Source organism: Capsicum annuum, chromosome 11 (assembly GCF_002878395.1).
Source record: "Capsicum annuum cultivar UCD-10X-F1 chromosome 11, UCD10Xv1.1, whole genome shotgun sequence".
NCBI lineage: Eukaryota > Viridiplantae > Streptophyta > Magnoliopsida > Solanales > Solanaceae > Capsicum > Capsicum annuum.
In genome coordinates, this window is record NC_061121.1 from 216614196 (window position 1) to 216686284 (window position 72089).

Here is a 72089-nt window from a genome sequence, read left to right on the forward strand (position 1 = left end):
TTCCTAATTTTTTTTAATCTTTCTCTCTTTATTTTTTTTTTACATGTCTTCTGACTTTGTTTCTTTATGAATTCTTATAATACTCTTGTTATTTTGTGTCTGTGTATAATTGTACGCCCAATCTTTGTGGATTTTGGGGTGAAGAGTCCTTTAAGTATAAGGATTTTGGGGAGAAAAAATTGTGGGGTGGGGGGGGGGGGGGGGGGGGAGTAGTTACTATCTGATAAGATAGAATTTAAATTTTGGATTTTTTTAGAAGATAATTAATAATAACAAATAATAATAATAATAATAATAAATAATAATAATAAAAATAATATAATAATGACTAATTAATTTTTATAGTTGAGAAAATACAATAAAAGTTTAAAAATTGCCAAAAATAAATATAATTAAGATAGTATTAAAATTACTTATTTATTTAAAATTTAAAAGAAAAATATATTTTTTTAATATAGTATTATTTTTAAAATTAGAATGAAAACTTAAAAATAAAAATTTCAAAATTAACTTTATTTAGTTATTTATTTTTTAACTAAAGATTTATTAAAAATAAAATAAGAATCAAAATAATATTGGATTAAATATAAATATTTAATACTGAAAAATAGGTTAAAACTCGTGAAGGGTCAAAAATCATGTGTCTAATTTCGCCCCTCTTTGTGAGAAATCTCGAAGAGTTTTCTTACAAAGAAGTAGACAAAGAGATGATTTTTAATTCTCTGATTATTCAAAAAGTGAGGAAAAAATAAAATAAAAGAAAAGATATGACCGAGTCCTGGTATTGGACCGCCTACATATCCCGGGTTATAAGAGAATCAGGTTACATGTAGTTCAAATAGGGTAAAATGGTGTGACAGTAAGTTAGCGATCGAGTTAAAAGCCAAGTGAGGTTTCGTCGAGTTTTCGATATATGACTTTCTGCTTTTACATTGAAATGAATAACAAAAAATAAATTGAAGATACAAGAGAAAGATCCTACCTATGCTGCTTTTTTGGAATCTTGTCTTGAATCTTTATGACTTCTCAAGTGGTGAGATAGTCATTATTCTGAGTTGAACTTAAAACACAAAATGTTCCTTCTCGTTGGCTTTTGACATTAGAGAGGAACTTTATAATTCATTTATTCTTCAAACTTTTTTCTGATTTGAACTTGACAATCTTCACTCTATTCTTCAGGCAGGTTTCTGAACTTGCAACTGAAAATGTTCACCCTATTCTTCAGGCGGGCTCCTAGACTTCCTTTTTATTCACCCTGTTCTTCAGACGGTCTCTTGGACTTCCTTTTTCTTCTCCCTGTTCTTCAGGCGGGCTCCTAGACTTTTTTTTTCTTCAACTTGTTCTTCAGGAGAGATCCTGGATTTCCTTTTCTAATTTTTCAAAATATGTTCCTGAACTCAAAATAAAAGGTGAAACAGAAAAATAACATCCCATTCTTCAGGAGGGTCCTAGACATAAAATAAATTCTTATTCTTCAGGAGGGTCCTGTCCCATTTTTCAGAAGGGTCCTGAGCATAAAATAAATTTTCATTCTTCAGGAGGGTCCTGTCCCATTCTTCAGAAGGTTCCTGAGCATAAAATAAATTTTCATTCTTTAGGAGGGTTCTGTCCCATTCTTCAGGAGGGTCCTGAGCATAAAATAAATTCTCATTCTTTAGAAGAGTCCTGTCCCATTCTTCAGGAGGGTCCTGAACATAAAATAAATTCTCACTCTTCAGAAGGGTCCTGTCCTATTCTTTAGGAGGGTCCTGAGTATAAAATAAATTCTCATTCTTCAGGAGGGTCCTGTCCATTCTTCAAGAGGGTCCTGAGCATAAAATAAATTCCCATTCTTCAGGAGGGTCCTGCCCCATTCTTCAGGAGGATCCTAGGCATAAAATAAATTTCAATAAACACGAACAAATTTTACCCCAGTTTGCATTAGTAAATTTTGTGAGTGTCATCAGATTACAACTTTTGAAAAGTACAGTAAAGAGTGTGAATCAAAGTCCTGCTAAAGAAAATAAATTCCCATTCTTTAGGAGAGTCCTTCCCCATTCTTCAGGAGGGTCTTGTCCCATTCTTCAGGAGGGTCCTGAACATAAAACAAATTCTCATTCTTCACGAGGGTCCTGTCCCATTCTTCAGGAGGGTCCTGAACATAAAATAAATTCTCACTCTTTAGAAGGGTCCTGTCCTATTCTTTAGGAGGGTCCTGAGTATAAAATAAATTCTCATTCTTCAGGAGGGTCCTGTCCCATTCTTCAAGAGGGTCCTAAGCATAAAATAAATTCCCATTCTTCAGGAGGGTCCTGCCCCATTCTTCAGGAGGATCCTAGGCATAAAATAAATTTTAGTAAACACGAACAAATTTTACCCCAGTTTGCATTAGTAAATTTTGCGAGTGTCATCAGATTACAACTTTTGAAAAGTACAGTAAAGAATGTGAATCAAAGTCCTGCTAAAGAAATTTATCTCATCAGAGTAAAACTGATGACCAAAATTAGGAAGTGTGTTGTAACACCACTTATTCAAGTACGTGTATTGGCGTATTCAAGTACGTGTATTGGTCTATTTATATGGAATTAATTTTTTATTTTATTTATACCGAAATTTTCCCGTCGATGGTTCCATGCGAAGGTTATTGAATAAGCTTTCTAATGATATAAAGATTTCCAAAAACGTATAGGTTTTGGATATAATCGAGCACGTTCGAAACTATAAAACGGTGGCCGGGATATTTGGGAATAGTAAATGTGCGGGAAAATTTCCTACACACAAACTACCGAGGCTAGCCGAATTTTTGGGTCAACTTCAAACGATCATAACTCCCTTAATATAATGAAATGGGAGAGATGAGACCTATGAAAATAAATATCTTTGAGTCTTCTTTCCAATGCAATTGGTTTTATCCAAATCCAACGTCTGAGTAAGGAGTTATACTCGTTTTACTTCAGCCTATCAAAACAGATTTTTAGGGTCAACTCCAAACGACCATAACTCCTTGTATAGGATGAACTGGGTGGCCTACTTTATATGAAATGAAAGACCTTTGAATTATCCTTCCAACGATACCAATTTCACCCAAATATGATATTAGAGCAAAGAGTTATGGTTGATCTACTTTAGCTTATCAAAACAGTCCACCAAAGGACAAATTTGACATTATTTAAATTTTAAAGGCATTTTGGTCATTCCCTATTATATTATGGACGGGAATATGTGTATATATACATGCATATGATTTCAAAAACTCATTTTCATCATCAATCATTGACAAATAACAAACCCTAGCCAAATTTGACCTTTAAATTACTTTTGATTCAACCGTAGAAATTCCAAAGTAATCCGATAACTGTGTTTGTCATCTCGAGAGCTTCGAACGACACCTATTATTTGTGCAAATAGGATTGCATAATCAAGAGGTGAATTCTAAGGTATGAATATTATTTTCCTTTGTTCTTTTCCATATGTATATGTGTGATAGAGGATTATATGTATTGGATGTTATTGAAAAGTGATGGAAATAGGGTTATGGACTATTTTGCATGGTTTGGTTGTATCGAATTGTGGAAGGTTGATATGGTAATTGAGTTATGGAAGGTGGATATGGTGATATACTATTAAATTGATGATTATTTATGTCTATGGATCAATTTGGTTTAATGGATTGGTTGGAAGGATAAATGAATCCAAAATTGATATTGGAGGATGTTGTATGAATATGCATGGCATGTGAATGTAATTAGAGTATAAGAGGGTTAAGGTGACACCCTTTATGGTGTAATTAAGGCTTACTACTTAACCACTAGTTTGGTGAATTCAAATAATTAGATTGTGACGTTTGGTTGCTAATACTAGATTGCTATATATGTTCATTGTAGATAAGTAATTCGAAAAGACGGGAAGTCCATTTGGGACTAGTATTGAAGGTTGACAGTCAGGTATGTAAAGCATACTCTATACCATATTTTTGGCATGAAAGTGAACAATTATTCTATTAAGAAAGTTTCCAAAGTTATTAAATAACATGTGATCCATAATGGTTTTGTATGATGTCCTACGTTACCAATGAACCTGTTTCCACCCTACAAGATGTCAAGACATTCCAATACTTACTTGTTTTCCAAATCTTACATGTTTATTGCACTAATGAATGTCAGAAGGTATTCGGTTACTCAAAGAAGATTCATGTGCTATTAATGACTCCAAAACGTTTCATTGATATACCAATAAGTTCCTACTTCATTGTTATGGCATTGATGACTCCAAAACACTTCATTGATGTTCCAATGAGTTCTTACTTCATTGTTATTGCATTGATGGTCTATTTATATGTCTCTTATTGATGTATCATTGTTTCAAAGTATCAAAAATGCGGTGACAATCGAAATAACAATCTCAAAGATTAATTGAACTAAGTGATGGAAGTTCTCTCTTATCGGGTGGTATCCCAGGGGCATAAGCCTATCATGGGTAGATCCCTATTTATGTGTTTATGGGTGGTATCCCAGGGGCATAAGACTATCATGGGTCGATCCCAGTTGATATGTACTGGAGGCAGCCTAATAGTCACAGTACAGTACAGTAATGATTACAAAGATGATAAGAATGAAGGTAAAGTGATTGAATAAATACAATGTACAGGTTGTCACAGTTCTAGTAAGTGTGGTCCACTCTTATTATGATTTATTCACTTGTTTCTGATTTTTATTGAGCTCCTATATCATATGTGATTATCTACAACTTTACATACTCAGTACATATTTCGCACTGACGTCCCCCACGGGGGACCTACATTTCATGCTGCAAGCACAGGTACCTCAGCTCATACACCGCACAAGTAGGAGCCAGGATATCTAGCTACTTTTGGTGAGCTCCAGTTTGCTTCGAGACTTTTCGTGTCATATCCAGTCACTTTTGGTATTGTATAGAAGTTAGTTATATGGCGGGGTGTGTCCCGACCTTAGTTAAACTCTGTGTATTGTCTAGAGGATTTGTAGACCTAATATACAGTCAAGGTGGTATTTTGTTAATAGACATGATGGCTCCAACGCCCAAGTATTGTATATACATATATATATGTGCTCGAGCTTATACAAGTGATTATTTCATTTTATATGCGACATGATGCTATCCGAATTTCGAGTTGTCATAGAGGTATGCATGGAAAGTATAAGGTTATCAGCTGGTTCTCCCGGGCCTCCTCGGTTACGGGTGCCAGTCCACCCCAATAGTATTTGAGGCGTGACAAAAGTCTCCTAAGATTTAAATTGAAAGACTCGACTAGAAAGTGCGTCTTCTAAAAGTGAATGTTTAAGTTAGGAAGTGTTTCACCTAACAAATGAAAACTGACTTATTCAGACAAGGAAGTGTGTCTTCTAGGGATTAAATGAAATGACTCAACTAGAAAGTGCGTCTTCTAGGAGTGATGGTTCAAGTTACGAAGTGCTTCCCCTAACAAATGAAAACTGACTTATTCAGACAAGAAAGTCGGTCTCCTAAGGGTTAAATGAAATGACTTGACTAGAAAGTACATCTTCTAGGAGTGAAGGTTCAAGCTAGGAAGTGTTTCACCTAACAAATGAAAACTAACTTATTCAGACTAGGAAGTGTGTCTCCTAAGAGTTGAATAAAATGACTCGACTAGAAGGTGCGTCTTCTAGGAGTGATGGCTCAAGTTAGGAAGTGCTTCACCTAACAAATGAAAACTGACTTATTCAAACTAGGAAGTGCGTCTCTTAAGAGTTGAATGAAATGACTCGACTAGAAAGTGCGTCTTCTAGGAGTAATGGTTCAAGTTAGGATATGCTTCACCTAACAAATGAAAACTAACTTATTCAGACTAGGAAGTGCGTTTCCTAAGAGTTGAATGAAATGACTTGACTAGAAAGTGTGTCTTCTAGGAGCGATGGTTCAAGTTAGGAAGTATTTCACCTAATAAATGAAAACTGACTTATTTAGACTAGGAAGTGCATCTCCTAGGGGTTGAATGAAATGAATCAACTAGAAAGTGCATCTTCTAGGAGTGATGGTTCAAGTTAGGAAGTGTTTCACTTAACAAATGAAAACTGACTTATTCAGACTAGGAAGTGCATCTCCTAGGGGTTGAATGGAATGACTCAATTAGAATGTGCGTCTTCTAGGAGTGATGGTTCAAGTTAGGAAGTGCATCACATAACAAATGAATCTTGAATTATCCGGACTAGGAAGTGCATCTCCTAGGGGCTAAAATGATGAGTTTTTACCATTATTGATTACCAAATCTGTGTAACAGTACTGCCTCTTGCATTTACAGAAGTGAGAAATTGCAGATTTTAATAGTTAAGCTTTGAAACCTTTGATATGAATATAATAGATGTTTTTGTTTCATATAAAGAAAACTTTTTAATTTAAAAATACGGTGGTTGATTTGTGGCATTTGGCTATTGCGACGATCTCTTGCACTTGTCATGCCCAGTTCCGTTACAAATCATTGATAGATATTGTTGACTTGTTGTAGTATTGACCCCAAATTCTGACTGCTAAAATATTTTGACTCAAATCATATTTCTCTTGCATGATGCCTCGGGATTCAGCTTCAAATACACCTTTTATACTTTTATGAGTCCAAAAACTGTCGGATGACAAGCATTCTCGAGTACTTTACTTTACTTTTGAAACATGTTATCTCTGTGTGTTGGTCTATTGTCTTAGTTTGCACAACTAAAGGAGTTGGTAGCAAGTTTTAAAGTCCTTCCTCACTTATCTTGACAAAATTTTGACTCAAAAAATACATGAAAGATGACGATAGTGATTTTTTTTTACCACAAAGACACAAAAATCAAAAAATAAAAATAAAAATAGAAATAAAAATAAACATAACAAAAAGAATAGGAAAGGACAATAGACATCTCTTTTTAAAAAAAATGTTAAAAAGAAAATTTTTTCTGGGTGTGACAGCTGATTCTAGTGATTATGACATGCATTTTGAATTAAACAATCTGATCTATCCAAACTAATCACTATCACTTTTTTCCCACTCATTGAATTTGAAAGGGAGCCATTCTTCAACTTGTTCCCTCTGGATTATAATTTTCCTTAGGCTAGTGACACCTCGATGGGTTTTCGCCAACAAGCCGCTCCCATTTTCTTTTCTTTTTCAACTCATTGTCTTCTTATGGTGCCCATGAAGACTTTTACCAATAAGACTCTCATTTATATTGATCTCAAAACTCACGGTCGCCTTATGATGCCCAAAAGGATTTTCATCAATAAGACTCTCTTATTTTTATTTTTTTTTACGAAAATAACACTCAAAATATGAAATATCATGAACCCATAACATGTTTAGCCTTGACATTCTCAAAGATTGATCTGAAGGTCTTTCTTTAGTTGTAACTTGGTTTTAAGAATGGGATAGAAAGAAAGGTCGGCATGGGGTTCAAAATTTACACATTGGGTAAAATATACAACTTTTGGAATCGACTCTTTTAAGGAAATAAACTTTTGCCCCATTTTTATTTCATTCTGGGTAACTTGAATTTTCTTTTGGTTAGACCGAACCCCAGAGTAGGGCTGCCTACGTATCTTGTCATAGCAAGAATCAGGTCAAACGTAGTTCAGACAAGTCATTCTTTTTTTTTTTTTTTGAAATGAACCTGGGCTCTCATTTTTTCTTTTCTTTGATTCTTCTCTTTTTGGGATTTTTTTTTCAAGTCTATTTCTTTTCTTGACATTTTTTTTATTCCATTTTCTTCTTGGCTCATTTTTTTTTTTGACTTAATTTTTTCTTGACATTTTTCTGACTTCATTTTTCTTGACACCTTTTTTTTTTTTTTCAAACTCTTTTTTGATTCCAAAAGAGGAGTATGAAATAAAATAAAACTGAAGCTCAAAAGGGGTAACAAAGGATGACACAACATTTGGATAGCAGAATGAAATGCCTTCGTCATATCAATCCTGAAAAATGCAAGCACTTAACATGCAATCTATAAGTGAACATAAAGATCATGTAAATTTTTTCTCAATATTGACCATGACTGAATACATATGTCACTACTTATCATGCACTTGTCAAATAGAAAGGTCCAATAATATTCACATTCCTCCTATTAAAGGACTCATGCGCTTTTAAGCTAACTTCCTTTTGCTTCTCCTGGCAATGGAGACTATATATCTTCTGATCGCTCTCATTTAAAGTGTTTGAGATTGACCTTCTCATTGATGACCAAGTCATTTTTGATTCACAGAGTGATTGTTTCAATCCATTCAAGTGATGCTTTAACTCAAATCAACAAACATCTCAACATTTTACTTATTTCCTTACATGATTTTTTTTTCAACTCTATCTTCATGGTCAAGTGTTTCAGGATTATATTAGGTTTTAAAATCTGGTGAAAATTCATCATGCATATTGTATCATTAGAATCACCATAAAAGAATTGTATAAAGAAAAAGAAAGACAAATAAATAATATTTATTAAAAAAAATAGAAATAGAAATAAAGGGACACACATTTTGTTGACAGAAAGACAAAAGGGTTTGAACAAAGACAATAAGAAATAAGACTAGATAAATCCCGAACTACAATCCTAAAATAATTCGGATAGCAAAAATAAAAATAAAATATACTACCAAAAATCCCTCATTGTGAGGAGTGAATATTGGATTCTAAATTGCCGAACTTAATATTTTAGCCACTGATTTGCACGTTAGCCTTAATGGAGTCTCCACCCTTATTGCAACATCATCTATTTTTTTTTTCAACCATTCTGAAGTTATCACCATTAAAGTCTCTCCAAAATAAATCGTCAACAGTTTCTCTTTTTCTTTACTCCTCATAATTGATTTCAAAACCTTTTTAGATGAGTCAAAAGATGACCATGACCCTCGTACATGTCCAACTTTGGTGTTTTGGAGGTGAGAGGCAAGTGAACATTGAAACATGTAAAAATCCTTATGAGAATTCTCTCTCTCTCTCTCTCTCACACACACACACACAATATTTGTATGTTTCTCATATTTTACTCCAAATTTCTCACTTTTCAGGACATTTCTTCTTACTCCTCATTTCTAACAGTCTACACCACCTCATATCAGACCCTATACTATATTTGTGTGTCATCTTGCCTGTTCTTTGAACCTGGTGTTGTATTGGTGAGATGCCAATTTAGCCACAAGCCAACCACTAAATATTATTTTAATTTTGGAGAAAACTAATGTGTCAGAGTTTAAAATTTTTTTAAGACCACCGAATCCGTGAAGGACTTCCTACGTATCTCATTAAGATAAGAATCAGGTGTGCGTAGTTCTTAAAATATATGTCGTACAAAATTCAGCCTCAAGACCCCTAAAGGTTCAGGGCTGTTAAGATTTATATATATATATATATATATATATATATATATATATATATAAACTTAGCCTCATGTTCCCTAAAGATTCTGGGCTATTAAATATATATTTTATTTTTATTTTTGTAAAAACTTAGCTTCATGATTCCTAAAGATTCAGGTCTATTAAGATATATATATATATATATATAAAATTAAACCAAAGAATTAGAAAAATAATTATGAAAATATTCATATTTTTAAAATATTACCCAATAAATCTATGAATAATTTTTCAAAAGATAGGGCCGTATCCCGAGGAGGACTTCCTACGTATCCCACTAAGATGTGAGAATCAAACCCTCGTAGTTCATAAAGACCGTAAAACTATGTTACTAAAATTTTTCCTTTCTTTTAAAAATAAAATTTTTCTTTGAAAAAAATAATTCACTAAATATGAGGATAAATTAATCTTTTACATTTTAAAGTTGCCTAAAGCCGGTCAACAAACAAACAACTTTCCAACCAAATGTCAAAAAGCACGTAGGATGCACATGTTGGTCTTTATAAAGTAGGTCACCTGTCATAGACAGACCCGACCCCTGTGCTGAGTCCCGCTAAGTCAAATGCATATGATGCAAATAAAGTGGCACCTAATAGGGATAGCCAGATTCTAAGTTTTCAGTTCTTCTAAGTTTAAGCCTAATAGGGATAGGTGTCTAGACTAGCTTACCCGAACGGACACTCGAGCCGGGAAGGGACAACTTGGTCGGTAGCAGGGCAAAACTGCCTTCATTGTTGATTCGAACCCCGCCTAACATGTGTGACTATAATCCTTCACTAGGTGTCTTGACACTCCGACTATCTCAAAAAGAAAGTAGGATGCATGCATTGCATTCCTTCTATCCTATTTCAGAGACTTAGAGGGGGTGGGGAAGAGAAGACAGTATTTAATACAGTTCAATCAATATCAAAGTGGTAAATGAACGACAAGTAGCACATAAGGCCAACAAACACAATATCAACAATATTTAAAGCAAGTATAAGTCAATATAAAAAGTTCGAATTCTGATTAATCTCCAGTGGAGTCGCCAGAGATGTCACACCCCTTTTTTGCTAGAAAGATTCGAGTTCAAAGGGTTTTTCCAATTAAAGTGACGATTTTGAATAGGGATTAATTTAATTTAAAGAGTCGCCACTTGAAATTGAGTTATAGTGGTCCAATTCACCTTTTGAATCTTCAATCAAAAGGAAATGACTCTTTATTGATCTGCGAAAACAAAAGACCGAGTAAGGAATTCTGTTGATCGAGGGGAAGGTGTGATTCACCCCTCGAGTCCCATGGTTCTAGCACGGTCGCTTTTATTGACTTATCTTAACTTAAACTATTTTGATAAATTAAGTTGGGGTCTAGGTTCGCTCATTTTTAATTTCTAAAATTTGTCTATTACTCTTGTATTAAATCGGTGAAAGTTGATTTTATAAAAATATTTGTCAAAGTGCATTATTGCATCCTTGAATTTTAAAATATCTCGAAAAGATGCGCATGCCGCATTCTTAATTGAAACAATGACATAAAACACGTCAAAAATTTACCTAGCGTTAAAGAAGTTGATTTTGTCACTTATAAACTCGAGACAATTTTAACTTGTCTACTTATTTTCACTCCTTTCTTTTCTCGATTATAAGATGAATCTTGATTATTGAATAAGTTGATAAAATATTAAAATATTAAAAATCCATTCGAAAATGATCAAAACAATCAAATAATAATAATAATAATAATAATAATAATAATAATAATAATAATTTAATGATAATAATTACCTAACAAATATTTTTTTTAAAGAAACGAAAACTATTATCCATATTTCCTAATTTTTTTTACATGTCTTTTGACTTTGTTTCTTTATGAATCCTTATAATACTCTTGTTATTCTCATATTTGCATAACAAAAATTCAAAGCCTTACATGCAAACAAACCCCACAAATCAAAAGTTAATCAACAAATAAAACAAATATTAAAATAAATTACAAAATAAAAAAAAATAGAAATAGCCCAAAAGCATTCTCTTACTGTTCATACTAAAACTTTTATTATGTACTAGCAGTGTATTTTTTTTTCCAACCTACTATCATTTTAGTCCCTCTTATTCTTTCCTACCAGTTTTCACTAATAGAAAAACAAATAGCAATAATCACAGAAGCAATATACGCAATATTATGCAACATTAATAATAATTTTTACAAAACAACAAGGGTATAAACGAAACCCAAAACAGAACAAGTCCTTCATCTTTAATTTTTGAAATTTTTTGCATATTCGATAATGTATGAAGCCATTGAACTAATTTAATTTCATACTTCGATCCATAACAATAAAACTTATGAAATAACAGTACAAAATGGGATAAGAACCTGTGTAATGAATTAAATGAATATCAAAGCAAGAACGTTATCACCAGAAACTCGAACGGAAATTCAAAACTCGATTCAGAACTCTTTCTTTTCTTTGTTTTCTTTTCTGTTTGTCTCTCTTTCTGATGTTTTTGGTTTTCACTCTATTTTTTTTGGTCTGTGTCTGAGTCTGTGTAGAATAGTACGTTCAATCTCTGTTGTTTTTGGGGTGAAGAGTCCTTTAAGTATAAGGATTTTGGGGGGAGGGAGGGGGGGTGGGGTGGAATTGGGGGGAGTAGTTACTATCTGATAAGATAGGATTTAAATTTTGATTTTTTTCTTTTATTTTTTTTAGAAGACAATTAATAATAATAAAAATAAAAAATAATAATAAATAAATAATAATAAAAATAATATAATAATAACTAATTAATTTTTGTGGTTAAGAAAATACAATAAAAGTTTACAAAATTTTCAAAAATAAATATAATTAAGATAGTATTAAAATTACTTATTTATTTAAAATTTAAAATAAAAATATATATTTTTTATTTTAGTATTATTTTTAAAATTAGAATAAAAACTTAAAAATAAAATATTTCAAAATTAACTTTATTTAGTTATTTATTTTTTAACTAAAGATTTATTATAAATAAAATAAGAATCAAAATAATATTGGATTAAATATAAATATTTAATACTGAAAAATAGGTTAAAACTCGTGGAGGGTCAAAAATTATGTGTCTACATTGCCTTGCATGAGTCCATCAGCTCGAACAAATCTTTCAATTTTTTTCGATGCTGAGCTCATGAAGTTAGTAGATTTTCTTGGCAAAGGAGGTTTACCAGCAGATGAATGAGTGATGACCAAAGGGCTGCTTGTAATTGAGCTATTTGAATTCATTTTTTCAATTTCTTTTAGCCTCGTCTTCATTTTTAGCAGCTCGAATTTCAGCTCCTGATTTTCTCGTTTTGACTAGACACCTCGTCTGAAACGGGGCGGATATCAGTGGAGAACTAATGATTCATTTTGGAATGAACAAGAGCTGGAGATTTTTAATATCTTTTACGGTGGGAGGATGGTGGTGGATTTGGTAGTTGAAGGAGGAGTGGGGTGGGGGGTGGCAGGTTTGAGTAGTAGAATTAGGGTGGGGGTGAGGGTTTAGAAGAAGATGAAGGCAATTTTTTATTTTTTTTCTATTATATATATATATATATATATATATATATATATATATATATATGTATATATATAGTATACTTTTTTTTTTTAAAAAAAAGTTTCATGCATTTTTTTTCTTTTTCTTTTTAAAAAAATGTCACGTCAGCATTAGGGTTGAAATTAATTCACTTTAAAGATGTTAAGGGGATAAATAAATGAAGGTTAAATTTAAGTGCTCAAGTAAGTTGATTGGACAAGTTCAGGGGTAAAAAGAAGTCTTTTCTCTAACAAATTTCATCTATGCAAAGAATGATGTCATAATAAAGTCATCATCAAAATTAATCATCATATTGAAAGAAAAAAATTACAACTTATAATATTCTTCATGTAATTTTCAAATTTTAAATTTTAAAATTTTGAGCTAATCTAATTCAATTTAACTTTGAAAATTAGTCAAACTGATACTCGAGAAATGTAATATCAAAACTAAAAAGAAATGAAAGGAGTAGTAAATAATATTGTCATTTGATTTTTTTTCCTACTTTTTGACATGTGCACATATGCAATTCACAATTGAGGGATGAATTTTATAATTTGATAATAAGGAATTATAAATATTGTGGAGAACATAATATATCCCAATTTTAAATATTAAGAATAATTTTATACTTATACATACATACATACATATATATATATATATATATATATATATAGTATCTTCTAAAGTTGAAGTAGAAATTAAAATTATGAAAGTTGCAAACCTAAATTATTACATTTGATTTAGAAAAAATACTTATGAATTTTATTTTTTGAATCAAACAGAAAAATATTATATTTTGGTTAAAGTTAATTGATATTTTAAATAATTTATTCTTCTTTCATGCGTTTTATAGCGATTGATAATTTGACGTCTTAAATTAATTAGAAAAATTCATCAATTTCTTTTAGTTTTTTTAAGGAATCATCACCTATTTTATGTAAAAGAGTCCCACGAATTTCGCTAAATATTTAAAACTTCACCTATAACACTTTTTTATATAATGATTCTTTTTCTAAGTTGAATCTTCTTTAACAAATATTATCATGAATTTAGAAATTCAACTCCAAGTAGAAAATCTTGTTCATTTAATTTTTTTTATTATATTTATTATAGTGAATAGTTAATATTATAAATTGATGAGAAAGGATAAAAAAGTTGATTTGTCTAATGATATTTTTAAGTCCTTCACACTTTTAATATATTAAAAATTAAAGATAAAGATAACAATTAAAGATAAAAATAAATATAAAAATTAAATGTAGGGATAACATTAGAAATCGAGATAGAGATTAGAGATGAAAGACAAATACTCTTTCCATCCCAAATTACCCGTCCCAATTGAGATGACATATTGATTAAGAAAAATAATTAATAACATGGCTAGTTCACCATAATACCCCTATTAAATGATATTTATATTTTAATTTAAAAATAAAATAATTAATGCAAAGGGTAAAACATGGAATTTTTTTTTCTATTCTTGATTAATGAAAAAAGACAAGTAAAATGAGAAATAAAATTTCCTAATTTGGGATGGAGGGAGTAATTGATATTATTTTTGGATGGACACATAAATTTTTAAAAAAATCATATCTGTATCTATAATCTATATCTATATCTATATCTATATTCTATAATCTATAATCTATAATCTATATCTATATCTATATCTATATATATATATATATCTCTATCTATATCTATAATCTATAATATATTAAAAGTGTGAATGACCTTAGAAATATTGTTTGAACTTTTTGCCTTCATTAAAAGTCTCCGCTTTAAACAAAATCGTCTTTTTACTATTTTTTTTCTAATATTTAAGAGTTAAAAATTAATTAAATATATTTATGGTAAAACCTTACCTTATTAGAGTTCATCAGAATTTCACTATTTTTCCTAATTTAAAAGTTGAAATTAATTAAATATATTTATGGTAAAAACCTTTCCTTATTAGAAGTTATCAAATTATTGACAACTAACACTTTTTCATTTGATTAAGAATTCTAAATCAACTAAATTTGATTTTAAGAAGATTTGAAAAATATAAAAATAAATATAAAATCGTTAAAATAAGAAAAATTTAAGAAGTATTAGATTTTTTTAAAATTTTAAATACTTAATAAAAATGTAATAAAAATGTAATCAATGATTTTGTAAAAATTTGACTTAAATATATATATATATATATATATATATATATATATAATCGTAATACAAATATGGTTCAAATTGATACATCTTTCTTAGCCCGTGGCAACAAGAAAAAGCGGAACTATATGGCAAACATAAAAGTGATGATTTGTCAACTACTTGGAACTTCTGGTGGTAAAATATATATATATGCATATATTTATGTTTATATCTATAATTTATAATCTATATCTATAATATATTAAAAGTGTGAACATCTTTAGAAAAGTGATTTGAACTTTTTGCCCTTCATTAAAAGATTATCTTTTAGGCAAAACTGTCTTTTTACTATTTTCTTTAATTTATTATTTAATTTTTTTTATTATTAACTAGACTCCTAAAATATATGAAAAGAAAAATAATTAATATTTTTCTTTGATAAATTAGAAAAATACTCCTAAAATAGAATCTTATTAAAGAAATACTTCTATAAATATTGAGATGCACGTTAAACTGTTTATGGTAAAATCTTTTGTTTTCTTTTTGTTTTGATTTTGATTGATGATTAATTAGATTTTTCTTCTTGCATTCATTACGGTTTTCTAGCCTTCTATTGCATGAAAAAAAGTTTATTTACAACTTAATAAAACAAAGAGCGTATGTTTCAATGATTCGGTTAGTGTCTAGATTGGTGGATCCTTAACTTTTTAACCCTCAACTTCTTTATTGTTTTTGTCAATATAATAGAATTCAACATGTGTATATATATATCTTCTTTGTTTTCATTTAAGTTATTCTTTAAAGTCAAAATTTTGCTCAGACATGAATTATATTCATCAAAATCGAAGTTTTGCGATCACTATTGTATTGTTTAGTTGTTGTTTACATGTCGTAGATAAATGTCGGTTAGCTTTGAGGAATTTCTTGTGTAAAGGTTAGGTTTAATCATATTTTTTTAATATCTCCATTAGTTTATTATTCTGTGGTAGTTTACAGGTTGTAGATGAATGTCGATCGGCTAGGGAAAAATTTTTGTGTGTAAAATTTAAGTTTAATTGTATTATTTTGATATCTATTTTATTGTATTATTTTGTTGTAATTTACAGATGCTAGATAAATGTTGGTCAGCTTTGAAGAATTATTTTAGAAAAGGTTAGGTTTAACTGTATTGTTTTGATATCTTTGTTTTGATGTTTTTTTTGTGCAAATGTTAGGTTTAGTTGTCTTATTATTATATCTCTATTATCGTATTATTTTATTAGAGTTTATAGGTATTAAATGACTGTTGGACGGCCTTGAGAAATTTTTTGTGTAAAAGTTAGATTTAATCGTATTGTTTTATTGTCTCTATCATCGTATTTTTTTGTTGCAGTTTACAGGTGGTAGATTTTTTGATAAAGTTTAGGTTTAATTTAATAAATTTTTCATCTTTACATGTTCAAAAGATGTTGAATTTAATTATTGTATTCGTCTTTATAATTTAAACAAATATCCTTTTTAGTGTAATGTTTTAACTCATTAAAGTGAGGTACATGCGCGAGGCGTGTATAACTAAACTAGTTATTATATTAAAATGTGAAAGATTTTTGAAAACTGATCTGAACTTTTACATTTTATTAAAAATCTCTGCAATACACAAAATTATTTAATTTTAAATAATCAAACATTACACGTGCGAAATACATGCAGATTAAATCAATATTTATAAAAAAGTCAAAAAAATTCGAATAAACCTAAAATAATCGACTTAATTAATTTGATATGATTCAAATACTTAAAAAACCAACTTAATTGATTTAATTTTCTTTCTTGTGAAACTATTCAAATTGAACTGCGAACACTCTTTTGTCTTACTATCAGACCAAATGCCAACAAATCAATACGGTCCGTTAGTCAATAGAATGCTCCTAAAATATAACTTATATCCCTTATATTATAAAAATGTTATACTTACCCTTTACAAGCTACTAGTGAGAAGAAGTACGCCCAATATTTATTCTAAATTAATATTATAATAATAATTATATTAATAATCAGAATTTATTAAAACATATAATTATATTTCAAAATTTTAATTCACAATCAAAATTAAACTCTACAAATATATAAATTAATAAAGAGTATAAAAAATAAAATTTGATGGACCTATATTACTGTTTTTTAGATAATACGGGCTCAGTTTATGATTTTTTTGTCTCATTTTATGCGACACAAATAAAATTTAGATAATCAATCATACTTTTAATATACTTTTAAATATTTTAAGCTGTTAACTGTTGTAGTTTATAATTATTATTTTTAGTTTTTAAATAATATATGTTACTCTCTTTTTTCAAACTTTTGTGGCATTGATAGTCAATTATATTTTAAAAATAATTTAAGTTTGTAATTATTGTGATTTATAATATTTTTTCTTTTATTCCAATTTAAGTGACATTGATATAATTTCAAGAGTCAATCAAATATTTTATATCTTTTTAATTTTTTAATTTATTAATTATTGTGATTTATAATATTTTGTACGCATTTTTTTTGAAATATATAACAGATTAATTTTTTTTAGATATTTTAAGCTATTAACTATTGTAATTTATAATACTTTTTTGTTCCCTGTTCAAAATTTTGTGGCATTGATAGTCAATTACATTTTAAAAATAATCTAAGATTTTAATTATTGTGATTTATAAAACTTTTCATTATATTTCAATTTAAGTGACATAATACTTAGACCATAATAATTAATTAGATATGATATAGTACAATCACGATTAAAGTAGCAAATCAAATATGTCTTAAATGAATCACAATAACTAATTAGAAGTGATATAACGAAATTACTATAAAAAAATACTTCTGAAAAAAATTAATTGGACCTCACATAAGACGTGAAGTTAATTTAAAACATCAAGAGTTAACTTATCATTTTATATCTATTTTACCTTTTTTTATTAAATATATATATATTTTTTAATATTTTGATGACTTATAATAATTAATTAGGATAGTATTTAGTAAAATTTTGATTAAAGCAGCTGACGTAGACATGTCATAAATGTCTATTTTAATTTTTTAATTAAATATTATTATTTTTAATATGTAAATAACTTATAATAATTAATTAGGAGTAATATAGTAAAATTACGGAGCAAGCAGCTGAAGCAGACATGTCGACGGAGAGCTGCTTCAGCCACCCAACTCAATTAGAGGTGATATAGTAAAATCACGATTGAAACAACAAACCAAATATATCTTAAATGACTCACAATAACTAATTAGAAGTGATATAACAAAATTACTATAAAAAATACTTCTGAAAAAAATTAAGTGGTCCTCGTATAAGATGTGAAGTTAATTTAAAACATCAAGAATTAACTTATCATTTTATATCTATTTTACCCTTTTTTATTAAATATATATTTTTTAATATTTTGATGACTTATAATAATTAATTAGGATAGTATTTAATAAAATTATGATTAAAGCAGCTGACGTAGACATATGATAAATGTCTATTTTAATTTTTTTATTAAATATTATTATTTTTTAATATGTAAATAATTTATAATAATTAATTAAGAGTAATATAGTAAAATTACGGAGCAAGCAGCTGAAGCAGACATGTCGAAAGAGTGCTTCTTCAGCCACCCAACTCTCTCTTCTATAATAAGAGAAAATATTCATAACTAAGTTGTTAAAATGTATTTATTGAAAAATAAATTTAAATTATAATCTTATTTATTTAGCATGATATCTCTAAGGCAAATTTGCTAGTAAAGCATAAATATTGGGCGGCGCCAGGCCACTAGTATAAGCATAGAAGAACAGGAATACTCGTCCGTGCCTATCAAAATTCCTAATTCTCATTGATCAAACCTCCCATGGAAGGAGTTGGTGAACTGGAATCGAACAAATAAGAATTTTATTATTTTTTTCTTCTTTTCTTTAAGTTTTAGCCGAGGATTTTGAGATAGTAGTTTTTACTCAGCATGTTGTTATTGTAATTATGTTCCTCCCTTACCCTTCAGGGTTATACTTTCTGTAGAACTACCTATATATTTTTCTTTTTTTTTTTTTTTGCAGGAAAAGGAAGCAAGTCGAGAGCTCCTCCAGTGAGCCTCCTGAAAAAAAAAGTAAGCTTTTTCCTTTAGTATATTGTTGCTTTTCTCAATTTGTTGCTTTTCTCAATTTGGGTCTTGTTTATCCGTGTGTATATTCTGCATGCATACCTATTTTGCTATTTGATTGGTATAAAGATTGGCTGGTCTGCGACCAATTGACTATCCCTTTACGAAAGGGATACATGATAAGCTAATGCCGGAATGAATTTTAGGTTGATTGTATAATATGAGAAATAACTTGTTTAGTTCTGTAAATATCACTTTCGTATCAATATGCAATTTTTCTTACCAAAAATAAAATAAAATTGGTATAATCTGAATGCTAGAGCTATGTGTTATTACTTCTTTAGTGTATTGTAGTGGTTGTAGCTTCATCCCTTGGTTTTGTATGTTCTCAAACTAAAGCTGCCCCTATTCTCACAAACAATGATCCCAGTGGTGGTATCTCTCTGTTGAAGTTTGCTTTCGAAGAATTTCATTTATTGCTTTCTGAGAGTATGACTAAGCCTGCTCCAACTTCTTTTATGCGGATTTTATTTTGATTTGTATATTCACTCATCTACGAAAAATATATATTGATAATAAACTTCCTCCAATTCTTTTATTTCAATTTTCATATTCACTTTCTACAAAAAATTTATATTCACAGAATGGATCCGTTTTGTAGAAGGCATATCTTATGCTCTTGTTGGTCGAATCCAGGTAGAAAGTCGTTTCTTGGTACCTTTTTATGCCTTCTTTATATGATTGGAGCTTCACACTTTCTTTATCTTAATGGTTTGTGTTCACAGGATGAAGCTGCTTGCGTTCTCAAAGACAAAGGTTTTGAGGCATCACCATTACTTGAAGAATTTCTCGATGGTGATATGGTGTTTGGTTGAAACCTTATGTTGTAGATCAGAAGCTCTGTTATTAGCTAGCTTATTTTATTTTGTTTCTAAACTATAGGCGAAATGTGATTTTTAATGGTAATTGATTTGTTGGTTTACAGTTGGATCCTCAGTCAATGGTTGTTCGTGATTTTGCTAGCAGTCGGCCGCTGCCATTGACCAAAGAACGCAAAGAAATGCTCTCAGACAGTATGACTAAGACTGCACCAGCTTTTTTTCTACTGATTTTACTCAACTTGCATAGCATTAACATGAAAATTTTTGTTTGTAGTATTGAGTCGTATTGTAGAAGATGTATACTCTGTTTTGGATGATTTTCTGAAGAGTAAATATCTGCTGCAGCTCCAGGTAGAGAGTGATGTGTTGATTACTAGCCTGTTTCTTTTTTTTTTTTTAGTGTATTATGGTTGTTGCATCACCCTTGTTTTACCTTGTGGTTTTGAGTTCACTGATGAAAGATGCTCATGATTCTAGTAGCCACAATGATTTAGGTGTTTTTCCTGGTGGTGTCTCTCTGCGGCAGTTTGCAATCAAAGAACTGCAAAAATTGCTCTCTAACAGTATGAATTAAGCCTACGCTAGCTTCTATTCTGTTGATTTAATTTTAATTTGCATATTACGTATTTGCAAATAATTATTGACAGAATGAAATCCTTGTTTAGAAGATATATCTTATGCTTTAGTTCGTGGACTAGTCATACCGAGAAAGTGTTGTCTACAACTCCAGGTAGAGAATCGTGTCTTGATTACTTTATTGTACCTTCTTTATGTATTTGTAGCTTCAAAGTTGCTTTATCTTAACAGTTTTGTGTTCTCAATTTGAATTCATGTTCATGTTATTATTGGGCTTTAGTCTATGATTAAATTACAAGCTTTTATGAAATTAATCATTATATGTGTTAAATTACATGATCTTCATGATAAACCCTTCAATTTGTAAGTTGATTATTGTAACCATGTTAACCCTAAATGTTTATGATTTAATGAGTCAAGTATGCTCCCCATGTGTTTGATAAAATACCTATGTGAGTGAAATAGTGTCATTATAACATGATAGCATGTATTCCCCATTCATGTATAAGTAGATGCCTTACAAGTGTTTGATAAAATATCTCTATGGATGAATTATGAAAAAATGAACAATGTTATGTTATTCAAGATTATGCTATGCTTTACTTTTCATGCTATCGAGTCCAGAGGGTATTTAATACTCGACAATTTAGCCGTTTACCTAGAGCCAGTGTCAGTTACAGAATAGTCTCAGTCATGTCATGATCAGTAGTAGTACTCTCAGTCAGTTATAGAACTCAGTAGAACTTAGTCAGTTACAAAACTCAGGAAAACTTAGTAAATTCAGTATCAGTCCAGTTCAGTTCAGTGTCTATTCGGTTGAGAGTAGGATTCAGCACCGAGTGTACCCAAGGATAGGGACTGACCTATCAGTAGAGGGTGTGATCCTTAGAAGCAGTCGTTGCGTTCCAGAACTACGTAACCAGCGTAGGTTGAGACATCAAACCTTCTAGTTGAGGGTTGATGAGGTATTTTAACATGTTAGTTGAGGGTTCCACCATTCTCATTAGAGTACCTTCCAGATGAGGGTAACTCTCAGCTTGTCTTTACCCGTGGCACGGTATTGAAACCCTTCCAATTGGGGTTATAGATTGGACCCTAACTCAGTTATCTTATCTTATTTGGGGCATGTCGGTTAGATAATTACCTCCCACAGTTTCAGTTTCAGTTTCAGTCTTCAGAATAGAATTCAGCTTAGTTTTACAGAATCAGGACTGCCAGATACAGTCAATCAGTATCAGTAACTCAGTCATCAGTAATCTCAAATTATCAATTACTCAGTATCAAAACTCAGTACTTAGCTTCAGAAAAGCTCAGTTACAGTATATATATATATATATATATATATATATATATATATATATGCATAGTAGTGTTTACTCAGCATTTACAGCAGTTTAGATTATCTATGTACTCTCATGTTTAGTTACCTTATAACATTCATCCAGTTAATGTTCATGCATATGAACCCTTGCATTCAGCCTTACCTCATCTAGAATACCAATACATTCCACGTACTGACGCATACTCTTTCTTTGCACTATGATGTCTTATATCATAGGTTCGGACGCTCAGGTTCCCGACCACGCATAGACATATTCAGATTCAGCCAACATATCAAATTTAGTAGTAAGTCTTCATCTATCGAGGATATTCTTTTATTTTATTATTTTAATAGACTCAGTATTTCAGTAGATGGAGTTAGTTGGGGGGTTGTCCCATCAACTCTACTTTTAGATAGTTTTCAGTTATAGGCTTTTCAGATTAGTTTTCAGTTTTACAGATGTTATATATTTCAGTATTTCAGATGTTTTGAACCTTATGGCATTTTATCCTATTTTTTCACATTTATTATAATATATTATTCAGTGCTCACAGAAGATATCAGTTATGGGTTAGCTTGTAGTCCTTCAGGGTCGTAAGTACCGTGTAGCGTTCGGGGTATAGACTTGGGGCCTTACATGACATCAGCCCAATTCAATTTTTTCAAATTCTAAAATTTCTGATTATGTGACCAACATAAGTTGAAAAATGTAATCCCACTAATAATCTAATCCCGTATCCATATCGAAATATTTCCTAATAATGATGGATTAGGTCATTACAACATTTATCAATTCATCCATTGTTTGTCTTCGAATGATCATGAAGAATGGCCGTCCTGGGTGTAGGTTTAAGCCTAACTACCTTTCAGCGATATGATATGTAACTAGTTTATGCTCAAACCCTAAACCTAAACTGAATTACCTAACAAGCTTACAGAAACGACCACCAACCCTCGATCACTAGATTTTAGTATCGAAGTCCCGTTACTAGTCCAACTAGGAAGGATCTTTACGTACTCATAAAGGCACAATGCGAAATAAGGCAGTCATTTTCTCTGAGTTCCCGGGTACCTAGTGACTCATCAACTATGGACATTTAGATTGAGTGCTCAAAATTTGAAGCCTAAAATTTTTTCCCAGGCTTGGGGTGGAACCCCACTATTGTGGTGTTTATCCTGCTATAGCGGCCTGAAGCAGTTTAAAGAGAGGGGAAATGGGTTTATTTCCTATTTATATCCTTTTACTGGAAGATCACTCTCCTCATTCCTCGATCACTTTGCTCTCATCATTGAAACAAGGTAACACTTGATGCCTTACCCTCTATTGTTTCATTCCTTGCGAAAATGCTTGTATTAGGCTAGAATTATGTTGAATAAAGAGGATTTTGAGTGGGGTTTTCAAGTTTTGATTTTTGGAGCTTGGTTGATTCAAAACTCGAAGCATGTTGCTTCTGTTACGTTTATAATGCTTCTATTGCATTCTGAACATAAGGAACTTAAAGTTTGTAGGTTAAACAAGCTTGAAAAACAAGAAAATTCAAAGGGTCCTTTTTGTGTTTCAACTAATATTTTATGCATGATTTAAGAGTTATCATGCCTAAAATTTTTGGTGTAAAGTAGTTCTAGAACACTTTTAGGACATTGATCTAAGTTCGAAAATTGGAAATAGTGATTTTGAGTATAGGAGCACTATCTTTGCACCCCTTGCCTGTTAGGGACCTCAAATCAGATTGTGAGGGCACTTATTCTAACCTACCTAGATAAGAGAACCTCTTACCAACCCTTAAGAAGATATGCAGAATACTTTATTAAATTTCAATAACCAAACTTTATTACAACTATTTTTACAAAACAAATGCGGAAAATATAAATTACCCTAGGATCTGGTCTAAACAGGTACCAGTTCTACCAAGGGAAAAGTAAAGCTGGACACAATTTCCACATGAGTGAGAGGAGTGGGAGCTACTAAAGAATCACTTACCGCAACAATCATGAAACCAACACTAATTCTTGCAAGAGATTATTCCTCGAAAAGGGTAAGCAATAGTAGTACCAGTACAAACCACACTTACTGGTAAGCCTTATTGGGCAGCCTAAATCGGATTATACATATTCTCCGATTCACTCATGGAATTGTTAAACTCACTTGAACCTTATAAATACACCCTATGGGTATCGTAACCACCCTCTAGCTATGACCTGCGAGGAAAAGTTCCATTCATGTACCTAAATCCTAGACACAAGAGTCTGCCAACCTTATCCGACCAACAAGTATGAGAATATCCCAATTACCAAGATATTCCATTATAAGCTATAAGACGGGTTAAGAAATACAGCATAGTCCACGTCATTTGAATAAACCACACTAAACAATCATGCACCGATAAGATACAATACAAAATAGTTAACATGCACATATAGTACAAATCGTATTAAACTGTTACACCATCACCTACACTACCATTTAGGTCCTAAGTCACTCTACACACCTCAATGTTTAGTCCAAAACTACAATAAGGATTACAACCCTAGATTATTCGAAATCTCACCTACACCCAACATGAAATTGTTATTTTTGGTAGAGATTTAACTAAAAAGGGGTCATCTTACCCTTCACCACTACTCTAAACTACGAGCCCAAAATAATCAACACCAATATCCATATAACTTATATAGCTTGGGCTATCCTATTTTAATAGTTGGCTTTTGAGGTGTGATTTTTCTTAGGTTTCATCATTGGTATAAGAGCCACCAACTACCCTCCATGCTTTTCATGAAATAGATGGTGTATTGATGTGTTTTGAAAAACTTTAAGAGTTGCCCACAAGACTAGGGACTAGGTCCCCAAACAACTTTACAATAAGTAGCTATAAACAAGAAGAAAAAAAGCTAAAAATAAATTTCACAAGATATTTATGTGGAAACCTCCTTACTCAAGAGAGTAAGTCTACGACCTACCTCGTAGGATTTATTAACCACTTTACTATCTTCAAGCAACGTTGAATACAAACTCCACAATTTTAAGGATTAAAATCGTTGTCTTAAACCATCTTGAAACTACTCTATTATAAGACTCAAAAAACAATAAATATATTGCTACCAGCTCCAGTGACTAACTCTAGTCAACTCAATACCTAGACTAACCCTAGCCTTCAAATGTTAATTAACTCTAGCTAACATTGTTAAGATTTGTGAAAACAACATTAAAATGAACCTATAACAATTTTACTAAAGAGATTAAGTCTACAAATTTAAAGATCACCAAATAAAGACTTAAATGCAACAAGATCTTATAACAAAATAAGTTTGGTCGAGTAGATCCCTATTGCGGTTGAGGCTTTGCTAACCTTGCGCTTCAAGAGAGATTTACTTTTTCTTGTGCGTAAAAATTAGATTTTTCTTGTTCCATCATCATGAATATATAGGGAATATAAAAAACCTAGGACTCTTCTCATTGGTTGAGGCAAAAAGGTGTTGCACTTCTGCAACCATGTCCACCAACTTTCTGCCAAAATTACACACTACAACTCTAATGCTGACTTGCCAAGGGGTACGAAAGATCATTGAACCTGGTACCTGGAGATCTTTAGTTATTAACGAAAGTGTCTTTCTAGCATCATAGGGACCCTACAATAGGTTGTCTATTATCAAAATTGAGAAATTAACAATTTCTCTCTTTTTGATGATGAAAAACCCATATTCCAGGTTCCTTTAGCATAACCTACTAGCTGTGGGGCTGTTGCATGTTCCTTTTGAGACAGATGCCTACATTTTCCCTTTGAGACAAGTACTATTCCTCTTATGACCTATTTCTTTATATTACTACTACTATTATTCCCCTTTGAGAATTTGACAACCTTTTACCTTTACCCTTCACATGTGGAACAACTCTGATTTTCCCCTTTTAACACATTAAAGAGGAAAAACAGTAAACCATGCAGAACTAAATAACAAGTTAACTCATTATCATTAAGGCTACACTAACATTTATAATAAGAGAGTCAGAAAAAGAAAAAATGATAACATCAAAGCACCAATATTCATTATCCATGACAATAAGAGCATCATACATTTTAATTAATAAAAAGTAACAAAAACCAAGGCACAAAGAAAATTCCACTATACAAGAGACGAAATAGGGTTAGACACACCAGTAATACAAGAGGGGGACAAGTAAGATATAAAGGGACCAGGTCAACATGACTGGGGGAAGGATTAAAAATTTGATAAAGAAGAAGAGTGATGCACTCATTTTCTATGGTATGGTTCTTCAGGAGCTGTTGGGTTAAGTCCTCAACCTTGGTTTCCAATGCCGTAACTTTCACCTTTAAGATATCATTCTCAGTACGAAGAGCCTCACTAGCACTAGGTCCCTTTGCATTGGCTTTCTGAATGCAACCTTCAAACTAGCAATATCAATATCCTTTTACGATGCAAGAGCAGTCATATCCTCCAGTTCACCAATCAACCTAGTTTGCACAACAATCAACTCAGACACAATAGATTTGAAATCCACCCTGCCCTTTTGTGTAATACTTTTATTATCCCCAAAGTGGATAGAGTGAACATCTATTTGGAGGATTTCTACTTTCCAGGGCATCGAAGTACGCAAATACTGTATTTAATAAGAACTCTAAGCTAACCCATGTTTGCCATCCTTTGTTGGAATTTCCTTAGGTATGTTCTCCATTATTATATCATGGTGGTTGACCTTTTTGAACTTGGTGAGATACTCCACCAGATCAACATTTGAGAGAGTAGTGCATTTTTTAGTTCGAGGAAGAAGAGCCTTGTTTACTAATTTAAACAACAATTGAATCTTACCCTTAACAGACTTCTAGTTCACCTTTTTGAAGTTCAATTCATATAACTTACCAATATGCTTGAGGAATTCTTTAGACCGAGGCTCATCTTTCAAAGACCTGACCCCCTCAATAGGTACTCAGAGAGCCTTCCAACATGTCTTCAACCAGTGCAATATTAACATTATGAAATAGGTATGTTAATTATAAGTCATCCCCCCAAAAGGTTAAATCATGATAAATTCAAACCTCCTACTTATGCAAGACTGAAACTAGAAGCCCAAATAAATGACTCAATTGTTGGAAGTTGACAATCTCTATTAGTTCCACCATTTTGGGTAGATAAAAAATACTGGGATAAAAAATACATCCACAAAAAAACTTCTTGCATATTAAGAACTTCTTGTCGTTCCCCTCGAGTGAGTACATTCATAATCCATCTGTACTTATATACTTTCTCACTAGGACCTGGACTCTGTTTGTGCAACACAGAGCTTTTAAAAGCTCTGGATGAACTGAGGACTAAGTCCCCCTAGATCCTGTGTAACCTCATGCTTACGATTGCCCCTAGCAATAGAGCCTGTCTTCTTCACCAAAACTCATTTTCTTACTTTTTTCTTAGAGAGTGTTAAAACACTGGTCATAGCTTTGGTGCGACGTTTAGATACACTTTTGGCAACATCGGTATCAATGTTCTCTTTGATATCATGATTTATTTCCTCTACATCTACCACTACTTCTAGTGGTATATATATCTTAGTTACAGATTACTTTTTCAGAATCTTTTTCTTCTTGGTGTTTTATTTGTTTTTTTGTTAAAAAGCCTCAAGAAGCCTTTGAGAATTTCCTCAAGTCCCATGGACTTTAGGAGGCTTGGCTAGTGGTCTCGAGGTTAAAGACATTCTTTGCTTTATGAATTCTCAGCACAGTGGTCTATCATTATCATTAATTTTCTCTGAATCATCTTCTTTCTTTGCTATTGAAGGGCCATAATTTTGATACCTAGTCATAAAAGACCTTGGAATATTATCCCATTGAGGGTAAGGTGAGAGTGATAGTGACCCAGTACCAAAGAATGGAGACACTTGTTCGGTTCCAACACTTTTAGGAAATTTATCACTTAGGTTAGTCAATCCCTGCACCACCATAGTTTTATAGACTACTAGAATGATAGAAGATGTACCACTCTCATCGGGAAAGTTACCATAAAACTTGTGTTCATTGATGGAGTGACTCTCATGAATGACCATAGTACCAAGTCCTTTAGACAAAACTCTTTTGGGCTAAGAGTCAATTAAAGGTTCCATGGAACCAAGTTGAGAACTAGGTGCAACATCAAATAGGGATAGAGCAATATCAATACTCAAAGTTATAAGAGCTTTAGGGATGGAATCATCACTGACCACCAATGAGGAAGCAGCCAAAGAAGTGTCTCCTATCCTCGAAGGTGTTGAGAGAGCAACATTACTTGGCAGGGAAGAAGGAGTGAGTTGAATATTTGCAAATGGGTTGTGAAGATTAAAATTAGAGGGAGATGAAGAAGAGTAAACCGATGGTATCTTGGGTTCATTTAAGGATGGAGAGAAATGGGGTGATTTAGATATGGTGGAGTCATTACATAAGAGAATTTGAGAAGAGAGAAAAGATTGTGAGTACGGTAGGGAACAAATAGAGTTATAGGGTCTTTGCGTGTTTGAGAGAGATAAATATTTATGTTTAAATATAAGGGAAAGGTAATATTTCATATTTGAATAGATGGAAGTGAAGTAATATGTTTGGTCGGATGGACATAATGGTTGGACTGAAATGAGGTTTAGTAACTTTTTTGCACAGGCAGGAAAAGACGTGGCTCAATCGGATTTTTAAAATTTTTTCATTAAATAACAATGTATGATACAAACCTTAAGTGGGATATGGTCCCTCCATGAATCTTGAGCATCAGTGCTTGAGTTTATCCTGTAACATTTTTGATCATCTCCTCATTACCATGGTATATATCTGCAAAGATATGAGAATGAGTTAGACGAGGATAGAATTACTTCACATGGATACCTGCTTACTCAATCATAACAAAAAATGGAAAGAAGGGAGAGTCCTAAAATAATGAGTGTTAGTTTATCTTTATAAGTCCCAACTTCAAATGATCTCTTTCAAATTGGTCCCTGCTGAACACTTTGGTGAAAATATTTGTAATTTGATCTTCAGTGTTACAGAAAACCATTTTGACTAAACCTTTCTCTGCATATCTTTGAGAAAATGATGCTTGATATCCATATTTTTGGTCTCTTACATTGAACTGAATTCTTGGCATGTTCACTATACTAGCATTGTCATAGAACAAGGGAACATATTCTGATTGAATTCCAAAATCTTCAAGTTATTATTTAATCCAGAGAAGTTGAGAACAATATGATGTAGGTGATAGATATTTTGCCTCCGCTATAGAGAGAGCCACTGATTTCTATTTCTTAGTACCCTAGGAGATCAAGGATGATCCTAGAAAGTAAGCCATTCCTGAGGTGTTTTTTCTATCAACCAGATACCCTGCATAATCTGCATCAGCATATCCAACTAAATCAAAATTATCACCATTAGGATATAGGAGGACCAGGTCTTGGGTTCCCTTGATATATCTAAGAATACTTTTAGCATCCTTCAAATGTGATTCCTTTGGACATGCTTGAAATCTTACGCATATGCCAACACTGAACACTCTGTAAGGCCTTCTAGACATTAATTAGAGTGAGCCAATGATTTATTTGTACATAGTCACATTCATAGAGAGACCAAATTTATCCAAATCCAGTTTTGATGAAGTTCCACTAGAAGTATCAATGTATTTAGCATCCTTCATATAAAACATTTTTAACAGCTCCTTAAGATACTTTTGTTGACATATTGTAGTACCATTTGCACTTTGCTTGATTTTCAACCCGAGGAAAAAGTTTGGTTCTCCCATCATACTCATTTCAAACTTAATTACCATCAATTTTGCAAACTCATCACATAGGGAATTGGTAGTGGCTCCAAAATAATGTTATCCACATACACCTACACAATTAGTAGATTTCTGCCACTGACTTTTAAGAAGAGAGTGTTTTCAATCTTCCCCCTTTTAAATCTATTATCCAGTAGAAACTTGGAAATTCTCTCATACTAGGCCTCGGGATCTTACTTTAAACCATAGAGTGCTTTGACCAACTTGAATACATGATGAGGATAATCAACATTTTCAAAACCAGGAGGTTGCTTTACATACATTTCGTTCTTTAGTATCCCATTTTGAAAAGCACTCTTAACACACATCTTGTACGACTTGAACTCTATATATAAAGCAAAGGCAATGGGTATCTTGATTGCTTCTATACTAGCTACTGGTGTGAAAGTATCATCATAGTCCATCCCTTCTTCTTGATTGTAACCTTGTACTATAACTCTTGCCTTATTTCTGATACTTTTTCCATGTTCATCAGCCTTGTTTCTATACACCCACATGGTCCTTATAACAGTTCTATTAATAGGTCTGGGGACCAGGTGACATACCTTGCTTCTCTCAAACAGATGAATCTTTTCTTGCATGATATTTATCTAATTGACGCCCTTTAGTCCTTTTTTCATAATGAGATAAAAATTCTAAAAAAGCAAATATGTTTCTGGCTTAATTTTTGGTCTACATGCCTGAGTCTAAGGGAGAGGAAAAATTGTCAAGAGTATGAAAAAACTGGTGTTTCCAATTTGATCTTTGTTGTGGGGATTGAGATTGACAGGCACTAAGTTCCTCAAAAGTATTTCTCTTACGAAACTATTGCTCTTCAGAGATTAAGCTTAGGTCAAGATTAATTTGTGAGAATTAAGGTGAACCAAGTTCTTGAGGGTTTACAACATCATTTTTATCTTCTTGACGGAAACCAGGTTCTTGAGCATTTACAACATCACTTCTTTCTACTTTTAATCCTTTATTGCTGACTGAATTCTTTGAATTTAAATAAGATCTTCAAAGTTTGCATTATCTTGAACTTGTCCTTCACTTGAGTTTCCAGATGCATCAACGACTACATGTACGCTTTCTTCCACACACTGAGTTCTCTTGTTGAAAATTCTATAGGCTTTTCTATTTGAGGAATATCCTATAAAAATTCCTTTGTCTCTCCTTCGACCAAACTTTCCAAGGTTATAAAAACTCCTTTGTCTCTCCTTCAACCAAACCTTCCAAGGTTATCTTTCCCATTGTTCAACTCAAATCACTTATATCCAAACACCTTGAGATTATTTATCTTAGGTTTCTTTTTGTTCAACAACTCGTATGGAGTCTTCTCAAGTATGGATCTAATGAGACACTGGCTGACTAGATAGCAGGTAGTGTTGACAGCTTTAACCCAAAAGTTCTTAGCAATTCCATCATCAATCAATATGGTTCGAGCAATATCCACTAGATTTCTATTTTTTCTTTCAACAACACCAATTTGTTGAGGTGTTCTAGAAGCAGAAAAATTATGATTGATTCTAAGCTTAGTTTAAAATTCATTGCATTTGGAATTTTTGAATTCTATTCCATGGTCGAAACTTATCCCAACAATCTTTTCTTCTAACATCGTCTGAATCTGTTTAGCAAACATTGTAAAGACATAAAATGTTTCCTCTTTGGACCTTAAGAACATGGTCTTAGTAAACCTGGAATAATCATAACCAACTACTATGACATACTTTTTTTCTCCTTTAGTTTCAATCTTGATTGATTTACATAGGTCCATATGAAAAAGCTTTAGGGTCTGTTCTGCTCACTTGCTTCTTTTTTGAAGGAGGACCTGGTCTTCTTCCCTTTCATATAAGCATCACACACTTTGTAAACAACGAATTTCAACTTTGGCATACTCCGAACTAGGTCCTTGGCAGCCAATATGTTTAGAAGAATGAGCTAATATTTCCATATTTCTATGCCATAAGTCTATAGCATCATCCTGAGCACTAAGGTAGGTGGGATCCTTCGCATAACACAATCCAAAGTCAGCTACATTTATTTCTACTTCTCCATGTTGTGAGAATTATTTCACCATTCTTAAGACTTGTAACTGTCCATTTGTCTGACATGAACTTCACTTCATTGCTCTTGTCACAAACCTGAGAAACACTAAGCAAGCTATATTTGAGACCATCAACATAGTGCACATATTCAATTGCATGATTGAGATTTTTTGCCAATCTTCCAACACTAAGAATAAATCCTTTCTTACCATCACCAAAGGAGACACTTCCTCCTTCATAGGCTTTGAACAAGAGAAAGTCTGCAATTCTTCCAATCCTATGCTTATAGTAGCCACCATCCATAAAACAGTCGTGATTGCTTATCCTTATTCTAGTCTGCAAGAACAATGATTTGTTAACCTTGGGAACCCATTTTAATCTGAGTTCCCATTAAGGAGACGAAGGAAAAATAAGATTCTTTCTAGTCCATGTAAATAAAGAGAAAATGGTCTAAGACCCCTCCCATCTATACTTGAAATTTCAACTACACACTCCAACTTTATGGGAGTCCTATGACCGTGCTAAACTGTTTAAAATTGAAATTATTATAACTTTAAAGGTTGACATGACAAAGAGAGTGTGTTTCACTCTCTTTAAGAGAGTGAGCACCAAAATATTAAAACCTTATTTTAAATATTTTTTATATATATATATATATTATATATATATATATACATATATTTATATACATATATATTATTTTAATTACTATTATATTTTTCATTATTGATTTCTTTCTTCTTCCCTTCACCATACCCAAAATCTCTCCACCACCATCCCACCAATACAACCTCCATCAATGGCGCCATCTCCACTAAATCCACCATTTGGCACTTCTTCACCTTCCTCTAGTTTCTTCCCTATATAAATATTCAACTTTTTCTCTTTTTTTATTGTCCAATTTTTCCAAAATCTCTCCAAAATTTCAAGATTAAGAATCTAGCATAAAAAAGATTAAGAATCTTTAAGACAACATTGTATTACCAATACTATGTTATTTTCCAGTACACTTCAATCCAAGCTAATCTCTAATTCAAATTGTGGATTTCATCTCACCCACTATCACCACCCCATTACCCACCGCCAACGCAGACCCACTCTTCTTTCTCTTCTCTATCACAAGTTAGATAATTTAGTATAATGTAGTTATTCACTCCACTTGATTCCATCTGATGATATAGATTAGGTAATGATTCAAGAATATTGATGCTTTGTTTGATGAGAATGATGAGATTTTAATTTGGGTTTGTAAAATTTAAAATGGTGAAAGATAAGGGGAAAGAATAATTAAAAATTTAAAAAATTAAAATTAATAGGTCAAAATACGTGAGTTTCACCCTCCAATAATGATGTGGTTGTGGATTTTTAGGGGTGTAATAATTTCAATATTAAACAGTTAGGGGGGGTCATAGGACTCCCACAAAGTTGGAGTTTGTAGTTGGGATTTTGAGTATAGGTTGGGGGATCTTAGACCATTTTCTCTGCAGGTAAATAAACATTTTTAATCTTTGAACCTATCATGTTGCTATAATATTCAGATTCAGAAAACTCATTCATCTTTCTAGCAACAATAATTCTTATAGGACAAAAGTCTTTCACATGTCCATTTCTGCCACAGTTAGTACATAAAAGGTTGTTTTCTATGGATACTTATTTGTTATGAGGATTATAAGGTGAATTAGGTTTATGAAAGACAAGACCCTTTCTATCATTGGATCTTTGATAGGTGAGATTAGCTAAGACTTGAAAGGAAGTAGTCCATTTAAGTGATTTCTTAAGCTCAGGCTTGACTCAGAGCAGGTCCTTCTCAAGCTCTAAGCTCATCTCCAAGGATGCAGTCAAATCCAATTGAGACTTGGTCAATTTTTCCTCAAGCTCAATGTGGATCCTACTATCTCCACCTTTTCCCTTTTCACCAGAGGTAGCTATTTCTTTAATCCTCTTATTCAACAAGTCATTTTCGAATCTTTAAGCCTCTTATTCAACAAGTTATTTTTTAAGGACACTAACTGATATTTTTCTTGTATCTCAGAGATTTGCTTAGATAAATCAATTTTCTCTACCTCAAGATCATCAAGATTTTTATTTAACAAATCCTTTATTTAGTGAGATCACACAAAGAGACAATTAAACTAGTTTCAACAAATATCAATTCCTTAAGGTTGTCTTTGATGTCCATCATTGTTACCTTGTCATCATATTCATCTTTAGATTTGTCTATAAGAGCAAAAAGAGAGTCATAGTTTTGATCTTCATCTTCTATCGCTATCAGTAAGGTATCCTTAGTTTTTTCTGATGCCTTAGATTTACTAGAGGAGTCTCCCTAAGCTCCAAGTCCATTCTTGACAACTTTATCAGTTACAGCTTTTCTGTTGAATCTTTCAGGGATAGGTCCTTCTTCTTCTCATTGTCTCCACCAGCCTTGAGATAATTCTGGTATTCAACTTTATACAGAGGAAACTCCTTGATAAAATGACTAGGTTTTCCGCATTTATGACACAAGTCATTTCTATTAGAGTATCTATTGGAATTTTCTCTTCTTGGAAAACCTCCACTTCTTCTTACTATCTTAAAAAATCTTTTGGTGACATAAGCAATGTTTTTATCTTCCTCACTTGACTCCTCATTTGTAGATTTTAGAGCTAAATTTTTGTCCTTCTTTGTTTCACTACTTCACTGACATGAGTCTGTAAGTTCCCAATCAGCTCAACCATGGTAAGTGTTTTCAGATATTTAGTTTCAGTAATAACATTCACTTTAATTTCCCATATTTTAGGCAAGATATTGAGAATCTTTTGAACTTGTTTTCTTGGGCTAATCACTTCACCAAGGCAATTTAGCTCATTAATAATAGCAATGAACATGGTATGCATTTCTTGTATTGATCCACCTTTATTATGCTAAAGGCTTCATACTGAGTGGTCAATATATCAACTTTTGATTCTTTAACCTGACTTGTACCTTCATGAGTAGTTTGTAAGAATTTCTAAATCGCCTTAGCAGATTCGCAAGCAGAGATCCTATGGTATTCATCAGGTTCAATACCACATATATGAAGTTTCTTAGCTTTAAAGTTCTTCTCGATTTTCTTTCTATCCTGTTCATCAAATTCCTTTCTAGGTTTAGGAATAGTTGTAGTGACTTCTCCAACCTTGACAGGTTTCATGGGAACATAAGGTCTATTGAGAATCACATCCTATAATTTGTTATTTTTAGTCATGATAAAATTATGTATATGCGTTTTCCACCACCCATAATATTGACCATTGAAACAGAATGATCTTGTAGTAGATTGACCTTCTTCTAGGTTAGGTAGTGCAACTATTAGAGATGATCCTTCCTAAGTTTTAACCGTTTAGGAAAAATCCACTCTGATACCAATTGAAAAAATGTAAGAGTTTCCCACTAGACTAGGGACCAGGTCCCTAAACAACTTTGTAGTAAGTAACTATAAACAAGAAGAAGCCAAATCTAAAAATAAATTGCACGTGATGTTTACATGGAAACCTTCTTGCTCAAGGGAGCAAACCACAACTACCTCATGGGATTTCTCAACTACTTTCTATCTTCAAGCAACGTTGAATATAGACTCCGTAGTTACAAGGATTAAACTCTTAATCCTAAATTATCTTGCAACACATCTACTACAAGACTCAAACTGCAATAACTCTATTGCTACCAACTCCATAAATAACTCTACTCAACTCAGTTCATAGAATAATCTTAGTCATCAAATGTAAACTAACTCTACCTAACATTTTTGAGATTTGTGAAAACTGTATAACAAATAAACCTATTATAACAACCTTAATGATGTAACGACCTAAAAAAATTTGATAAAATATGTGAAATTTTTCATTTTGTGTGATTTAACTATTTTATCTCTTCCGTAGTTGTATTATGATATTTATGGGGTGTGGGAGTGATTGACATAATTTTTGATGCATTTTGGTATCATTTATGCAATATTGTGGTTTTTGATAGCTTCGAGAGCCATATTTTGGACTTATGCGGATATCTTTTGATCTGTGTGGTGGATGGTCAAACAGACTGTGCCTGCAGCTACGGAATATCAATTTTAGGCTAGGTAGACCTTTGGATTGGGTCCCGATGTACCCGAGCTCATTTCGACCTATTGGTCAGAAAGTTGGAAAATTAAAAATATAGATGTGGGACCCACATTTGATTGAAATGACCTCGGATGGAAAATCTGACTACACCAGAAGATTTGGAATGTTGAATTTTGGGTGTTAGCAAATTTGGTATGATTTTACGGCTTTTAAATCTTATTTCGACCCTCAATTTGGAAAATTATAATTTTGGATTTTGGGGGTCAACTTTGTGAAAATGATATTTTTTTTGAAAATCTAATATCGTCAATGCATCCATAACATCGAATTTAGTATGGTAGCATAGTTCGTTTGCATGTATCGGACTCCAAACGAATACTGAGCACCCCGTCGAAGTCCGATCAACCTACCAAAAAACTGCTATTGCAGAAATCTGCAATAAATAGCAGATTTTCACCCTTTTTGGCCCATTTTGCTCATTTTCATCTTGACTCTTGGGAGTTAAATCCTAAAATAGTATGGGAGCTTAAAATTAAAGTTTGTGAGAGCTTGGAAAGCTAGATTAACACCTTTTTCTTTGTTTTGTAATGGATTAAAGGTAAGAATTCACCATTTTCTTAGTAATTTCTTGATTAATTTCTCAAAACCCCCAAAATCTTAGGGCTAGATTTTAAATCCTATTTTCACTCCTTTTCACTTGAATGATATTTTTATCTTATAATTACAAGTTTTTCATTAATTTAACCTTCAAAAAGACTCTGATTCTTGATTTTATCCCGGATTTCAAAGATTTTACCCGATAAAGCTCAAAAATGGTTTTTCTTTAATTTGAACCCTATTTTTGACCCAATTTAACTTGGGTTTTCAGATTTAGGTTCCTAAAAATATCGAGAACATGTTTTTGAAGTAAAGTTCTGGTATTGTCCTTTTTTCTCGAAAACCCATTTTGGGGATCCGTTTTGACCCCAAAACAAAAGTAGTCAATATGGGTGTCGTTGGTTTTTTTTTGAAACGTATATTTCATATTTGATATTTTTAGTAAATTTTGGGATTGATAGTGAAAAGTAAGGTCACGGGTTCAAATATAGCAAATCAATTTTGGTTTTCGAGGTAGGTTATGACTTAATTTTTTTACACTGGGTTAGGTAGTAAATGATGGAACAAAATGCATGCTAAGGGTGGGAAATAATTATGAAAAATGACTATCTATGTGTTGTGTCCGTATGGGGGCTTATATGTAATGTAATTGTGGAAATTGAGATATTATGTGATATGTGTGACCGTGTGGGGTCCTATGTGATATTGATAGCCTTGAATACATATGAATAATTGTATTGTATTGTTAAAATACTTAATGTGGTACCTTTGATTCATACTGTATTGGCAAATGAGATATGTGAAAATTCATCGATGATATGAAACTAATGGGTGGATATTGGCTCATGTGGTTGTGAAAAAGTGTCATTGTGATTGGTTGTAGAAATATAACATGTGGTTATTTGTGGAAATACTCATTGTGATTGGTTGTGAGCGTTACATCTTCATATCATACTATTCATAAAACATTGGTACCATCGTGGCAACATCTGAGAAACACTGACAACACCTTTTTAAAAGACATTGTAACATCTTATAAAACCATTTCCAAGGGATGTACCAAAAGAGAGATATGAGATATATGGATTGTATACGATTGACGAACCATCCATGGGTCCTGTGTTGAGAGGCTTGGCTCCGTAGGTATATACGGGAATTGTGCGACAATCTCGGAGGTTGTGTAACGACCTCATACATCATCATCATCATCATCATCATATACATTGCACTTACTCTATTGTGTTTATGTTATGTTGCATTGACTTATTGACTTGTCATCTATGTATTTGTCTTACCTTCCTTTACTTGTATTTGATGATCTTGTATCTATATGTTCTCTCTTTTTCTATTTATATGTGACATAATATATACTTGTGTTTTATACCTTGGTGTGTTATTGTAATATATGTGAGATATATTAGAACTGTTAGTGCAAGCGGTGTGGGTTACCATTGTGGGATATTTTCTGATTGCAGGTGATGTGCCCTTAGTGTATATTTTGTATACTTTATTTACTACTTTGCTTGGTTGGCCTATGATACCTACTGAGTATAAGTGGACCGTACTCATGCCTACTGTGCCCTTTCGGTGCAGGTCCTAGATAGAGTATGTCTCAACTTGATTGACTCGGGCGATTGTTGGAGCTTCCAATGTAGTAGTTGGATATTTATGCGTCTGAAGGTTACCTCTATCTTTCTATAGTAGTTATATTCTTATTAGTATTCGGAGACAATTATTATTCTTTTATGGTTATTTTTTTGATGTATTTTAATCTTGGATTGTATTAGTACTTCTTACACTATTGACACCTGGTTTTGGGCATGTTGGTATTTTGGATAAGTTCTTTCCGTATTGTTATGATTACTAATATGGTTCGGCTTTGTTGTAGAAGCCTTACCTTGGGATATTTTTGTCTGTTCTTTTTTTTTGTATCAATTTGGGTGATAGAAATACTTGTTAAGGTACGCTGCGCAAGTGCCATCATGACCCTCATTTTAGGATTGTGACAAATTAGTATCAGAGGAGCCAGGTTTCATTGGTCTCAATGGTGTAAGAGTATGATGTCTAATAGAGTCCCGCGATTCGATACATAGATATTCGTATCTATCTTCGAGAGGCTATAGGATGTCTTTTGGAAACCTTTCTTATTTTATATTCCTTATCTTGCGAATTATTTCATGTCTTATGTTCTGAGTTGTGTTTCACTCTTTTTGTGAGGATGGTATGTCTTACACTACTATCAGTTGAGAGATGTTGTGAGAAATTAGTGGATATCATTTGTCAATTGTAGGCTTATTAATACTCTTGAGTTGTCATGAGATCAATTTGTTGATGTCTTTTTGGAGAGATTTATGTCTTTCAGTTTGAGGGATCATACGCAAAATGAGTTTGATCATTTAGAGCAGGGCTTTATGATAGTTTTTGAGTATAAGGCATGCTTCTATTCCCTATCCAGATATTCCTATGATATTATTTCCACCTATTTTGAGAAGATTTGAAATTTTGTGAAGGGTTTGGTTGTCTTTCTTCATTTGGCTACGCCTTAGATAATTGTGTTTGGGGCTTCTTTTCAGAGTATTGTGGATCATGCTAAGATGACAAAGGATATTCTCAGTGCATCTCAGAGAGGCGCTAAGAAGGCATGACATTTTGGTGAATCAAGAGTTAGACCTATTGAGGTAGAGATTTTAGAGGTTCTCGTGTATACCATGGTAGGACAGTGTAGGTGACTTTATAGATTTTAGGTGGTGGATCTTCTAGTTTAGCAGTTCAAGGTGGTTGTTCGAGCTTAGTTGTATTTTCTCTTGTTGAGACTGGTTGTAGAGGTTGCTATGTGTGTGTTGGGATTGGCCATGTGGCCAAGAACTGTTCTTGTTGTGTGTTTAGAGCTACTCCTATTTCAGTTATGAGAGGTAGCATTCTACCAAAGATGTAAGAGGTAGTGATGGTACAGTTTGTATTGGTGGTCGTGGAGCTACTCATCCAGTTGGTAGTCTGGATAGTGTTATGCTATACCAGCCAGATAGAGACTTTTGATATTATAATTACAGGTACCTTCCTAGTTTGTTTCAGACCTGCCTCTATATTATTTGATACTAGATGGACTCTCTCCCATGTGTCTGTATATTTTGCTTTGGGTTTTGATTTTGTTAGTGAGCCTCTTACAATGCCTATTTGTTTATCTACTCCGATAGGTGCTTCTTTAGTGGTGAATCGAGTGTACTAATATTGTGTTGTGACTTTTGTTTGGCATGAGACTGTGGTAGACAAACTTGTGTTGGATATGGTTGATTTTGATGATTATTTTAGGTATGGATTGGTTGACTCCTTATCATGTTGTATTAGATTATTTTTCTAAAACTGTGACTTTAGCTTCACCAGGTGTACCATGGATAGCTTGGAAGGGTGCACTTTATTCGGGTCCTAAGAGGATTATATCTTATGTTCAGGCTTATAAATTGGTTGAGAGAGGATGTTTATCTTACTTGGTCCATATTCGTGACATCAGTTTTGTTTCGTTTCCTTCCTTAGATTATGTCCATGTTGTCCATGAGTTTATGGATATGTTCCCTACGGACTTGTCTGGTATGCCTGCAGATTGAGATATTGATTTCAGTATTGATGTTGAGCTAGTCACCAAGACCATTTTCATTCCTCCTTATAGGATGGCCCCAGCAGAGTTGAAAGAACTAAAAGATCAGTTGCAGGAGTTGTTGGATAATGGATTTGTTTGACCTAGTGTTTCACCTTGGGGTGCGCTGTCTTATTTGTGAAGAGAAAGAATGGGTCTTTGTGGATGTGAATTGATTATCGACAGTTGAATAGGGTCATGGTTAAGAATAAGCATTATCTTCCTTATATCGATGATTTATTTGATTAGTTTCAGGGTGTTGTTGTGTTTTTGAAGATTGATTTGAGGTCCGGTTATCACCAGTTGAGGATTAGAACTTCAGATATTCTGAAGATAACTTTTTAGACTCAATATGGTTATAATAAGTTCTTGGTCATGTTTTTTGGGTTGGCCAATTCCCCTACCGCGTGTATAGAGTTGATGAATCAAGTGTTTTAATTGTATCTCGACTTCTTTGTAATTGTGTTTACAGATAATTTCATGGAGTATTCTAAGTGTAAGGTTGAGCATGGGGAGCATTTACGAATTGTTCTTCAGAGATTGAGGGATGAAGAGTTGTATGCTAAGTTTTCTATGTGCGAGTTTTGGTTGGAGTCTATTTTTTTCTTAGGTCATGTGGTGACTAAGGAAGGTATTATAGTTGATCCAGCCAAGGTTGCAGTGGTTCGTGATTGGGCTAAAACTACGTCCTCCATCGATATTTAAGGTTTTGTTGGCTTGGCCGGGTATTAACGATGTTTTGTTGAGGGTTTCTCTTCCATTCCAGCTCCTTTGACTAAGTTGACTCAGAAAAAGATTTCTATCTAGTAGTCTGATTCTTGTAAGGTGAACTTCCAAAAGCTCCAGAACTTGTTGACTTCAGCTCATATATTAGCTTCACCCTAGGAGGGCGTGGGTTTTACCATCTTTTGTGATGCTTCACGTGTTGGGTTATGTGTTGTGTTGATGTAGGAGAGAAAAGTAATTACGTATACATCTCATCAGTTGAAGCCTCATGAGAGAAATTATCCTACCTATGATTTAGAGTTATGTGAGTTGTGTTTGCCTTGAAATTATGGAGGCATTACTTGTATGGAGTCCGTTGTGAGATCTTCTCAGATCATCGTAGCCTTCAGTACTTCTTTTCCAGCGATATCTTCATATGAGGCAGCGCCTTTGGCTTGAGTTTATTAAGGATTGTGACTTATATATTCTCTATCATTTCGGCAAGGCTAATGTGGTTGCGGATGCCTTGAGCCAAAAGTCGAATAGCATGGGTAGTTTGGCACATCTTTTGACCAGAAGAAGCTTTTGGCCTTAGAGATTCAGTATTTAGCTAACCAGATGGTTAGACTTGTAATTTCGACACCTGAGCATGTTTTGTCATTTGTGAAGGCTAGATCTTCTTTGATGGAGCAAATTTGAGCTCATTAATTTGATGATGTTGGATTAAAGAAGATCCGAGATAAGATATTGAGTGGGGAGACTAGGGAAGCCTCACTTGATTCAGATGGAGTTTTGAGGATTAGAGGCTGAATTTGTGTGTCAAGAGTGGTGATCGGATTTGGTTGATCTTGGAGGAGGCCCGTTGTTCCATATATTTTAATCATCCAGGTGTGACTAAGAGGTATTGTGATTTGAGGCAGCACTATTGGTAGAGTGGTATGAGGCGAGATATAGCAGATTTTGTGGCTTGTTTCCTATATTGTCAATAGGTGAAGGCAGAGCATATGAGGCCCAGTGGGTTGCTTCAGAGGTTACCCATTCCCAAGTGGAAGTGGGAATGGATCACGATAGACTTTGTGACTGATTTTCCTCATATATGTCATAGTTTTGACAGTGTTTGGGTCATCGTGAATCAATTGACCAAGTCAGCTTATTTTATTCCAGTCAGGTCTCATTTAGTGTTGAGAGGTTAGCCCATATCTTCATTCGTGAGATTGTACGTCTGCAGGTGTACCGGTGTCCATTATTTCAGATCAAGGTCCCGTGTTCACATATCACTTTTGGAAGACTTTTTAGGATGAGTTGGGTACTCAGGTTAATCTTAGCATAGTATTTCACCCCAGACTGATGGCCAGTTAGAGCGGAATATCTAGGTTTTGGAGGATATACTTCACGCATACGCGATGGATTTTGGTGGCTAGTGGGAGCAATATTTGGCTTTAGCAGAGTTTGCATCTTGTAATATCTACCATTCTAGGATTAATATGACTCCTTTAGAGGCGTTGTATGGTAGGCATTGTCACTCCCCAGTAGGTTGGTTTGATGTTTCAGAGGTAGACATCAAGGTGCGTACTTCCTTTGTGAGTCGTTGGATAGAGTCCAGCTCATTCAAGATAGACTTAGATCGGCTTAGAGTAGACAGAAGTGTTATGCTGATCATAGACTTTGTGCCCTGACATTTGGTGTTGGTGATCGTATTTTCCTTTAATTTTCACCCATGAAGGGTGTGATAAGGTTTGGGAAGAGAGATAAGCTTAGCCCCAGGTATATTGGTCCATTTGAGATTCTTTGGCCTGTTGGTGATGTGGCTTATGAGTTGACTTTTCCCCCTGATCTATCAGTTGTTCATCCAGTTTTTCATGTTTCTATGTTTTGTCGCGATATTAAATATGAGTCTCATGTCATTTATTAGGAGTCGTTTCAATTAGAAAAGTGGTTGTCCTTTGTTGAGGAGCTGGTTTCCAGTTTGGCTAGGGATGTTAGGCGGTTGCGCTCTTGAGTGATCCCTGTGGTTAAGGTCCAGTGGCAACATCAACCTGTAGATGAAGCTACTAGGGAGGTCGAGTCTGATATGCATAGTCCTTATCCCCAGCTCTTTGTTGATTCAGGTATTTCTTTTGCATTAGTTCGAGGGCGAACTAGATTTTTAGTGGTGGATGATGTAATTGACCTAAAAAATTGATGAAATATGTGAAATTTGAGATTTTTTATGATTTTACTATTTTACCCCTCCCCGTAGTTGCATTATGATATTTATGGAGTGTGGGAGCGATTGACATGATATTCGATGCATTTTGGTATCATTTATGCAATATTGTAGTTTTTGATGGCTTTGAGAGCCTTATTTTGGACTTATATGAATATTTTTTGATCCGTGCGATGGATGGTCAAACGAATTGCGCCATAAGCTCCGGAATATCAATTTTAGGCTCGGTAGACCTTTGGTCCGGGTTTCGGTGTACCCGAGCTCATTTCAACCTATTGGTCAGAAAGTTGAAAAATTGAAAATATGGGTGTGGAACCCACATTTGATCAGAACGACCTCGGATAGAAAATCCTACTTTCCCAGAAGATTCAAAATGTCGATTTTAGGGTGTTAGCATATTTGGTATGATTTTACGGCTTTTAAATCTTATTTCGACCCTCGATTTAGAAAATTGTAATTTCGGATTTCGGGGTCAACTTTGTGAAAATGATGTTTATTTGAAAATCTAATTCCTCTAACGCGTCCGGAACGTCGAATTTAGTTTGGTTTCATAGTTCGTTTGCATTTATCAAACTCCAAACGAATACCGAGCGCCCTGTCAAAGTCAGTTCAACCAACAAAAAATCTGCTAAAGCAGAAAATTGCAATAAATAGAAGATTTTCACTCTTTTTGGCCCATTTTGCTCATTTTTTCATCTTGACTCTTGGGAGTTGAATCCTAAAATAGTATGGGAGCTTAAAAATAAAGTTTGTGAGAGCTTGGGAAGCTAGATTAACACCTTTTTCTTGGTTTTTTGTGGATTAAAGGTAAGAATTCACCATTTTCTTAGTAATTTCTTGATTAATTTCTCAAATCCCAAAAAATCTTAGGGCTTGATTTTAAACCCCATTTTCACTCCTTTTCACTTGGATGATATTTTTATCTTATAATTACTAGTTTTTCATCAATTTAACCTTCAAAACAACCCTGATTCTTGATTTTAACCCGGATTTCAAAGATTTTACCCGATAAAGCTCAAAAATAGTTTTTCTTCGATTTGAACCCCTTTTTTGACTCGATTTAACTTGGATTTTCATCTGCAGGTTCCTAAAAATATTGAGAACATGTTTTTGAAGTAAAGTTTCGATATTGCCCTTCTTTTTCCAAAACCCATTTTGTGGATCCGGTTTGACCCTGAATCAAAAGTAGTCAATATGGGTGTCGTTGATTTTGTTTTGACAAGTATATTTCATATTTAATATTTTTAGTGAATTTTGGAATTGATCGTGAAAATTAAGGTCACGGGTTCAAATGTAGCGGATCGATTTTGGCTTTTGAAGTAGGTTATGGTTTAACTCTTTCAGACTGGGCTGGATAGTAAGTGATGGTACAAAATGCATATTAAGGGTGGAAACTAATCATAAAAAATGGCTTTCTATATGTGTTGCCCGTGTAGGGGCTTATATGTGACGTAATTGTCGAAATTGAGATATTATGTGGTATGTGTGACCGTATGGGGTCTTATATGATATTGATAGCCTTGAATACATATGAATAATTGTATTGTATTGTTAAAATTCTTAATGTGGTACCATTGGTGTATTGTGATTATATTCATACTTTATTGGTAAATGAGACATGTGAAAATTCATCGATGATATGAAAATAATGAGTTGATATTGGATCATGTGGTTATGGAGAAGTATCATTTTGGTTGGTTGTGGAAATATAACATGTGGTTGTTTGTGGAAATACTCATTGTGATTGGTTGTGAGCATTACTTCTTCATATCATATTCATTCATGAAACATTGGTACCATCGTGGCAATATCTGAGAAACACTAGCAACACTTTTTTTGTTGTACGATGACCTTGTGCATCATTATCATCATATACATTGGACTTACTCTATTGTGTTTATGTTGTGTTGTATAGCCTTATTGACTTGTCATCTATATATTTGTCTTACCTTCCTTTATTTATGTTTGATAATCTTGTATCTATAAATTCTCTCTTGTTCTATTTATATGTGACATAATATATACTTGTGTTTCATATCTTGGTGTGTTGTTGTAATATATGTGGATATATTAGAACTGTTAGTCCAAGCGGTGTGGGCTTCCATTATGGGACATTTTCTGACTGCAAGTGTTGTGCTCTTAGTGTATATTTTGTATGCTTTATTTACTACTTTTCTTGGTCGGCCTATGATACCTACTGAGTACTAGTGGACCGTACTCATGCCTACTGCGCCCTTTTGATGCAGGTCCTAGCTCGAGTGCGCCTCAACTTGATTGACTTGGGCGATTGTTGGAGCTTCCAAGGTAGCAGTTGGACATTTAGGTGTCCAAAGTTCACCTTGGACATTTATGTGTCCAAATTTCACCTCTATCTTTCCATAATAGTTATGTCTTTATTATTGTTCGGAGACAATTATTATTCCTTTGTGGTTATATTTCTGATATATTTGACTCTTGAAGTGTATTAGTAGTTCTTACACTATTGACACCTGGTTTTGGGCATGTTGACATTTTGGATAGGTTCTTTTCGCATTGTTATGATTACTTATATGGTTCAGCTTCGTTATAGAAGCCTTACCTTGAGATATTTCTGTCTTTTCTTCTTTTTGTATCAGTTTGGGTGATCGGCTTATTTGTCAAGGTATTGCGCAACATATGTCATCATGACCCTCGTTTTTAGGTTGTGACAAATAAAGAGAGTAGGTTTACAACTTTCAAGATCACAAAAAAAAAATCAAATACAATAAGAACTTATAACAAAACAAGCTTGGTCGAGCAGGTCCCTGTTGCGGTTGAGGCTTTGCTATATATATACATATATATTGTAACGCCTCGAGTCTGTACCCCAGACGCTACACGGTGCTTACAACCCTGAAGGACCAGAAGTTAACCTATGACTGATATCTGTTGTGAGCACTGAATAATAATACTGAAATAAATGTGGAAAATAGGTTGAAATGCCGTAAGGTTCAAAATCTATAAAATCTAATGAAGAGTAACAACTGCAATAATAATTTATAAACCTAAATACTATCTTAAAGTCTAGTCTGCAAAGCCTCTAACTGAACTGTCTGAAAGTGGAGTTGATGGGGCAAACCCTCAACTAACTCTAACTACTGAAATACTGAAGCTACTGAGTTACTGAAATAAAACCATAACCTCGAATGAGGAGGACTCACTGCTAAATATACTGCTGGCTGAATCTGAATTTGTATATATTTGGTCAGGAACCTAAGCATCTGAACCGATGATATGAGACATCATAGCACAAAGAAAAAGTATGTGTCAGTACATGGAATGTACTGGTATGCTAGATGAGGTAAGGCTGAATGAAAGGGTTTATATGTATGAACACTAATTGACTGAATGATATAGAGTAACTGGACATAAGAATACATGAATAATTGCAACTGCTATAAATACTGAGTATGCAATACTGTGCATATACATGCATACTTTAACTTATCTTTTCTGAAGCTAAGTACTGAGTTATGATAACTGAGTAACTGATATTTGAGATTACTGATAACTAAGTTATTGATACTGATTGACAATGTCTGACAATCCTGTTTCTCTAGAACTGAACTAAGTTCTATATTGAAGACTAAAACTGAAACTGTGGGAGGTAATAATCTAACCGACATACCCCAAATAAGATAACTGAGTTGGGTTCCAATCAGTAACCCCAATTAGAAGGGTGTCAGTACCGTGCCACGGGTAAAGACAACTGAAGAGATACCCTCATCTCGCAGGTACTCTAATAAAAAAAGTGGAACCCTCAACTGGCAGGTTAAAACACCTCATCATCCTTCAACTGGCAGGTTGATGTCTCAACCTATGCTGACTACGTAGTTTTGGAATATAAGGACTGCTTCTAAGGATCACACCCTCTAATGGCCGGTGAGCCCCCATCCTTGGGTTCACTAGGTGCTGAATCCTACTCCTAATTGAATAGACATTGAATTGACTATACTGAACTGGACTGGACTGATACTGAGTTTTTACTGAATTTCGTAGCTGACTGAGTAATACTGAGTCCTATAACTGGCTGAGTTCTACTGATCATGACATAACTTATACTATTTTGTAACTGACACTGGCTCTTGGTAAACAGCTAAATGTCGGGTATTAAATATCTCCAGGACTCGATAGCATGAAAAGTAAAGCATAACACAATCTTGAAAGACATAACAATGTATACTTGTCCATAATTCATCCATAGAGATATTTTATCAAAAACTTGTAGGGCATAAGCTTGTACATGATTGGTACCACATAATGGTATGTCATGATTCAACTATTACTTCACATAGGCATTTTAACAAACACTTGGGGAGCATAGATTATTACACATGATAATGGTCAACACATGTAATCATGAATATAATATTCAACATCAAATTCAAAGGTTAACAATGAAATTCATGTAATTCCCCATAAGTATTATTCTAATTTCATGAGTCATATCATAATCATTGATTGAAAACCCAATTAACATCATAGATATGCATACAATCAATTTCAAACATGGCAATTCACAATTTCATAAACTTGTAGTTTTAAAAAGGATTTCTTGGACTCTATGGGTGAAAGGTACCCATATATGAACACCTAACATACCTTGATTATTTATTTTGTGAAGATTGTGGTGAGTTATTGAGATTTGATTCTTGAGCTTGATAAAATTGAGGCTTGTTGTTGAGAGGATTTTGTGAAAAGGATGAGCAATTATGCTATTTAGGGTTTTAATCCCGTGTTATGCACCTATTAGGTGAAGGAAAATGACCCATTTTCCCTTAAAAACGCGAAACAAAACTGCAAAAAATACACGGGCTGGACAAGCCAGGGTACCGCGGGCTCTGGAGCACCGCTCTAGGCATCCTCCAGCACCAGTCTGAGTAGGGCACTGCGGGCAAATAGCCCTGAGCTACTATTTTTGAGTTCCAAATGTGCCCTTATGCTAATCCAAATATTCTGAAACTCACTTGAGATGTACTATTGACTTCCCCGATCAAGAATCAACTTAAAAAATAACTTTCTGAGGTCGGGAAGGTCGTAAATATATTCCTCAAAGTTTGAGGCTTTAGAAATGACTAAGTCCTAACACTTAGCTGAATTTTTTTAAGTCTGGGGCCTCTTTTGGCATGCTTTAAAGAAGTCAAACGACTAGGATTTAGTAGGGTATTACAATATCTCCCCCTTGGGAATATTCGTCCTCAAATGGGACTTACTAAACTGAGAGGAACTGCTGTACTATACTTACACTGACATGCATAACTGAAGCTTGATTGAAATCTAGAGACATGACCTATGACTGAACTACTGTCAAGATGAGTTCTCATACTGAACATGCTATCTGACGCATGAGTACATGAATGAAACTACTGATAAACTAAATTTTCATACAAAATATGCATATTTGCTGCATGAGTACATAGCTGAACTGATTCATGAACACCTTACTATCATAAAGATGATATGCAACGATAATGAATACCAAGTTTGTAACTATAACTAAACATGGACTGAGAAAATCTAAGGAAGACTGTTACCTCAAGCTGGTTTAAGTTTGTGGAGAAGAGGTGAGGATACTTGGTTTACATATCTACCTCTGCTTCCTAAGTATCTCCCTCAACTGACTGATTCCGCCAAAGAACTTTGGCCAAAGGAACTTCTTTGTTCCTTAGTCTGCGAATCTGATGATTAAGGATTTTGATTGGGACTTCCTCATAAGAGAGACTGCTCTAAATATCTACACTCTCTATAGGGACTACAACTGCTGGGTCACCAATGCACTTTTTTAGCAAGGAGACATGAAACACTGGGTAAACTGAGGCTAAGTTTGAAGGCAACTCAAGCTTGTAAGCTACCTTTCCAAAATGGATGAGAATTCGCTAAGGACTGACATATCAGGTACTGAGCTTTATCTTCTTGCCAAATATCTCAACTCCATTTATGGGAGAGATTTTCAATAACACAAAATTGCCGATCTCAAACTTAAGATCCTTTTTCCTAACATCTGCATACAATTTCTATCGTCTTTGGGCTGCCCTAAGCTTTTCTCTGATCAACTGAACCTTCTCTAAGGCATCAAACACTAAGTCAGGCCCCACTACTGCGGCCTTGCTTACCTCAAACCAACCAATTAGAGATCTACATCTCCTACTATAGAGAGCCTCAAATGGATCTATCTGAATACTGGAATGATAGCTGTTATTATATGCAAATTCGATCAAAGGCAAGTGGACATCCCAACTACCCTTAAAATCAACAACACATGCTATTAGCATATCTTCTAGAGTTTGAATGGTCCTTTTTGCTTGACCATCTATCCGAGGGTGGAAGGTTGTACTGAGATGAACTTGGGTACCATAACTTTTTTGGAATGCTTTCTAGAAATGAGAGGTAAACTGGGTGCCTCTATCTGAGATGACCAAAACTGGAACTCTATGTAACCTGACCAACTCTCTGATATAGAGTTTGACATAGTTCTCCGCTGAATAGAAGGCATGAACTGGCAAGAAATGAGCAAATTTAGTCATCCTATCTATGATAACCCAAATCGAATCATATTGACGACGAGTACGAGGCAAACCCATTACAAAGTCTATGTTCACTTCTTCCCATTTCCATGTGGGAATACTGAACTCCTATATGGACACACTAAGCTTCTACTGCTCAATCTTAAATTGCTGACATATGGAGTACTTAGCTACAAATTCTATAATATCCCTCTTCATCCTACTCTACCAATAGATCTTCCATAAATCGCGGTAAATCTTAGTGACCCCTGATTGAATCGAGTAACGTGCACCATGTACTTCTACAAGGATTCACTACCTCAAGTCATCTATACCTGACATACATAGATGACTCTAGCAACAAAACACACCATCTCCTCCTTGGGATAAAACCTCCACTTTTTGATCTTCGACTGACTCTTTCAACTTACCTAGGCTGGGATCTCTGTCCTGCTTTTACTTTACCTCAGAAACTAGAGATGATTCTAATCTATTCTGCACCCATATACTACCCTCTGTTGAATCGACTAAGCGGACACCTAGTAGGGCAAGCTGATGAACTTCCTGAACTAACTTTTTTTTATCATTCTCAACATGAGTAACACTACCCATCGATAATATACTGAGAGCATCAACCACTACGTTGGCCTTTCCCAAATGATACAGAACACTCATAGAATAATCTTTTAACTCTAACAACCATCTCTGACACAAATTAAAATCTTTCTAAAAAAAAACATACTGCAAGCTCTTGTGATCTGTGAACATATCAACATATACCCCTTATAAATAGCTCCTCCAAATCTGTAAGGAAAATACTATAGATGCTAAATCAACATCATGAGTCGGGTAATTCTTCTCATGGGGCTTAAGTTGTCAGGAGGAATAGGCTATGACCTTACCTCTCTCCATGAGGACACAACCAAAACCTACTCTAGATGCATCACAGTACAGAACAAACCCATCTGAACTATCTGGTAGAGTCAAAACTGAGCTGAGGTAAGTTGAGTCTTCAACTCCTAAAAACTCTTGTCGCAGGGATCTGACCACTAAAACTTAATGGTCTTCTGAGTTAATCTGGACACAGGAGATTTAATAGACGAAAAACTTTCAACAAACCGATAGTAATAGCCATCCAAGCCCAATAAACTCTTGATATCTGATAGAGAGATGGGTTTAGGCCAGTTTTCACTGCTTTGGTCTTTTAAGGATCTATTCCAATGCCATCACCAAAAATAATATGACCAAGTAAAGCTATTGACCTTAGCCAAAATTCGCACTTACTAAATTTGGCAAACAACTAATGAGTTCTGAGAGTTTTTAATACTATTTTGAGATGGTCTACATGATCATGTTCACTGCAAAAGTAGATAAGAATGTCATTAATGAAGACTATGACAAACATGTCTAAGTACTATTTGAACAAACGATTCATCAAGTCTATGAAAGTTGCTGAGGTATTAGTAAGACCAAATAATATGACGAAGAATTCAAAGTGACTATACCAGGTTCGGAAAACTATTTTTGAAATTTCACATTCTCTGAGTCTGAGCTGACGATAGCCTGATCAAATGTCTATCTTAAAAAAGTAACTGGCACCCAGAAGTTGGTCAAACAAGTCATCGATTCTTGGAAGTGGATACTTGTTCTTGACTGTGACTTTGTTCAACTGACGGTAGTCAATACATATACTGAGAGAACCATCTTTCTTATGCAATAATAAGACTGGTGTACCACATAGAGAAATGCTAGGTCTGATGAATCCCTTATATAGGAGATCCTTTAATTGTTGTTTTGACTCTTTGAGTTCTACTGGAGCCATTTTGTATGGCAGAATAGATATGGGCTGAGTATCTGGAAGAAGGTCTATTCCAAAGTTAATTTCCCTTTCGAGAGGAACTCTAGAAAGATCTTTGAGAAATATATCTCAGAATTCATTTACTATTAGAACTTACTCAATATTAGGAGTATCAGAACTAGATTCCTTAACTCAAACAAGATGATAAACACATCCCTTGGATATCATTTTCTTTTCCCTAAGGTATGAAATCAGCTGACCCTTAAGCGCTGAGGTACTACCCCTCTATTCCAGGATTATTTTATTTTTACAATCAACTGAGGTAGAGCATGAATGGAGTCAATATATGCCGAGAATAACGTCAAAATCTGTCATCTCTAATTCTACTAAGTCTGCTAAAGTGACTTTCTAAGATATCAAAATTGGAAAGTTCCTATATACCCATCAGGCTATAATAGACTGACCCACTGGGGTAGAGATTGAGAAAGGTTATGTTAATATTTTTGGTTTGACTTTAAAGTCAACTACTAGTTAAGGAGTTACAAAAGATAGAGAATCGCCTTGATATAATAAGGCATAAACATGTAAATAGAAAATATGTAATGTACCAGTGACCTTATTAGGAGAACTTTCCTGATCTTGTCTGGACTAAAGTGCATAGAGCCTGTTTGGGCGTTTCCCACAGGTGGCACTGGATGCAACACCCTACTGATTCGAGCGATCGAATTGAGCTGAAGGACAATTATAATGACCCTGAGAACCTGACTGAGAACAATCTATAATTCTATGGCTTGGTTTGCCACACCCGAAACAAACATCACTGTCAGCTCTGCAGACACCCTGATAGTTTTTACTATATGTCTAACAAAGAGGATTTGTTCGAGCACTGCTGACACTACCCTGAGATTTAAAGCCTGGCATCCTATCTTTGTTACCATTTCAGAACTTAGGTACTAGGGCACTGGCTGAGGACAGAGCTGAAACTAAAGATTTTGGATAGAATTGGGAACAGTTACCGCCTTCTGACTTATGCTGATAAAAATTGAAGCTACCTGTTCTAGCCTTCTTGTTTTGCCTCTCTCTCTCCTTATTTTTAGCCTCTTATATCTGATGAGCATGGACCATAATACTAGATATGTCCATATCCTTAATTAGCATCGCATTTCTACACTCCTTAACCACACTATTTGATACCTCGGAGAGAAACTTGCTCATTCTGGAACTACTGTCTGCTTCTACATAGGGAGCGTATCTGGTTAACTAAGTAAACTTAAGAGAATACTCCTTCACTATCATGCCACCCTTCTTCAAATTAATGAAATCTAACACCTTGGCTGGGAAAGAATCTATCTAGAAAAGCAGTAGCAATCTCTTCCCACTCTATGGGCTCTGTATCTGTACCCCTGTCTACCTGATACTACTTAAACTATGTATGAGCTACATCTTGTATCTGGTAGGTATCTAACTCAACACTCTCACTGGGAGTCACTCCTATAATATCTGTGACCTTCTGAACTTGATTGAGGAACTCTTGTGGAACCTCTTCTGACTTAGATACTGAGAATAGGGGATGATTTATTTGAGTAAAGTCCCAAATCCTGGGTGCAGCAGTATTGGCCACTGGGTTGGTCTAAGCAGCAGTTGGGCATTCATTTTGGGCTACCACAGAATGAGTTAGAGTGGTGAAAGCTGCCCTAAATTCGGCATGAAAGACGTTCTCATCCAGAGGATCTACCTGAACGGGCTGTGGTGCTGGCTGGTTTTTGGTTCTTCTTTCATTAGTCCTTTTAGGAGGCATGTTTTGTAAATGAAAGGAAGAAATGAATTAAACTAAGAGTTCAACTCGAGCTCATACTCACTCCACGACATGAATACAGAAAAAGGGAAACTTTTCCTTGAAATGCCTCATAGCCTCTTGCCCATAAGTATGGCGCGCTACACATACATGCACAAAACTCTACTAGATGCAGCTTTCAGACTCCCTACGACTTTGTTGAACCTTAGGCTCTGATACCAAGTTTGTAATACCCCGAGTTTGTACCCCAGATTCTAAACTGTGCTTACGACCCCAAAGGACCACAAGTTAACCCATGACTAATATCTGCTGTGAGCATTGAATAATAATACTAAAGTAAGTACAGAAAATAGGCTCAAATTATATAAGGTTCAAAATCTGTAAAATCTAATAAAGAGTAACAACTGTAATAATAATTTATAAAACTAAATATTGTCTTAAAGTCTAGTCTACAAAGCCTTTAGCTTAAATTCCACCTCGTCCCTTTCTAGTGGTTCATCGAGATTGCACCGCATCGTGGTAAAGTGCTAACTCGCACTCCTCCTTTGGATGGAAAATTCCTGGAGCTTAACGCGACTCCATCGCATCGCGGTAAAGGCGCATTTGCCATGTTCTTGATCCATAATTTGAAATTCATGTGTCATGATCTTTATCCTAGTGTGTGAAGTGCTTGTTAGGTGAATAATGTTCCTAGAAATCACTTACATCCAAGCTGAGACAAAAATCTTAGAGTCGTTCAAAGTTAGGGGTTCGATTCTATAAGGGTCTACTTTAAACATTTATAACTTTTTATATACGTGGAATTTTTAAGCTTAAAACCCATCAAATTGTAAATAATTAAATTAGCTTTCCAACTGTACCAATTTCGCCTTAATCCGATACCCGATCGAAAAGTTATAGAGATTTTAGTGAGAGGTAGTAAGCTGAAGGGATGGAACCGCGTCGCGGTAAGGAGAAAAATTGGGATATGGGTTATGAATTTTTGCTTTACATGAATAAGGGGCAATGGGGTCTTTTCCCACCTCAACTCAGATTGTAAATACGCGATCTTAAACCTCCATTAGGGCATTATTTTGCCCTCACAATCCTACTATACTCCCAAGAACAAACCCTAATCAATCCTTTTCAAGATCATCCATTCCACCACCTCCTCTTCAAGAAAAATCAAGAATTAAGCTTTTTATTCCAAGAAGTTCAAGAAAAACATTCAAGGACTTTCCCAATAACATCAATTTGGTTTATCGTCTTCATGAAAGAAACCAAGAATTAAATTCCCTAGCCCAAGAATCTTAAGAAAGCTTTTGAGATCATCTCTTAGGGTTTCAAAGTTAAGTTCTCTACATCAAATCAAGTTTATTAACGTATATGGGGTTTATGAACAAAGATCCTCTTTCATCCTTGAGCCCAACACTAGTTTTTAATTACAAATTCACATGATTTTATATGAATTTAAATGAGTCTTGAATTAGGGTTCATACCCATTATTCTTATTTGTAAGATTATGAGTTTTTGAGAGATTTTAAATTTGAATTGCATGTCCATTTTCATATTTTCATACATATTGCAGTAAATTTCAGATTTTTAGTTGAATTATCATTAATTACATTATTAGTCATGGACATTATGATATTTTTAACATGAATTTGATGCATGGGTCATTAAGCCCTAATTGAATATTGCTATTTCAAGATTGATTGTGCTACAAACACCTTATGACTAGATTATTTTTAGATTTTCAATAAAGATTTGATCTTTTGATCCTCTGATAAGATTTGAAATCCACCTAAAAGATTTATTGCAGATTACAGAAAGTAGGTCGGCTTTACTACTGATTGAATCTGAGAAATACACTATTGGTTTTTGTAATAAACCATTATGCTAGATTTTAAAGTGAATTTCCAACAGTATGAGCACATAGATTAAAGGGAGTAGTATTTGGCACCGAGAGAGAAGTATGGGATTAGCGTGCCCTAACTTTCATCAAACTACGTAGACAACGTAGGTACAAATTATCAGATTATTTCTATTTTGATATGGATGACAGTTACAGATGTGATCACTTAGATTAGGTTATACTCCTTGGCAAGAGTATGACACCTTTCCCCATCGTGTGATTTTCTCCATAGAAGAATAAGATGTTGCACTCCATGTTAGCTCATATGGCTTATGTTGTTTAGAAAAACCTTCCTTGTAGAATAGTTTTTAAAAGAATTCCCTACAGAAAAGAGTAATCCTAGCAGAAAAGAATCACAGAACAACTTTTAGAACAGAATAGTTTTTTAGAACAATACGTTTTTTAGAAAAAAACAATTTTTAGAAAGTAAGTGTAAAAGGGCTCATAGTTTTATTTAGATATTAGTTTACATCAGACTTTAGTTATGAAATTCAGTTTTCAGTTTATAGATATAAAGGTATGTCCTTTTTTACGCTTAGCCTGCATGATTTGAAAATAAATCTGACTTCACTCCTACTTAGTCCACTACTAGAAAGAGTAAAAGAACAACTTTTAGAACTAAGTGTTATGGCTCACAAGATTTATACAGTATGCTTTATCATTCATGATTTATGATTTTTCAGCTTTCAGTTATTCCATCCAATGTGAGTCATTTACACTTAACATGCATTATTTGAAAATCTATGAGTATATACAATTATTGTTTTACTTATGCATTCACCCTCATATGCTTAGTACATTCCAAAAGTACTAATCCATGTATATGTCTATGTGTTACATTGTCTCATAATGTAGGTACAAGTTGTAGTATGTATAGTCAAAATTAGCCAGTTGCAAATTTCAGCCAGCAAATGATGAGTTCTCCTACTCCGGGGACTTTAGTTAGATGTTATTTATGTACTTTACTTTCTTACTCATATGTATTGATTAGTTGTAGTTGGAGTCGCGTCCAAACTATCTATAGTCAGAATAGTAGAGGCTTCATAGATGTCTATCAGAATCAACCGTGTAAATTTCAGTTTCATTTTTCAGATTTTATCAAAATGTAAAATTATTTCAGTATTGTAATTTAACAAATTCTATCATTATCATGTTTCTGCACAATAAACACAGTTATTTTATACATGTTTAATCAGCTGCTTAGCAGTATGCCCATTTATGGGTTAGCTTGCAATCACTTATGGTCCTAAGCACTATGTGACGTATTGGGACCCATTTTTGGGGCTTTACAAACTTTGTATCTGATCACAGAGTTCAAGTGTCCTAGGGTGTCTATGAAGTCGTGTGTAGTAGAGTCTTGCAAAACGGTATGGAGACATCTGTACTTTTCTTCGAGAGGCTACATGACATTTAAGAAAAGTTTCCTTTCTTTCCCACTCTAGATCATGCAGTAACATTGTTCTCTCAGAATTTTTTGTCTATTCAAGTGTTACCCCAAAATTCCTCATCTATGACTTATTCTTGAGATAACACGATTAGAAAGTTCCAATTTTCTCCCCTAATAATTCTCTCAGATTTGCTAGCAGAAGTTTTAGAAGTCATACAAAGGGCTTGAGAGGAGATCTCTAGTGTGTCATAAGTCCCTCAAGTTGAAAGTTATGTCCTTATCCTTATGAGTTATTTAGTTGAGACAGAATTAGATATGTATTCGGATTGCCTATTAACTATTTCAATACAGATAACACTCATGAGAGGAGATAGTATGAACCTAGACTTTTAAATAAAGTATGCATTTGAGGGATATTATGAACTTTACTGTTATGATTTATGAATAGTAGAACCTTATTATAGTTGGAAGTATGGGTATAGAAGTGTAGTGATAAAAAAGTGGGAATGATGATTGATAGAAAGTATAGGGATACACTCAGGCGTGTTGTCTAGTCTTGTTAAGGTGATATATCCTTGTGTGCTAGTGTAGTGGAATATAGAGAAAAAGTTATTAGTTAAGGTGAATTGTTATTTGCTTGAAGTAGGAAAGGAGTTATTGATGGTATTTATTGTGTTAGAAAAGTTTAGATTATTAATGAAAGTATTTGGTGGTTGAGTAACATTAATTTAGGTGTATAGATGGGTAAATAGTAGTGATGTGTAGAAGTAGTATGTTATAATGGATTATAATGAGATGGGTCATATGATTTTGACCAATTACTATTATTATGATGTTCTAGTGGACTAGTATTTCTTGATATTTTATTTTATAGCTTCCAAGTGAGAATAGTATGTAAGGTAGGTTGTTAAATCATGTTTAGCACTAGACATTAAGTTTTAATAATGGATGATCATCAAGGTGGATGTAATGATTTCTTGGCTAGTGTGGCTAGTTGTATGAAAGTAGTCTAGTAGGCCTGAACAGTGCGTACAAGAGTTTAAGTTCAGTTATTCATAATTACGTATGATTTTGTAAGTATAATGTTGAGGTGTTCCCAAGGGGATATAGGGATTGAATTATTTTTTTCTAAGGTTATTAAGTGTTGTGTGTGGTTAGGAGTACCCTTGAATTGATAAGTACGAATGAGGCTATATTGTATACATTGTCCTTGTCAGTTAACTTATGGGTTAGAGGTTGATGCTATTAGTGTAAGGAAAAATATAAGTTAGAGATGTGATATTAGTAGAGTATGAAGAAAGCTAGTATTGTTCAGCAAGGGTTTGGAGATATCCATGTTAAGTGTTAGAATCTAAGTTGGTGAGTGTTTAAGTTGTTATATAATGAATTTTGGAGCTATAGAAATCTAAGAGTTGAATCTCAGAAGGAGGTATTAGCATTGGGTGTTACACGTTAAGATACAATCTTTCAGGGTAAGTTTACTTTTATGTGTATTGATTATACCCTAGACTCTAGAGTAAAGTGATTTCAATTTAGATTAGAGTTTATTTAGTGGTTCACAGACTTAGAGTGATGGCTTGAAGCTAAGGGGGAGATGATAGAATGAGTAACCAAATCAGACTTTCATATTCTAGTAGTGATGCCAGTGTAGTGTAGAAAACCATTAAGGGAGGATGATGCCCGACCCATTCTCATATCAGTACAAAGTTTTATACTTCAGTTATCCTGATAACTACTCATGCCTTACATGTCGGCTCCATGACCACATTTTATATTTATTCACCTTATAGAAAAATTATGTACACTTCCAGTTCCTAGCATAAGTAATTCCAGTTCACTCAGCAGTACGAATTATGTTCCATGAAATTATGGATTCCAAACTCAGGTCAGACAGATCATGACTCATGTACTCATGCTTTACAGTATATTCAGTTCCAGGTACTTATGCTACACTCTTAATTATCATCTAAATTCAAATTATGTCATGGGTGTCCTCAGTTCTGATCTCCTAAATGAATTTTTGCGTTTGATACCCTATTCCTCAGGCCTCATAAAAATGTCAAGTTATACATAGTATCCCTTCATGTTTCAGGTCCTCATGTTCTAACCTTTTGTTACCTTTTCTTAGGTCAAGATAGTGATGATGAGAAGTTTTCTAGATGGGAGAGAGTAAATATTTCTTGTTGATGAAAGATGGTTGTATGCTTATTTTAGCTAAGGTAGTAAGTGTGAAGTAAGATTGAAGCTAATTCATTGATGCATGTCATGGTTAGTTGAAATTTTATGTGTGACTTCTTAAAAACAGTGCATAGAAGTTGTTCTTAATAAATGTTTGTAGGATATGAAAAGATTTTTTATGAGTGTTTGTTTAGAAGTACATATGCAGTTATGAAGATAGGCTTGAATGTCATGTTAGTATATATGTGGATAGATGCATTGTGCATTAGTGAGTTCCTTGTAAGAGGTTGAATGTAGTTGTTGAAGTGGAATGTATAGTATGATTTAACCCGTTTAGCCAGTAATTTAGTCTAGCAAACATACAGGCAAGTTTCTATGGTTTTCAATCTTCCCATTTAGTCATATCATTCTAAGAGAATTTTTTTTACTTCATGTACTTTGCGAATTCAGTTTAGTTCATGCATCAGTTTCAGAATCTAGATATTCAGTCATGATTCAACTCTCAAGTTTCCCGTTCATCTTCTTAGTCTTTTCCTAGTATTTCAATCAAATCAGTCTCATTCGAGGACGAACGATCCCAAGGGAGAGATGTTGTAATACCCTGAGTTTTCATGTCATAAACTTCTCATTTTTTCCTCACAAAATTAGATCCAGACTAAAATAATAGTTACTCATAAGTTGACTCTCTCGTTTCTATCTCAGCCTTATAACCATTCTCATGTCAGTGCATGTACTCAAGAAATTAGCTTAGTCATGATATTCAGTTCATGTATCATGTTTTAGACTCAGTTAAACAATCATGTCCCAAGTCATGCATGTTCAGAATATGATCTCAGTTACCTTAGTACAGTTCTCTAAGTATAACTAGTCTCATTCGAGGATGAATGTTCCCAAGGGGAAGATATTGTAATACCCCGTATTATCCTTAGTCTAGTTCAGCTCCTACTGCATACATAAAAGCTTAGAATCTAGAAAATTCACTAAGTTTCGAAGACTTATTCATATATTTTACTCCTTAACTTTCGTGGATTTTAAGTTGACCTTTCGAGCTCTGGGACGATGGTATTTGAGTTGATTTATGTTCAGAGGGTAAGGAGAATGTCTCGGGAGAGTTTCAAAATTTTTGGGTAAGAAGTTATGGCATTTTTCATTTAGCTACTAGCTCACCGCGATTGTACCGCATCGCGGTGACATGCAAAATGACACTCGTCCAGTTTCTAGTGGATCACCGCAATAGTACCGCATCGCCGTGAAGTTTCAGTTCGCAATTGTCCATTTTTTAGTAAAGCACCATGATTAGACCGCATCGCGGTGAAGGTCAAATTCCTAGTCGTCTCTTTTCAGTGGCTCACCACGATTGCATCATGTTGTGATAAAGTGTTAAATCGCACTCGTCCTTCGGATGGCTAATTTCAGTAGCTTAACGCGATTCCACCGCATTGAGGTGAAGGCGTATTTGTCATGTTCTTAATCCATAATTTGAAATGCATGTGTCATGACCTTTATCCTAGTGCATTAAGTGCTTATAAGGTGAATAATGTCCCTAGAAATCACTTAGAGCCAAGTTGCGCAAAAAACCTTAGATTCGTCCAAAGTTAGGGGTTTGATTCTATAAGATTCTACTTTAAACATATATAACTTTTTAAATACGTGGAATTTTTCATCTTAATATCCACCAAATTGTAGATAATTGAATTAGTTTTCCAACTATACCAATTTTGCTTTAATCCGATACCCGATCAAAAATTGCAGCCATTTTATTGTGAGGCAGTAAGATGCCGTGATGGAACCGCGTCGCGGTAAGGATCAAAATCGGGATACAGGTTACGAATTTTTTATTTAAATGAATGAGAGGCAATGGGTTCTTTTCCCACCTCAACCCAGGTCATAAATACACGATCTTAAGCCTCTATGAGGGCATTATTTTGCCCTCACAATCCTAGTTTACTCCCAAGAACAAACCCTAATCAATCCTCTTCAAAATCATCCATTCTATCACCTCCTCTTCAAGAAAAATCAAGAATTAAGCTTTCTATTCCAAGAAGTTCAAGAAAAACATCAAGAACTTTCCCAATAACATCAATTCGATTCATCTTCTTCAAGAAAGAAACCAAGAATTAAGTTTCCTAGCCCAAGAATCTCAAGAAAGCTTTCGAGATCATCTCCTAGGGTTTCAAAGTGAAGTTCGCTCCATCAAATCAAGTTTATTAAGGTATGCGGGGTTTACGAACAAGGATCTTCTTTCATTCTTGTGCCCAAAACTAATTTTTAATTACAAATTCACATGATTTTACATGAATTTACATGAGTCTTGAATTAGGGTTCATACTCATTGTTGTTATTTGCAAGATTATGAGTTTTTGAGAGATTTTGAAGTTGAATGGGATGTCTATTTTCATATTTTCATGCCTATTGCAGTAAATTTCAGATGTTTAGTTGAATTATCATTAATTACATTATTAAGCATGGACATTATGATGTTTTTAACATGAATTTGATGCATGGGTCATTAAGCCCTAATTAAATATCACTATTTCTAGATTGATTGTGCTACAAGCACCTTATGACTAGATTATTTTTAGATTTTCAATAAAGATTTGATCTTTTGATCCTCAAATAAGATTTGGAATATACCTTACAAATTTATTACAGATTACAAAAAGCAGATCAACTTCACTTACAGATTAAATCTGAGAAATACACTATTAGTTTTCGTAATAAACCATTATACTAGATTTTAAAGTGGATTTTCAATAGAATGAGCACATAGATTAAAGGGAGTAGTATTTAGCACCAAGTGAAAAGTGTGGGATTAGCATGCCCTAACTTTCACAGAACTAAATAGCCAATGTAGGTACAGATTATCAGATTATTTTCATTTTTATATGGATGACAGTTACAGATATGATCAATTAGATTAGGTTATACTACTTGGCAAGAGTATGACACCTCTCCCCATCGTGAGGTTTTTCCCATAGGGAAATAAGACGTTGGATTTCATGTTAGCTCACATGATTTATGTTGGTTAGAAAAACCTACCTTGCAGAACAATTTTTAAAAGAATTTCCTACAGAAAAGAGTAATCCTAACAGAAAAGAATAAAAGAGAAGCTTTTAGAACAAAACAGTTTTTGAGAACAATAAGTTTTTTAGAAAAGAATAATTTTTAGAAACTAAGGGTAAAAAGGCTCAAAGTTTTATTCAGATATTATTTTACATCAGACTTTAGTTATGAGATTCGGTTTTCAGTTTACAGATATAAAGGTGAGTCCCTTTTTTACGCTTAGCCTGCATGATTTGAAAATAAATTTAACTTCACTCCTACTTAGTCCACTACTAGAAAGAGTAAAAGAACAGCTTTTAGAACTAAGTGTTATGGCTCACAAAATTTATACAGTATGCTTTATCATTCATGATTTATGATTTTTTAGCTTTCAGTTATTCCATCCAATGTGAGTCATTTACACTTAGCATGCATAATTTGAAAATCTATGAGTATATACGTTATTGTTTTACTTATGCATTCACCTCCATATGCTCAGTACATTCCAAAAGTACTGATCCACATATATGTCTATGTGCTACATTATTTCATAAAGTAGGTACAAATTGTAGTATGTACAGTCAGAATCAGCCAGTTGTAGATTCGAGCCAGCAGATGATGAGTCCTCCTACTTCGGGGACTTTAGTTAGATGTTATTTATGTACTTTATTTTCTTACTCATATGTATTTATTAGTGGTAGTTGGAGTTGCATCCCAACTATCTATAGTCAGTATAGTAGAGGCATCATAGGTGTCAGTCAGAGTTAGCCTTGTAAATTTCAGTTCCATTTTTCTGATTTTATTAGAATGTAAAGTTGTTTCAGTATTGTAATTTCACATATTCCATCATTATCATGTTTCCGCATAGTAAACTCAGTTATTTTATACATGTTTAATCAATTGCTTAGCAGTATGCCATTTCATGGGTTAACTTGGGATCACTTGTGGTCCTAAGCACCGTGTGATGTCTCGGGACCCATTTTCGGGGCATTACACATACTTGATCAGACCAATGGTAGCAAGTTGCGAAGGACGACTGTGGCATTTAAGATCCTCTGGTTTGGCCACTAAAGATGCAATTAAAAGCTTCAAAATGCAACTTTCTTTATATATCGGCTATCCAGGTTTACCCAGCAGAGGTCAGAGATCAATATCCTGGCTATAACTTCACTATACATTAGGTCAATTCATGTCTTCTTGGCATGTGTTATTTCTCATTCCAATATGTTTATAGACAGTCTTTCTACTTAAAATAGATTTTCTTATAGGAAAGCTATTAATTTTCTCAATACTAATTGTGTGAACTTGTTTGACAATATATAATACTGGAGCTTGAAATGTACTCCCTCCCTCCACATTTACTAGTTCACTATACTAAAAATAAATATCTACTTTTGCGTGTTCAGTTTGAAATCCAAAATATAATTATCACCTAGTTCCTTCGTTGCCCTTATTATTAACTATTATTTTAGGTACAAAATCTGTGTATAACATATATAACAATATGAACTTCAATACTAAGTTCAAGAATAATTGCAAGAACTACAACGAAGTTCCAACAACTTCAAACACAAGTTCAAATGAACTATCCAAATTAAGTTTATACTATTTTCTAGAAAAACAGTAAAATCAACTTAAGAAATGAAGATGAAGATGGAAAAAATTGTAGAATCAATTCCACTGAATTCACAGTGTGTTCTTAAGAAATTTATTCCCTCAAGTACCCAAAGTTAACGAAATATATCCTCCCAGAATAAAATGATTCTTTTTAGAAAATGGCGGTACCTCAAATTTTCTGAACTTCGAACTCACTCAATGATTTGATGATCACACAAGAGTTTTTAGAAGAAGAATATGTTTTTCAACACAAAATTTGTGCCTCTACTTGAGGAAAAAGTTCAGGTATTTATAGCCAAAAGGTGTTACTTCAGAAAAGAAGCAATGATTCACAAAAAGAGACAACTTTCTGAAATAGCACGTGACCTACGCTTGTTCTGCGCCAGACCTGCGCTCGTTGGTCGCCAGGTTGCCTCGAATGGTCGCGTACCTTCGAGGTGCGTTGTGACTGTATGTTTGCACTCCATCTGAAGTGCGTCTGCAAATGTAGAAAGACTTTCCTATAATTGATGCCTTAACTTGTATTTTGATTGAATATTTCTATTTTTTATTCAGTTTAAAAAATTTTTGTACTATATTTCTACACTTCTACACTTCTACACTTGATAGAAGATATGTACATTGCAAGAGAATATACAGATACAATTCGCATGCAAACAGTAAGCACATATATTCACGTGCAAACAGTATTTTTTTTTTTTAAATGCAACATGCAGAGTCTCCTTTTCAAAGGCTGTATGCATAATCACATGAATGCCAAAAATTCAAAGGCTACATGCATAATCAGAGTTTGGAGCCTAAAGAGAAAGTTTTTTTAGTCAAAATTTCAAAAGGGCACGTCAAAATAAAAAAATTTCAAAATGGACAAGGTAAACACAGGGTGTTTACCTTGTCCATTCCTGTGTTTACCTTGTCCATTTAAAAAAGTTAACGGTGTTAGTCCACATGTTAAAATGTAAGGTAAAATAGTGATTTTACCTTATAAGGTAAATGAAGTCACTTACCTTATCTATTATCTAATTTGACAGATTCCAAAAAGTACAAGGTATTACAAAGGTAAATGGAATCATTAACTTTGTAAGGTAGGATCTCATATTCACCTTATAAGGTAAGATCCCATGTTTACCTTGTAACAACTTCAAAATTCTTGATACTATATAAAGAGTGTGAGTGTAGGTTTATTTCTTGTATCAACTCAAAAAAAAATTGTTAAACTTCATAACTCAATATTTGTTGAACCTTATTCATTTCTTACTTTAAAATGGACCAGGTATGAGTAAATTTACATTGGGGTGATGAAGTTTTGCATGATGGGAATTCGATGCACATAATCGGCGTCCTATAGTGGTTCAAACATTTTCTTTATCCGTCAAATATGATTGTTTGAAAATGTTGTTTATGAGTAAAATGGGCATTACTAATTCGGATGATGATGTCGTTATTTCTGGACGATATCCGAATTATTTTACGTCCAACGGACAACCAATATTTGATGAAACTCCTATTTGAAATGATGATTCTTTATCTTTATTTTTTCGCACCATTGAAATTTTTTAATGCTATATAAAAAAAAAAATTCGCACCGTTGAAATGGGTATTCCTACTTGTACTTCGCGGTCCCCTCGGTGATTTTTCCATTTTGATTTTTTCCAAAATTCGTTGTCCGCTTTGGTATTTGATAAAAAAAAAATAGCCCTTTAGGCTCCGGACTCTGAATTTCGCAAGTATAATCAATTTCAACTATGTGATGGCACAATGCGTAGTCTATTTCCAAACTAGAATGAACAACATATCCAATAAAATTTCACAAAATAGGGTTATGGGGATAGAGTGTACCTAAACTTTCATGAAGTACAGACAATGTTTCCAAAAGATTCTCAGTAATCCTCGGCCCAATAAGTATCTCATAGCAAAACAATATGAATTGATATTTAAAAATAGTAGTTGATAATTGAGATCTATAGAATCCCAACTACAAGAGAACTTTGATGGTAGTAGCAATGAAACAAGTTCGATTGTTGGATCTCTTTCAAGACTTGCTGTTCTTTCAACTATTTGAGTAGGAGTTATTAATTAGTTCTACAAAATCATTTTGTAATTCATAATCATAATTCTGTACCAAACAGTCATAATTGAATCATGTTGGTAACTAATTAGTATAATAATCCACAAAGTAACTACCTACTATATATCATAATCCATAATCAGATGTACTTCTACGTAAAAATTGGATTCTTTAACAATCAACTTTCAATAATTTTTTTTTTTTTTGGAAAGTAGCAGGAGTACCTAATTTGAATGGTTAATATTATATATTTGGTCAAGCCAAACCTAACTAGTAAATCAAAGACTTTTGTGACACTAAGCCATTTGACCTCTGAATGTTAGCCCTTGAAGCTTTAGTCCCTAAAATTCCCACTCCCATAGTATATCACTATTTTTACGATGACAGTGTCTGAGTTAATTTGCATTACACCTTAATTATCTCATTGAATTCTACTACCTTTTCTCATTGAGGTTTATATACACTGTACTGATGAAAGCATCTTATGTTTTGCCTCGAATTTGAACGTTGATTTCTCATAATTATCATACTACTTGATTAACACTATGTCACACTCTTGATTGTTGGTTTCATAATATATCATTTTGATTTCATAAAACTGATTGTGGCGGGGTCACATAGAAATTACATAATCCGCCCCCCCCCCCCCCCCCCTCAGTCCCACCAAATTCTTTTTTCATTGCTTTCTTGTTTTTGTTGGTATGAATGCGACACTAACTAGTACTATTAGTTGGCAAGCTAGAGATGAAGGGTTAGTTATTGGACTATATTGTGTTCAACTTAGGCTATCATATTCAATCCTGTCAATAGAATCAATATTCTTTAGGAATGACTATAGACTAAAAAAGAGGGGGGGGAGGGGGGGGGGGCGGGGAGGAAAAGAAAAATGTCCTTCAATTCACACAAAGAAAGTTCAAGAATAGCTAGGCAACTTTCAAGTCACCAAAATTTTAGTCATAATCTTATTTTAGGACAATTTGAATAACATTTCATGACTCTTGCTTAAAAAGAAAGAAGTATGTTTCACAACTTGTATTTCTTACTCATGTTTTAGGACTATTTTAGTTACACATTTCACGGCCATGTCAATTTTATTTTATTTTTCAAAGCAGAAGAATTGTGTTTCATGACATCAAATTAACTTTGAGTTGTACAGATATTTCAGACGAACCACTAAATAACATTCACTTCATTTCACTTTGTGTGAGACAATTCGGAATACGAAACTTGAACTACAAAATTTTCATGTGAATTTGGACACATAATTTTCAAAAATAGTAAATAAGATTTACGTTATTAGAAACTTCATAAAAAGTACTCTAAATCATAATAGTTCACAATTTTAAATATTCAAAAATACATATAAAAATATCTTGACAAAAAACACTAACTATAACTAACCAAACAAGACTACTGAAAATGGGTAAAAACTGGCTGACTTGGGACCTACGAAAAAGCCATTAACTCGATTAGTTTGATTTTGATCACAATTGTTTTTAAAATAAAATCAACTAAATTGGATCAATTTTTTTTTTGCCCCGCGTGTGTGTGTGGGGGGGGGGGGGGGGGGGGGGAAAGGAAAATAGAAAACCAACCAAGCTGGATTGTTTAAATATTTTCTAAAAATATTTTTAGCATAACCAATCAGGCAGTCGATTTTATTTTTTGAAAAAATAGAAATTCAAGAAATCGACTAAGATTGGTCCCTTTTTTTTTTTTTTTTATCAACACTTTGGTCGATTATTCTTTATTTTATCAAACTAGGGTGATTTTCTTGCTGAGGTAAGTGATTTCATCTATCTTTTTACATTGTAATCTTTCATTCTTCTAGAATCATTAGGAAAATTGTTAGGATAGAATTATGGGTTAAAACCCTATGTTCATGAATTGCGTAAAAAAGTATCGATAAATGTAAAATCATCTAAAATTGCTTCTAGGGTGTAAGATATTACTTCCTAAACGTAGATTATTATTCTTGAATAAAAATTATGGAGATTTGGGGCAATTTAATGGTTGAAAAATCCTTAGCAAAGGTTATAGCCTATAGGCATTGAATAAGGATAAAACTAGTCGGGTTGAATCCCCAAGGCTTAAAACTGAAGAGTAAATGGTAGAATTTTTGTCCTGATTTTTTTATCAAGTTTAAGTTTTACTTTCTTGAAAGAAAAATAAAAGAAATACCGTAATTACTTTTCCTTTCCTATAAAACTTTTTCATATTTGGCTAACCTCTTTCTAAGAGCAAAGGTTTTGGAACTCTATAAATTGAAGACCCTCCCTTCTCACACAATAACACAATAACATCCACAGTGTAGTTATTAATAGTCTTGTTTAGGAGGAGATTTCTCCCAATAGGTTTTATACTTTTCAATATTAGTTTTTAATATGTAGGTCGTTTGACCAATCATATCAATAATATGATTTTAGTATTATATTTTTATTTGTCATCTGAATTATCACCGTCTTGGTTTGCAAATTTTAAGCTTCCGCATGACGCTCTCTCAATTTAGAACCCAACAAGTGGTATCAGAGCCTTTGGTTCAAAGGTCCAATTATTTGGTGAAACAAGATTAAAAACAGGTTCAAAGCAGTGTCAAATCAATTTGCAACCAATTTGATGATAGTAAAGATATTTTGTCAAAATAAAACTACATGTGGAGACAGTTGTTAATCATATTTTCAATAATCCTGCTGTTACATATTTGAGAATAGAACTTACTTTTAACCCTGCAAAGGGCTCATATATTTTTAACCAAAAAACTCTATTTTAAAGCATGCCAAGCAATAATGATGAAAATTATGTGAAAAACAAAGATTAAAGATGTGAAGAAGACGGATCAAGTGAAGAAAATCAAGCCAAAAAAAGGAAGATTTGTTAGGATTTTTTTCCTGATTTTCTTACCAAGTTTAAGTTTTACTTTTCTTGAAAGAAAAATAAAAGTAATACCATAATTACTTTTACTTTTCCTAAAAGAAAAATATAAAACTTTTTCATATTTGGCTAACCTCTTTCTAAAAGGAAAAGTTTTGGAACTCTATAAATAGAATACCCCCTTCTCATACAATAACACAATAGCATCCGCAATATAGTTATTAAAGAGTCTTATTTAGGAGGAGATTTGTCCCAATAGGTTTTCTGTTTTTCAGTATTAGTTTTAAATATGTAGGTCGTTTGCTCAATCATATCAATAATATGATTTTAGTATTATATTTTTATTTTTCATCTGAATTATCACCGTCTTGGTTTACAAATTTTAAGCTTCCGCGTGATGCCCTCTCAATTTCGAACCCAACAGCTTAAAGTTTGCAAACCATAGATGTCATAAATCAGATGACACAAAAATATACTAAAAACATATTATTGGATAAGGTTTGGCCAATTGACCTACATATTTTTAAAAAACTAATATTATTGAAAAACATGAAAACTGTGGGAGAAGTCTCCCCCTAAACAAGAATCTTTTAAGGACAACATTGTGGATGTTATTGTGTTATGTTATGAGAAGGGAGTCTTCTATTTATAGAGTTCCAAAATCTTTCCTCCAAGAAAGAGATTGGCCAAATATGGAAAAGAATTATATTTTCCTTTCAGAAAAAGTAATTATGGTATTACTTTTATTTTCTTTATAAGAAAACTAAAACTTAAATTTGGTAAGAAAATCAGAGCAAAAAACCTAACAAATCTCACTTTTTTGGCTTGATTTTCTTACCACAATTTGATCCATCTTCTTCGCGTGCATGATCTTTGTTCTTCACATAATCTTCATCACTGTTGCTTGTCATGGTTAAAAATAAGGTTTAAAATATCATAGTTAAATGAGTTAAAAATAAATATTTATTTTTATTTTTAAAGATGCAGCAACAGGAATGTTGAAAATTGCTTAAAACTTCTTCTCCACATGTAACTTAAACAACATTTTCATTATCATCAAATTGATTGCAATTTGATTTAAACCGCCTTGAACTTATCTTCAACCTCATTTCACCAAATCATTGGACCTTTGAACCTGTCACGACCCGAGGGTACCCCCTAGTCGCGACAACGGTACTTACGGTCACGAGTGAACACAAGCTAACCCATAAGTTGGTACCTACTGCTAGCACTAAATAAAATAATAATAAAATATTTGAACGGAAGATAAAATGATAAAGTAAAACCAATCTGAATACTGAGGACGTGATTCAATCCCAAATTAAAAACAACTGACAAAGTACTGATAACTACCTAACTGCCTTACTGACTGTCTGAACATCTGAAAGCCTCTAAACTGACAGAGGAGTGATGGGACAGGCCGCCAACTAACTCCAACTGTCTGAAACTAAGAAATACTGAGATAACTGAGAAATCATAATATGTCCTCGATGGAAGAGTACTCACACTACTGCTGCTGGATTCGCTGAGCTGTCTAATTGTATACGGAAATCTGAGCGTCTAAACCTATGATATAAGAAATCATAGCGCAAAGAGGAGTATGCGATTAGTACTCTGAATGTACTGGTATATGAGATGAGGACAGGCTGAAATGCATGGGTTAACTGTGCACATGAACTAAGGACTAACTGAATAGTATGAGATAACTGAACATGAATGAAAGAAAATTGTAATATTAGAGAATGCAAGACCAAACATATATTTATTTCTGAAAAGAGCTGTAAACTGAAAGACTGAAATTTGATAACTAAAAAACTAAGGGACCGTTTGGTTTGCGGTACTAAAGTTAATAATCTCGGGATAAAATAATAATCCCGAGATAAAAATTTGAACCACTCGTTTGGTTGTAAATATTTGGGATAACTTATCCCAGGACTAATTATTAGTCCCGGGATAAGTTATCCACCCAATTAGTGGGATCACAATCCCAAGACTATTTTTGTTTGGTATAAAATTATACAATGACTAAAATACCCTCAAAACCTATGATTTCATTTCACACATCTATATATATATATACTAGTATTTTAATTATGAATTTTAATAAAAGTTAAATATTTAATAATTTTGACATAAATTTTATATTTACATTAAAAACTTATTAGTAATATATAATAATTTAACAAAAATTTAAATCTAAAATTTAAAATTCTTATTCCATCATTATCTTCAATTATCTTCTTTCATTGACCCACCTCACATAAAAATATCAACACCATTGTTGAATTACATATTTTAAATTAAATAGTTTTTTAATCACTTGAAAATTGATATGGTATATATAAAATAAATTTTAATATATTATATGAGTGATATGTGTTTAAATGAAATGAAATAAACAATAAATCCTCTTTTACTTTAACAAACTTAAGTTGGAAGTTTTTATTTCAAACTAAATAAGATGTGGTAAGATTTTTTTTAAACACATACGACATAATCATGAAAAGGCACACACAAAAAAATTAAAGCTAAATAAGATGAAAGTTTTATTTTTAAAATACATACGATATAATAAAAAAAAATGCGCACATACAAAAAAATTAAGCTAAATAATATGAAAGTTTTATTTTTAATAATAAATATTTAAATCTTGAAAGAAATTATATAAAAAAGAGTTAAATAAGATGGAGGGTATTTTTGTAATCACTTAATTTATTCTTAGAAATTATACAATGCATATAACTTGAATACAACAAACCAAACACTCAATAAAAAATAATCCCAGCATAACTAATCTCAGTATAACTTATCCCATCATTGCTTATTCCATCATAACTAATCCCATCATAACTTGTTTCCAAACCAAACGACCTCTAAGAATCTATATGCTTTGGTCAAGCAACTGAAACAGTACTGAATACTGCACTGAGACTGTGGGAGCTAGCTATAGCCGACATGCCCCAAAACTATTGTCGGGGTATAACTTATAACCCCAGTTGGAAGGGTGCTAGTACCTTGTCAGGGGTACAAACACTGACTGATGACGTGGATCCACAAGGCTGTTGTCCCGAAGGATGGTGTTATGCCTAACTGACGGGGGGCCCATCAAAATCTACAGTAGCGCCATAGGTCTGTAACTCAGGGACTGGTACCAATGCCTTATTCCTAACTGACCGAGGAGGCACCATCCCATGTTCACTCAGTGCTAAGTGTTACTCCCAAATGAAAGACACTGATACTGGGCTGAACTAAGTTTAACTGAGAAAACAACTAATCATAATAACTGACTAAATGGCAATGCTCATGGTTTATCTAAAATTATTCTGAAGATATTGAAATTATGTAAACAACTAAGTATCGGATGTTCATAACCCACCAACACTGAATAGGAGTAATAACAATGTATTATAACAACTTTAAAACCATAATAGGAAAAACATTACTCAAAACCCAAAACTAAGGCAATTTATCAAACACATGAGAGTCATGAACTTGAGCATGGGAATGGGTAGAGCATGCGAGTATAACATTATTACATTACTAGAACCATGAATTAAGGCTTTAACATGAAGATTTCAATATTCAAAATATGCATTGGCTCATTCCGCTTGAAAACACTTATAAACACAACTTGTAATTGAATTAACAAGAGATTCCTGGAGATAGTTCATCTTAAACATGTAAAATCATAATTTAAACCAAAAATAAGGGTTCTTGGACTCCATGGTTAGAATGAGCCCATGGATGAACGTCACACATACCTCATTTGATGAATTCTTGAAGGTTCTTGAGGATTTTCTTGAAACTTGAGCTTGAATCCTTTGATTCTATTCAATGGGTTAGGGTTTTTTCTTGAGAGAGTAAGATGGCTTTCTTGAGAGATTTTATGAATAAAGGGGAAAATAATGCTCCTTGGGGACTTAAATTTCTTGTTATGGACAAATTTGGGTGGGGGAA

General features: G+C 33.5%; 1 protein-coding gene and 1 long non-coding RNA gene across 8 annotated transcripts; both read left to right on the top strand.

Annotated features, from left to right (window-relative positions):
* The first annotated feature begins 18742 nt into the window (after window positions 1-18742).
* LOC107847040 lies at window positions 18743-22748 on the top strand. 7 transcript variants are annotated; one of them, XR_001667276.2, is made up of 8 exons: window positions 18743-19159; window positions 19797-19849; window positions 19939-20008; window positions 20139-20226; window positions 20309-20385; window positions 20515-20597; window positions 20682-20764; window positions 22169-22745. XR_001667276.2 is itself a non-coding variant. In XM_016691287.2 (7 exons), the coding sequence occupies exons 2-7, from the start codon at window positions 19827-19829 to the stop codon at window positions 20697-20699; spliced, it is 345 nt and encodes a 114-aa protein (XP_016546773.1). In that variant the 5' UTR covers window positions 18743-19159; window positions 19797-19826; the 3' UTR covers window positions 20700-20963. The 7 variants fall into 7 exon arrangements, 2 of the variants coding, with proteins under 2 accessions (XP_016546773.1, XP_047255745.1); XR_001667277.2 differs by having other exon boundaries at window positions 20512-20597; window positions 22169-22743; XR_007047428.1 differs by having other exon boundaries at window positions 20529-20597; window positions 22169-22742.
* An 8173-nt stretch (window positions 22749-30921) lies between these two features.
* LOC124888707 lies at window positions 30922-45420 on the top strand. Its single transcript, XR_007047431.1, has 3 exons — window positions 30922-31089; window positions 38016-38102; window positions 45211-45420. It is a non-coding gene; the product is annotated as an uncharacterized LOC124888707 (long non-coding RNA).
* The last annotated feature ends 26669 nt before the right edge of the window (window positions 45421-72089 follow it).

Coding starts and splice junctions, on each gene's coding strand:
- LOC107847040 (XM_047399789.1), top strand. CDS start 19,827: ATGCTCTTGTTGGTCGAATCCAG. Junction 19,850..19,938: donor CTCTTGTTGGTCGAATCCAG/GTAGAAAGTCGT, acceptor TTGTGTTCACAG/GATGAAGCTGCTTGCGTTCT. Junction 20,009..20,138: donor ACTTGAAGAATTTCTCGATG/GTGATATGGTGT, acceptor GTTGGTTTACAG/TTGGATCCTCAGTCAATGGT.